Source organism: Miniopterus natalensis, chromosome 10 (genome assembly GCF_054644295.1).
Source record: "Miniopterus natalensis isolate mMinNat1 chromosome 10, mMinNat1.hap1, whole genome shotgun sequence".
NCBI classification, from domain to species: Eukaryota; Metazoa; Chordata; class Mammalia; order Chiroptera; family Miniopteridae; genus Miniopterus; species Miniopterus natalensis.
In genome coordinates this window covers 54,406,761-54,478,849 of record NC_142090.1, presented here as the reverse complement: position 1 = coordinate 54,478,849, position 72,089 = coordinate 54,406,761, and the positions used below count along the sequence as shown (strand labels likewise).

The 72,089-nt window shown below is 37.8% G+C and overlaps 1 protein-coding gene and 2 pseudogenes across 1 annotated transcript; all 3 read right to left on the bottom strand.

Moving 5' to 3' along the window:
* Positions 1-36,610: 36,610 nt before the first annotated feature.
* Positions 36,611-41,506, bottom strand: LOC107528792 (complement factor H-related protein 2-like). Its single transcript, XM_087820870.1, has 5 exons — positions 41,488-41,506; positions 41,201-41,395; positions 40,263-40,439; positions 37,453-37,639; positions 36,611-36,746 (listed from the first exon to the last, which is right to left on the bottom strand). The coding sequence occupies exons 1-5, from the start codon at positions 41,504-41,506 to the stop codon at positions 36,611-36,613; spliced, it is 714 nt and encodes a 237-aa protein (XP_087676996.1).
* A 4,179-nt stretch (positions 41,507-45,685) lies between these two features.
* Positions 45,686-68,219, bottom strand: LOC107527270 (complement factor H-related protein 3-like; annotated as a pseudogene).
* Positions 68,220-69,638: 1,419 nt separating this feature from the next.
* LOC148092263 (complement factor H-related protein 4-like) overlaps positions 69,639-72,089 on the bottom strand; it is a 13,906-nt pseudogene continuing 11,455 nt past the window's right edge.

Below are 72,089 nucleotides of genomic sequence, written 5' to 3'. Positions count from 1 at the left end.
GGGTTCAATTCCAGGTCAGGGCACATGCCCGGGTTGCGGGCTGCAGCTGATCGATGACTCTCTCATCATTGATGTTTCTATCTCTCTCTCTCCCCCTCCTTTCCTCCCTCTGAAATCAATAAAGATATATTTATTTCTTAGGTTAAGTTAGGTAAAATTCAGTCTAATTTGATCTGAAATATATAAAAGAGGAGAGTGATCAGAGTTTTTTGGCTTCCTGAAAAGAAGATTGAGTAGGATGTCCAATCAAGGCTGGTGGTAGTGGGGCAGGGATGGGGCAGGGGAGTGCAGAAGTATTTAAATATGTCTACCTTAAAAAAATTATTTGACAAGAAAAAGAGAGAAGAGAGACATAGATACAAGTAACACTTAATTTTAAATTTCCCCAGGGCTCTAGTGTTTGCCCAGGGACTTGAAGTGGAAAATTAAAAAAATACACGAAAGGAACAGCAATGACTGGAATTCCCTAGAAACATGGAGAAAAGCAGTCTAAGGGTTGATTATGGAAGAGATGCATTGCTTTGATTTTAAAAACTCAGGATTCCTGGTTTATTGGTACAAGATTTCTACAAAACGGAGATAAATAAAAGTAAATAAAACATCAAATTATAATACTTTCCCACATCTGAATAGATAGCTTACAATTCACCTTGCTTTGGTAAAATAAGCTCTGTGGGAGGCCAGATTGCAATGGTATTAGATGCTGAAATGGGGATATTTAGAAAGCTTCTTATCATTTAACCAGGAAATTATACTAGATGAAAATGTTAAAAATAAACCTATCAGTGGGAGAAAGCACTCAGTGTTATTTTGCTTATTAAAATAACATGCTCCTCACCAGGTTAGGGTACACACCTGTCAGAATGGCTACCATCAAACAAATCAATGAATAGCAAGTGCTGGTGAGGGTTTGGAGAAAAGGGCACCCTAGTACATTGCTGGTGGGAATGCAGACTGGTGCAGCCACTATGGAAAGCAGTATGCAGTTTCCTCAAAAAATTGAAAATGGAACTGCCATTTGACCCAGTGATCCCACTTCTAAAAATATATCCTAAGAAACCCGAAACACCAATCACAAAGAACTTATGCACCCCTATGTTCACAGCAGCACAATTTACAATAGCTAAGATCTGGAAACAGCCCAAGTGCCCATCAGTAGATGAGTGGATAAAAAAGCTGTGGGACATTTACACCATGGAATACTATGCAGCTGTAAAAAAGAAAAATCTCTTATCTTTTGGAACAGCATGGAGGGAACTGGAGAGCATCATGCTAAGCAAAATAAGGTAGTCTGAGAAAGACAAGTACCACATGATCTCACTCATTTGTAGAATGTAATAAACAAAATAAACGGAAGAACAAAATAGATCCAGAGACATAGAAGCATGGAACAGACTGATGGATCTCAGGGGGAAGGTGGGGTGAGGGAGTAGGTGGGGAGAGATTAACCAAAGAACTTATATGTTTATAAGCATAACCCATGGACACAGACATTGGCATGGGGAAGGCCTGGGTGTGGGGTTGAGGGGACCAATGGGGGAAAAGGGGGACATCTGTAATGTTTTCGACAATAAAGATAAATAAAAATTTTTAAAAATTAAAAAGCTACATAAAAGAATATGCTCCTCAACAAAATAGACATTTTCTACCAAAAAACTAATATTTAATCAGCAGAATAAGATGTTTGGGCATTTTACCAAAGTTACATGTGGCATCTTCCTCCTCTGTTAGCATGCTTCTGTGCTTAATGTTAAGCATTCCTCCATTTTTGCCAAAGGCACTATTTTTGCCTTTCTATTTAGCCTGTAGAATATGACCATAGAGTCAGAAACAAGAAAAGTTTCATTTTGTTCTCCATATAATCATTCTTTTGTTCTCTTTAATAATATGGCATTGTATATTTTCACAAAGCAAACCTTAATGATACAGTCTGTGTCTAAGCAATCTGATAAATTGTGTTAGAAATTTTTTTATAGACTAGTTTAGCAACCTTTCACCACATGTGTACATAGTACCAAAAGAAATGCTCTTTTTGTCTTCCTGCGTTGGGCAGTACTGCACGTTCATATATCTAACAGCAGACTTTATCATTTGGAATGAATAAATGTTATACAACATAATGGGTGATATAGAGAAAATTGGCTGGGGCAAAACAAGTCAATAAACATTTACTATTAGAACCACATTAAAAATAGGACATGCGTCATTCTATCCTATAAAAGCCATAAAGATGTTTGCAGTCCTGAGAGATCTTTAAGAAGTTGTTGTTATTTCTTTTTATAGTTTCCTATAAACCAAAGAATGGGAGGCACATGAAATTATTTGGAATTATTGGCAAACATATTCAGAAGAGAATGTAATTCTCCTTTATACAGTTTGTAATATACACATGGACAATTTATTTCTAAAAACAGTCCATTTTTGAGTGATTTAAAAAGTGATCTACAGTTAATTTTGACCAATCTAATCATTATCAAAATCCCAAACAACAAAATTAATAGCTTCAGGAAGAAACAACACTGTAAAATGTTTCAAGAACTTAAGAAACAAAAATTATCCTTATTTATAGCAGTCGTCAATAGAAAATCATAAAATTTTAGAGAAAGTAAACCAGAAATTATTAAATTCGATTTTCAACTCCTGACACCATGCTGCCTTACTCAGTAAGGGACATATGATACTCCACTAAGGGAAAATCACAATGCTACAGCTCTCTTCTGTGGTAACCTTTCCATTCCCATAACGTTCAATGACTATATGCTGATATAAAGCTCATTACTTAGAATTCAACAAGATTTATGGTGTTATAAAAAAAATTAAGCTACTATATTAGTCACATTTTTGCTAAAACAATAACACACTTTCATTCATATAACTAAATGCCATGTATTTCTGTATTACAAAGGTTTTGTTTAAGCCTTTTCAAATTTAGCCTAAATATATTTTGAATCACTTTTGGCCATTGATAGTTTCTTGTGGAATCACCATGACTGACTGATATTTATGACACATAGGAATGATCAGTAATATTTTATTATCTTTTGTATTAAAAGTAAAATGCTGACGCATATTGGTGAAAATCCCAAGGTTTCATCTTTTTTCCTATTTGATCGCGATTGCAGTGTTTTCACCATCTTGATCCCTTTTTCTGTAAGTAAATTATAGTCATTTTTCTCACTATTCCTTAAAATAATTTTGTAAAATTTAGCCAGAAGTAAAATTGGAATTTATTAATTCACATGAAAATCTATTTATAACCTACTGTGTACCAAGCACTTTTCCTGCTCGGAGGATTCAGTGGAGAGAATGACAGGCAGACTTCTCTTGGGACTTATGTTCTTCTCTTCTCAATCTGCACATTCATTTTCTCTGTAGCTCAGGGAAATTTCTCTTTAGCTCAAATAGCTTTATCTTATTGGTTTAGTGATAGCTGGTCTTTCATCTAGGTTTTTTTTTTCTCTTTCTGAAAATCCTAATATTACTATATTAAGTATTTGGAGTCTTTTTTCCAAGTGTCATGTTTCCCCCATGCTTTTTATATCATTTTATTTTTGCTCGATACTTTAAAATATTACTTCTACTTGATTTTCTGGGACAAGACATTTTGTCTCACCCTTTATGGACTAGTATTCATTTGTCTGAAAAAAATGAGCATTTTTCAGCTTCATAATGTGTTGGTGTGATATGATGTGTCTCATTTTCCACAAGAAAGACAAACACTTTGCCCCTGATGGGTGGCTGGGCAGGGGAAGCATCTGGAGGAAGCTCTTGGCTCAGCCAGGTCCAACAGCTCTCCCAGATTCAGCAGCAGAAGTGGGATCCAACCCAGGCAATTGGTTATTGTTCAGCTTCTGGAGGGCCAGGAGTAACAGACACACTTACAACTGCCCCAGTCAGCCTCCTGTAACCAGCAAGCTCTCTCCAGGCTCTCAGTGGGCCTCTGGAAGAAAGCCCAGCACCACCTTTCTACTGGGCTGTGCAAGGGTTCCCAGGCCTGCTCAGCTCCTTGAATGCCTCGCTCAGGAGAGGTGACAGAAGAGTATGTGTGCAGCTAGGAGCATACACTCACCACATCTACCCAGAACCATTTTGGTGGAAACCAGAGTAGTGTTTCTTAAAAGGGAGATCTGATCACATAACTTCTCTGTCTAAAATATATCAATAAAATCAAATTACCCCTAAAACTATTAAAATTGACTTTTGACTCCTTACACCATCAGAGTACTAATGATTTCTAACCCGTCTTTTTTGCCATTTCCCTCTCAGCCAATTACACAGGACAGACCGCTTTCAGCTCTCCACACCGCATTCTTTCTTACTTCAGAGTCTACTCTTCTGGTTTTTCCTCTGCCTAAAATTATCTCTCCTCCCTTCACCTAATTACCATCACTCATTACTTCCTTTCCTCCTCCTTTCCTTCACCTTATATTCAATAAGTCCCTATTGTTTGATAAGTGCTATTTATACGCTGACAATCAAAAATGACATGGTCCATGTTTTTGTGGAGCTTTCAGTTTACCAGGAGTGGCAGACCAAAAAATGAAAATTAGATAAGTATGTAAAATCCAAACTATAGTAAGTTCAATGAAGAGAGAAGATACATTTGTCTAAGGACACATGGTTAATTGAGTGAGGGGTTAAGATATGAACTCATGTCTAGCTTTTTTCAAAAACTCTGCTTTCAACCAAAATACTACTTTCTATATAATAATTAAAATTATATTAGTTTAACTACTTTATATACTATCACTTTATTTTTAATTTCAACTACTTAGGATATATCCTGAACTGTGCATTGTTATCAGTCAGGGAATTTAGCAAATTGAAATATCAGGGTAGAAAAAAGTAGACTGCACACTTGGTTCACAATTTTTACATCTCCCTATAGTAACTCCCCCTGCAAAGTGACTTTGCATCCTGCCTACTAACAGTGTACTGTGTTTCTCCACTTCATGTATCCTGGGTACGTACATCAATAAGTGCTTTGTTATGTAGCATTGCATGTGACCATAGTTGACAAATACAATAGACATTGCCAACTCCTTTCCAAATTTCTGAAAACCTATCAGTGTATTTTAATTTTCAGATTTTAGTATCTAATGTATCCAGAAGGTCATTTAAATACATTTATTGAGGAGCCATTACTTCAGAAACATTTATTTAGTTGTGTATTAAAAAAGTGTAAATTACTTCTTTAAAATAATTATGAATCCACATGTTTAGTCAGTAACAATCTCAATTGAAACACTTCCCCTATATCCTAAAAAGTAAGATTTACTGATAACAAAAGAGGGAAAACATTGAGTAAAAAGATGCATATATCCTGCCTTGTGCTAACTTTAGTGTTTCTTGTTATTGAGATATAGAAAAATGAAGTTTATATCTATGCATTTAAGAAAAATAATTGCTTTTTTTACTCTGTTTAGAAAGGCATTTCTTAATGTTAAGATCACCAAACTCTAATGGGAGTGGGGTTTGAAACCCAGAATTTTATTGATGGCCTGGCAGTAGAGGTAGAAAGGTAACTTCAAGAAAATTATAACAGTGTTGGTAGGAGAAAGCTTAGTGGATGATTAAAAGAAAATGTAAAAATCAAAACTGGTCAAAGGTGGCTTGAGCTGATTTTGATATGATACCACTCCCATGTAAAACAATCCATTTGTGATATTTTTTATCCTGAAACACATATACAAACACACTGGCCCCATTTCTCCCTAGGTATCACTCTTTCTCTGCTCTATTTAACAGAAAATTGTCTCAAAGTAATTGTTTATACTTACTATCTGCAGTTCTGTTCTTACCTGAAGATATTGCAATGAGACTTTCACACCACAACTACTTCTATAAAAATCACTTAAAATGCCTACAAAATTGTTAAATCCAATAGCAGCCTTCAGTTTTCATCATTCTTTAGTTACTAGCTGTATTTTACCTAGTAATCACTCACATCTTTTTTTTTAACCCTCACCTGAGGATATGTGTGTGTTTTTTAAACAGATTTTTTTTTTTTTTTTTTTTTTTTTTTTTAAGAGAGAGAGAGGGAGAGAAACAGTGATATGAAAGAGAAACATTAACTGGTTGCCTCTAGTACTCACCCTGACCAGGGATCAGCCCTGCAACCTAGGTATGTATACTGACCAGAAATCAAACCTGCAACCTTCTGGTATACAGGACAGCCTTCCAACTGACTGAGCCACCCAGCCTGGGTGATCACTCACACTTTAAAAAAAATTAAGGTATAATTGACATATAACATTATATTAGTTTTAGATATAGCCACTTTCTAAAAATAGTTCTATTGTCTTCTTCTCCTGGAATATTCACTCTCTTGGTGGTTTTCCTTCTGTATCAATGGTTATTCCTTTTAGCTTCCAATATTTCAACATTGTAGGACCTCTGGACACAATCTTTAGGCTTTTTTTTTCTCTTTTAAATTCATTCCCTGATAATCATGACTTTAAATATTACTTACATGTCAATGAATTATAAAAGTATTCTTCAGCTTGGACTTCTCCCCTAAACCCATGAATTCCAGACCTGTGTAATACCACCTAGTCAATACCTCTACCTAAGTGTTCAAAAGGCATCTCAAATTTAATGTTTTCAAGACAGACTTGTTTTATCACCCAAAGCCTGCTCCTCTTGCAACCTTCAACTTGATTACAGCTGCACCATTATTTAGCTGCTAAGGCTAAAAATCTGGTTGTCACCCTTGATTCTTTTTATTTTATAACAAACATTCAATTTGGCAGCAATTCCTATCAGCTTTACTTTCAAAATATATTTAAAATTCAACTAATTGTTTAAGACCTCCACCCCAGGGACATGATCCAAAGGACTCGTAATTTGTTCCCTTCTTTTGAACTTGACCCAATTGTCTAATCTCCACACTGCACCTGGGGAAACTTATGCATATCTATATCCATATCTCTATTAGCACTGGCATCAGTATATTGATGTATAGATATATCCTTTAAAATGCCAATCATATAATGCTGCTCCCACACTTCAAAACTCATTAATGGCTTTCGATACATTCGGAGAGAAAGCAAAAAATATCACAGTAACCTACAATGTCCTACACAATCTATATATTTACCTTCCAACTGCATTTCCTCTTTAACCTCATGTCCTAATATAATCCTACTTATTCATTCTGTTTTAGCTCCTCACCTGGCAATATTCGCCTAAGGGCTTTAATATCATAGGTGTTTATTTATTGTCTGTTTATTTTGCCTAGAAAGCTCTTCTGCAAATAATACCTGAACTCACCTCTTTAATCTTTATTCTCCAGAGACTTCCTCAGTGAGGCCTTTTTTAATGATTTAATTTAAAATTGAGCTCCCTGTTCTCTTTGGCAATTTCTTGCCCTATTTCTTGCTTTGTTTTCACCTATTGCACTTACTGATATTTAACATCCTATCTTTTTACTTAATCATTTCTGTTTTTCATCTTTCTCTCTCACTAGAATGTAAGAGTTTGGAATTTTGCTTTTTATTTCTCTGTGGTACCTTCAAAGCAGTCAATGAATGAATGAATGAGTAAGTGAATTTCATGAGCCCTGTTTTGCTGAAATCATTGATGAATAAATTAGCCAATTAACTAAAACTGTCAGAGCAGATTCTAGCAAGAAACAGTGGTAAAGACATAAGTTTTCTAATCTTTGGACATCCTTCTACCTTAATGTTTTATGATTTTGTGGAGATAACACATGTATTAGGTAAGAGGAAGATATTACAGAAGTACTTACTTTCTCTTTCTTTCCTTCAGGTGGTGATGGCATGGGAGATATACAGTTGATATTGCAGAAAAACATATCTGCCTCATCACAGAGGACCATAGGAAACCTGGAACAATAAAGCATCAGGTATGTCTTCCTAAAGGTTGAGTGATAACCATCCCATGGGACCAATGCAGGTCTATGATTGCCTTTTAAAAAAACCTAATAGGTAACTGATAACCACACTGATTAATTTCATATATTAAATGTAAAGTGTGATGACAGGATGGTTTGGCCTTGCTGGTGGTATTTGTGCGAGAATACCTCATATCACTGAGTGATGTTGTTGAGATTCTGTTCCTGTCCAAAGTTCTACCCATGTACATTTCATTAAAAACTTTAAGGGTTTATAATGTTAGCAACTTCAATTCCATATTCATCTGCTGTGCATAGAGAAAGATTGAAACAGTAGAAGTAACTAGTCTATGGGCCCTGAAGAGTAAAAGCAGCAGAAAGCTTTTTTGTGTGAATATGTGACTCGTGTGTGTGTGTGTGTGTGTGTGTGTGTGTGTTAAAGGGAACTAGAATGAGTAAGTAGAAAAATATACTTGATTTATTAATCATTTTCAGTCACAAATGTGTAGTGTGTGAAAATTGATTTGATGATCTATGGAGAGATTTGACATTTCCAGATTCTCAAATTCCTTTGACTTTTGAAGATACCACTACTATAATATGACTTTATTAAAAGATTGAAATATATATATACCCAATTTACTGTTAAGTCATGAAAGCTAAGTAAGCAGATAAAAGCTGTGTAATTGAGTAGATGAATTTGACAAAAATAGGAATTCACAGAAGTGAACAATTAATGGTTTTCACTTCCATTCACAGCCAAATTATGCATGTGGCCATTATGAAAGGAAGCTAGCTGGTGTACAGATACCAGATCTGTATGATGAAGGTAAATCTTATTCCTGCTTTGATACCATAAAATATTTCACTCCACAATACTTTATAAAATTAGTAAACAAAGAGCTATTAAACATCAATGGAAAGAAGCTGATTTGGAATTTGAATGGCCATGGAGAAAAAAATGTATAATTGCTGTGTCTGGCCTGTTGCTTTTTCGTAAAAAATACTACATGGCTAACAACAGAAGTGTTGAATTGGGGTCTTCAGTGTGATTGGTAGATAATAGAGGAGAATGTCCAGATGGTGAAGTACTTGGCACAAGGTAAACAAAAACCAAGGCCAAAAGACTTGTACTCACAAACAGACTCAAGCAAAAAAGCAGCTAAGGGTTGTACATATATGATCATTTAGAGCACAGCAGAAAATAGCACAAAAACATGATTAAAAGTGAATGTTCCTAGCAGAAAGAACACCACTGTGGCTCAGAAAACAGAAAAGGTGACAAAGTGGTTGTAAATATCAGTATGTTCCATATTGGGCATTAACACCACCTCCAATTGAATTTAGGCTAAAGAGATGCTGGTATTTTATTGAGGAAAATAAATTCTGTGCTCTTATCCCTGAAAACGATCATGCTTGATGATATCTGAATGTAGAAAACTAGCTCTCTTGGTGAAACTTTAATCACTGATGTGATAACTATTTTCCACTCAACAAAGCAACTTCATAAAGAATATAGAACCTCATGAAATACATTTTAAAAGTGCTCTAAGAATATGTGGGTTTATCCACAGAGTGTGTGTTGAGCTCCTTATGCACACATAATATGGTAAAATGAAGTCCTTGATCTGGTTTATTAGTCAAAGAAACAATTTTGATAACTTGGTTTAATCATTACATGTAGATTATGTATTTGTCACAGACTCAAGCGCCCTTTCTTGATTAGTTATTTTCTTCTGTTTTGCATTTAAAAGTGAATCTCTATCTATGTGCACTTTTTTTGTATCTCAATTATACCTCAATAGGCTGTTAAATAAATAAAAATAAAAATAAAAATAAAAATAAAAATAAAAATAAAAATAAAAATAAAAATAAAAATAAAAATAAAAATAAAAATAAAAATAAAAAGTTACACCTCCTGGCTCCAAAACCAAAAAGATGAGTGAATCTCTAGCATTCAGTGTATATGCTGTGGCAAGCTTAGAGGAGCCTCATCCTGTAAGTTTCACTTTCTAAATTTATTAGGCTACCACTTTAAAGTGATAAAGAAAGCTTACAGATTGATATTCTGGTTGTAGTTATGGATTTAATTTGTGCATCTAAAAAAAAGCATTAGTATGTGATGGGTGCTGAATCAAGAATCATGAAAAAAATAGCTAAGCTTTCAGAACTTTTAACTTACTGAAGAATAGAACACGGTGAATATATAATTCCATCTCAGTTTTAAGTGTTCTGGAATGGAGAAATAAATACAAAGGATATAGAGAAATGGGAACCATACTAAGTTGGGACAAGTGAAGACAGACAGGGAGGCTCTTGGGAAGTAATGTTTTATTGATGGTGACATAAAGCGGGACACTGAATGTGAAGGTCTCTTGGGTAAAGGTCATAGCATGTAAGATGACTCAGAGGCTAATGGAGAATATAAAGATTTCAAATAAGTCAAGTTTGGGGATTTTGTTTGTTTTTGCCATAGAATAGTAAGAGCTGAAATACAAAAAGGGACAGCGTTGCCATTTTTTCAATACATAGCATTTCTAAAGTGCTCTATATGTTTCAAAGATCTGTTGAATAGGTATTTCTTTCGATCCCCTTTAACACTGCTGAAATAGGTGGTGAAGTTAGAATTACACTCTTTCGCTGTTGTGGAAACTGAGGCTGACAGGATGTCTCAAGATAATAAAGAAGTTAGTGAAAGAACAGGAATTAAAATCTCTCTTGACTTGCCCGGTTGGCGTGGCTCAGCAGTTGAGCATTGACCTATGATGCAGGAGATCACGGTTTGATGCCCCATCAGGACACATGCCCAGGTTGCAGGCTTGATCCGCAGTAAAGGGTGTGTGGAATGCAGCCAATCAAAGCAGCCAATCAATGACCCTCTCATCATTGATGTTTCTATCTTTCTCCGTTTCCCTTCCTCTCTCTGAAATCAATAAAGACATATTAAAAAAAAAAAATCTCTCTTGACTTTGAGTTGTTCCTGTGCCATGTTACCTTCTTTCTGCTTAACTTATTGAAAAAGCTAAACAACTGATCCTGATGCATTTAAATTATCTCTTTGTCAATGAGGTAGCACTCCCTTATTCACAGGGGATCTATTCCAGGATGCCCAGTGGATGCCTGAAACCATAAATAGTACCATGCATTATACATTTACTATGTCTTTTCCTACACATACATACCTATGATAAAGTTTAATTTATAAATTAGACACAGTAAGAGATTAACAGTAACCATAAAAATAGAACAATTATAAAAATATACTGCCCTGCAATAAAAGTTATAGAAATGTTGTCTCTCAAAATATCCTATTGTACTGTACTCACCCTTCCTTTTGTGATTATGTAAGATGATACAATACCTATGTGATGAGATGAAGTGAGGTGAATGATGTAAGTACTGTGATGTAGTGTTAGGCTACTGTGTAAGGGTTACTTGAACCCAAGAACTGTGATATCTCAGCAGTTGCTCTGATAACCTATATGGCTACTAAGTGACTAATGGGAGAGTAGCATACAGCATGGCTAAGTGGGACAAAGGGGTGATTCATGTCCTGGGCCTAACAGAGCGGAGTGGTGGAGACTTCATCACACTACAGAAAGATGCACAGTTCAAAGTTTATGAATTGTTTATTTTTGGAATTATTCATTAATGTTTTTGTGCTTCAGTTGACTGCAGGATAACTGAAAGCATGGAGAATGAAACTGTGGATGAAGGGTCAGGGGCTACTATACTGACCAAATCAATTGCAATTTAATGGAATTTAAAAAAATGGAGCAGTCCAGCCAGAGTCTCAGTTGGTTGAGCAGCGTCCCACATACAGAATTGTTGCCGGTTGAATTCCTGGTCAGGGCACAAACCTGGATTGTGGTTTTGATCCCAAGTTGGGGAGCATATGGAAGGCAACTGATAGAAGTTTCTCTCTCATGTCTCTCTCTCTCTCTCTCCCTTCCTCTCTTTAAGCATGTCCTCAGGTGAGGATTTTAAAAAAGTGGAGCAAATATGTTAACGTAAAAAATCATTCAAACCTGTGAAGAATTTTTGTGAGTTTATTTGAGCCAAACTGTTGACAACTGCCAGGAAGCCAAAACCTCAATGGATTGGGATAATACTCCAGAGAATGGCAGTTTTGCACTTTGTTTTAGACATTACAATCAAAAGAGGAGACGTAAGTGGGTTACATGAAATCCATTGGTGATAGATTTGGGAGGTGGGAGAAACCAAAGCAGGGAAACCTCTGGGATTGGATAAAAAGTAAAATGATGGACATGTACATCTTTTACTTAGGTGGGTGCAGGATAATTAACAGTCAACAATTAACTCAATAACAATGAGGGGGTTCATGGTCTTCGTAGAGCGGTGCCTGTGCTTTGAGGGGTCTTGGAAAAGGAAGATTACTTTGGTGTTCCAATGATATGTTACTGTAGATGCAAAAAGACAATCAGCAGGGTTAGTTAAGGTGAACATTAACCTTTGTTAGGGAAAAATGCTGCCTTAGAGCATGACTACCCACCAAAACTGGTTTTAGTTTAAAAAGTTTTAATTTCAGACCATCTTTGTGGTTACTTTAGGTCTCTGAGTTGCAAGGCCACCATGCAGGCCTTCCCTGAACTTTTCAGGTTTAGCATGTGGCCCCTTTTTGTCCACAAAAGTAGTAAAATTCCTTTTGAGGAAGTGTCATCTTCTCTATTGGAGTTTAAGTCTAAGTGGCATTTTTATTGTAAGATAGTATGCAAGGCAAACTCCTGGTCAGTCCTTGAATTGGGAAAATTCCTTTGTTTCTGAGCTTAACCTGTAATTTGCATTTGATTTTATAATTCTAGGATGAAGTAATTATAGCCTGTAGCATACAATTAAGGCAGCAGGATAATTTCATTTTGCATACTAATACTGTACAGATAGGAAAGATGTCAACTAAAGCCACACTGAGAAAGTTGGTGACAAGTTGGCATGCAAAAGAAACATGTTACATCGGATATAGAGTGTGATTTCAGTTTGAAGATGGAAGGATTTTCGAGATGGGAGGCAGGAAATGAAGAGTAGTAAAAACTTTATATATAATATCATAACTGGGATAGAAAGCTTAGTGTCTTATTTTGGCCCCATTAATCTACATAAACCATGTAAACTCATTGTACAATGCTTTGTTCTTCTCTGTAAAATGGGGAAAAATACATTATTAACTTATAGGTGAATTGTGGGAATCAAAGAGAAATTTCTGGGGAACATTTCTAAATAGGAAATATATGAATAATAAATTTGTAAGGAATTAAGAGAATCTGAATGAAGGACAGGACAGAGAAGACTCACCCCATCTTGATTAAAAGAAAAGAGGTGGAAATATGATTTTTCTTTAAAATCTTAAGAATTAAGTTCTGGGCTACATGAGATTTCAGTTTAGAACTTTTAGAAAGTAAAATTTCACCTTAATGCCTCAGAATTTAGAGAATCATTAAATAATTGACTTTGTCTATATTTTTTGCACATATCATGTATTTTATGACTTTGATGGTACTGTGTATTACCATTTTACTGGTGTTTAAATGGCTGAAGGTTGTTAGGCTAACTAACATGTGACTCCAGTTATGTATAAATTTAAATTTACTTGTATTTGTTAAAGACATATTTTCGTGGTTTAGTTGATGAACAACAATTAAAGTATTTATTGAGTATGGTATATGTTTTGGGTCTGCAAAAATAAAATTTATTAATTCACTTGGCCTTCACTTACAAAAGCAAAATAATGAATGTGACAGCACTAACCACAACATATGTATCTGTGATTACTCCTAAAACAAAGCTTTGCTATATGGCAATATTCTTGATTTATCTGAGATAGTTTATCACAAGAGTTACGCACAAAAACTGAGAGCTTTACTGGAGAAGACTGCCGCACAAAAACTGAGAGCTTTACTGGAGAAGACTGATCACCCCTCCAAATGCTCACTAACACAATTTCTGTTTATCATTTGTTTTTCTTCCCATTGTTACCGGGAAACCCCGGTTGGGTTTGGACTGCCCATCACTGTGTCCAATTCAGCAGAGGCAGGGTTCAATCATATAAGGGGTTTATTGAGAAAGCCAGGCAACCAAGAAGACAGGGCCTTACAAGCATCCAAAACATGTCTTACAGCATGGTGCAAGGGATGGGATTATAAGGGAGAAAGGGGTAAGTTGAGACTGGGAATGGAATGCAGCTACTTGCAGCCCCAGAGGTTCCCAGATGTCAGCCCTTGTTCTTGACCAATCTGACGATGAACAGATAAGACGGTATCTGAGTTTTGTGGTCAGCACATGTCTCTGACTGTTCCCTGACTCTAGATTTATGACTTTGTTTTTGTTATCGCCCTGTGGGTTTGCATCCAACCACAAACTGGTCTGTTGGGTTTAAAGGGAGCACAAAGGGCCTGGAAAGGCAAACTTGTAACAATAAATCATACATCATACTATGAAATAAGCACAACTAGTTATACAATCAAACTATAGAACATAATATTCAGCCTATCACACCGATCATTTCCCCCCTCTGATTATGTAAATGATCTGATATATATTAGTCTCACTAGTCTCTATATTTTGTTCTTAAAGCAATCCTATTGTTGTAGTGCCAATATTTTCGCTTCTGCCCGGCGGCGATTACCTCTTCCAGGTCTTATGAATTGACATGTGCTAGAAAAGAGAGGCATACACTGAATACAACAAGATAGTAGACAAATTATAATAAAGAACAAAAGAATGAGGAAGGCTTCCTTTATGCCAGCCCAGCTGGGTAGCCAAGAAGTAAAAACAACAAATCCCTTGGTAAAGAAGCCTTCCCTTACTTGCCCTAATTCCTGACCTACAGCTGCTCTAGCTTGAGAAGTGGAGTTTAAGGCCTTTACCATAGCACAAGAAAGGTGGTTTACTTCAGCATTTAGCAATCCTACCATTACTGGGGTGACAAATATGGTCACAGAAATATATTAGACTTGGCTAAACAAATGTACTTCACCATCATGGTTTTCATCTAGTATGATGAGCTCATGGTGCACTCGCTGAGGATGAGGCTTCTGTGGCAACATTATAGTCAAGCGTCCAGTTGCACAAGGGCCTCCAGCACTATTCATAGGTACATAAGAATATGCTGTTCGACCACAGAGCAAGAACCAACCGGGGGAAGGTGAACATGCCTAATTCCATAAGATATAGGGGAGTTTTCTTTTGAACAGTTCAATTGTAGCTGATTTTTCAAAGACAGACAGTTTCCTGAACTTCCTGTAAATATACACTTTCCTATGGAAGCCACCCCTGCTACTTTAATAGAAAACATAGTACAATCCCTTTCAACAACAACAGGGCAATTGGTAGCATCTGGTCCCAGTGCAGATGAATCTCCTGACATCATTTTGGCTCTCAACCTTTCTTGAGGCCTAGATGTTATCTTTATGGAGGAAAGGTTGAGGGTCCAAACTGCATGGCCAATGATATGCTAAGACAGGCCATCCTGGTGGGGAGATCCCACCCTACCCTACAATTGGCCCTTGCTAGGCACCTGGGGCTTTCCACCCTGATGACCTTCTGTACTTGGCCCCTTGTCCTTGCTCTGTTCATGTCTGTCTAACTGCCTACCACATCCCTCTCCAGGATCTTGGCTCTGCATTATTTCAGAGAAAAGGGGTGCAGGATCTCTTCTTATAGCTACTTCCTGCTGAAAGGGGATGATGTTTTTCTTCAGAGCCAAGAGATCCTTGTTCTCTGTCAGAGAGGCAATGAGGCCTGGGCACAAAAGGAGGTGGTGGTGGTAATTAGAGGTGGCTTTCCACGAGTATGAGTAGGGCTTGTAACCTGGTGGAGACAAACTGTGTTATAAATTTTAGTATTATTGGGGCAAAGCTAGAACAAGAATTATGACAAATGGTCTAGTGGAAGGAGAAACAAAACAAAAGAACATTTCAGTTCTAATATTTCCCTATAGAAACAATTTTCACCCTAAAGTCACCCTCATTTTATTAAAGAGTCAAATTAAGACCAATCTCTTTAGTGTATTATTAAGTTTTAATTTGACCTGATTATTTGTATAAACCCAACAAGAATAGCACTTGACCATATAGGCTTTTTAAAATCTGCTTTGCTGTAATCTCATGATTAATTTATTAATTAATTTTAATTAGCCCCTCAGGACAAAGAAGCCAAGCTACCTAGTTGCCATCAGGTTGCAAGACCTATAGACTCAGGTGAATTCCTCAAGTTCTTGAGGTTCCCAAAATGTTTTGAGGTTCTTTCCTTGCCATCCCCCAAGACAGCAACCTTTGTCCCTTACCTGAAAAGACTGCCAGGAACCATATGACCAAGCAAGGTACCAGGCTTTCTCCAAGGTGCTCTTATTGGCTTCAGAGTCAGTCTTCATTTTCTTGAGGCTTTCTTGTGACTCCAGAGTCTAGACATCTCTCTCTCAGACATGACATTCCAGTCCAAGTCTTCATTAATAAAACCACAATTGAAAACTGATTTTACTGAATTCATACAAAGGAATATATTGCCATAATTCGCTCATTAAGAAATTGCCAAATTCTGGAGTGATCAAGTAGGGAGAAAACTATAATTTACCTAATTGCTTTAAGAAAAGAAACAAGTTTTCTTATGTCTGAAAAAGAGAAAGATTTGAAATCAGAAATACTTTTAACAAAGTTACAAAAGCTATAATTATTTTCAGTTCATTCAGTCCAATAACCAACTTTTTTTTCTCCTGACTTTTTTTGCTAGTACTTCTCTAAATCCAGGTACTCTATGGAGTTCTAATAATTCTCATCCAGTCCGAAGGGGATGATCTGAAAATTTATTTCAGAAATATGTAATTTAAAATAAGTCAGAGTCCTTTCCATGGATCTCTCAAAGATGTGACATTTCTGCAAATGCCATTACAACAAAACAGTGACTGTCTCTATATAACAAAAAGAAATTAAAAATGACACAGTTATGTATTTGATTATAATGCAATTAACATGAAATCCTGTTTTTTCTGAAAAACACAATATTCCGGAATAACAATTAGAGTTATAAATTAAAGTGTGTCAGAATTTATAGACTCCTGGAGATTTTTACATCTACTTTAATAACATGCATATATAAATAGAATATAGTTATTATTTCTTTACTTGACAAAGTTTCCTATGTACCTTAAGTATAAGCTTTTCCTTCATAAGGAAAGAAAACAAAGTCCTTGATGCATTCCTGGGCCTATTGGTATGACCTAAAGCCAATTCTAAGTCAAGAAAAAGTTTCTTAAATTCAAACCCTAGGAAGGTTGTCAAATTTACATGATCAAAAGTTCATATATTGTTATTATTATTATGAAACAGCATTAGAGTATTTATTCATTCAACACAAGCATAGGCTAGCAAAACTTCAGTTTTCAAGATTAAGAAGATGGTTTTTTTTTTAAGTAATCAAAAACCTGATGAATATAAAGTATAACCATTTCAATAATTTATAAAACTTTTGCACCCTAGGCCAGTACAGGAAAGACTTTTTCCCTTTTAACAGGCTGGAAAGGACTAAACAAATCCTGCATTAGTTCACTTTAGATTCATTTATCTAACTAAGTTTATTATTCAGAGCACCTCTAATTTCCTTTTAAGATTTCTCTTCACAACTCTTCTACAACTTTCACAAACCTTCTTACCCATTCAGAAATAACCAGCTTTAGAGAAACTCACTTTCTTTTTTCCTTCAAAATGCATCTCCATGCCTCACCCCTTCTTTTAGCAAAACCATACAATTTCTTTCCAATTAGTTAGAATTCTTAACTCTTAGAAACCTTAATTTTTAGGTGACAAGTAAGTAATTAACATTCCTCAGGTTAGCAATACATTCACATTTTTTAAAGATACATTTCAAATAAAATGCAAGACATATTCATTAACAGATTCAAATCCATCCTCTAGATTCTCTGTAATAAGAAGCCAAAAGTAGGCAACTCAAATTAACATTTCACTATCCTGTTATTTCAAAATACCTAGATATTTAATAATTTTTATTATGTAACCCAGCAAAACTCCAGTCTGTGTGTGTGTGTGTGTCTGTGTGTGTGTGTATATATATATATAATTATTACTGAAAAGCCTTATAAAAACCCTTCATTTTAGTTATATCTAATTTTTATGTCCTTAACAACCTTATGAAATTTTAAAGCCAATTATTATTTCCCAAGGTATTTTTTTTGGCAGATTTTTTAACTCCTGGGCTTCAGGAGGCCTTAAAGTGAAAATGCTTTTTTTTTCTTTACAGAATGGGTGTGGCCCCTCCCTCTGCCTGAGGGCATTTAGGAAGCTCTGGCCTTTCTGGGAGAAAAACTTAAGGGTTTAAAAGATGTATTTCCCATATTTTTCTTTCTGAGTAGAATTATGCAAAGACATAAAGGCTTGAACATACGACACCTCTCCCCATTTCCCTGACCTCTGACAAAACAGTTCTAACTATAATACAGTATAATAGTTTAAGGCTATTTTATGTCCATCTTTTCCCAGAATCTAGCACATACATCAACCAAGTAGTATTATAGTTAAACACCATTTTCCTTTTTGTCACTAGCAGTTAAGTGTAAGGAGACCAATCCCCCAAGAACCGTCCTAATGGAGTGTCTTTTGGGATCAAGCCACCAGCACCCATCCTTGAACAAATTAAGCAAGATTATAGGCAAGGTTACACAAGGCAAAACCACCCTAATATACAATATTTACAAATGTGCACAACAGAAACATGAAAGACAACCGCTTTTGGCTTACTGTGCACAGCCAATCAGAACACCAGGCCCAATGCCCTGCACCACACAGGGCCAAGTCTCAACCCTAAGCCGATCAGGTTTGGATGTGGAGACCAGGCAAGGACCATGAGAGGTCTCTTGCAACCAGGACCTGGGCAAGTTCACCCCAGATGGGGGACAACAGACAACAGATGACAGCTCTCAGGTGGGGTTGCCAGTGTATTTCCCATGCTTTTCGAGTTTTCAACATGCACAAGTTCCAGAAACAGAAAGTACCTTAAATGTGCCACTCCTGTCTTATGGTGCTGAGGACTTTCAGACCAGAACAAGTGGCAACCAGAACAATGATTCAACCAATAGGGAAGGCGACTGGGAAAGTTCGTGGGTGCTAGTGAAAGCCCCTGAGTTCAATAACTCAGCAGCTGCTAGGGAGTTTCCACAAGCGCTTTCACGGAGTTCCCCATATCCCGACAGCCACCCAGAGTCCTTTGGCACCTCCCACAGGAACTTACCTTAGGGCTCAGAGGGGAGCCCTGGAGGAGTCACCAAATTTATGTTACTGGGAAACTCTGGTTGGGTTTGGGCTGCCCATCACTGTGTCCAATTCAACAGAGGCAGGATTCAATCATATAAGGGGTTTATTGAGAAGGCCAGGCAACCAAGAAGATAGGGCCTTACAAGCATCCAAAACATGTCTTACAGCATGGTGCAAGGGATGGGATTATAAGGGGGAATGGGGTAAGTTGAGGCTGGGAACGGAATGCAGCTACATGCCTCCCCAGAGGTTTGCAGATGTCAGCCCTTGTTCTTGACCAATCTGACGATGAACAGATAAGACGGCATCCGAGTTTTGTGGTCAGCACATGTCTCTGACTGTTCCCTGCCTCTAGATTTATGACTTTGTTTTTCTTATTTCCCTGTGGGTTTGCATCCAACCACAAACTGATCTGTTGGGTTTAAAGGGAACACAAAGGGCCTGGAAAGGAAAAGCTTGTAACAATATATCATACATCATACTATGAAATAAGCACAACTAGTTATACAATCAAACTATAAAACATAATATTCAGCTTATCATACCCCATCACCATTCCAGTATCAATTTCATCTCACTGTAATTTCTTCTCATTGTTTAGCTTCCTTCGTCTTATTTACCATAGGAAAACCCTACCTCTCCAACACCTTTTACAATACTTACACCACTATTCTATTAAGTTGCTTACCTCACTACACCCATCTTCATAGCCACCTGACTTTTCCAACGAGCCTCAACATAACAGTATATTATTATATATTTTCTTACATTTTCAAATTTTTCTATAAACAGTAATTCAACTTATTTGCTTTAACTGAAATTTTCCTTTCTCTTTCAGCTCTTTCCTGGAGAATTGTTTTCAAATTTCCCAGTTTGTTAAAGCCTCAACAGACTTCCATACCAATTGTTACCAGCATTGTTGTTCTTAGGTTTCACAGGATAGAAGTTGAGAGGAAGCCACAGAGAGATTTCCAGGCAGATTTTATTAAGCTTATGCTCAAGCACAAAGAAGGCAGCACAGAGGTCCTCTGAACTGGTTTGTGGACTGGCTCTGCTTGGCTTCTTTTACAAGCTGGGAACAAAGTGAGCTTGCACAAAAAGATCGACTTTTTGAAAATGGCCGGCTTGTGGAATTCTCCATGTCAGGATTGGAAAAGCAAGCAGTTAGAAGGGAGATAAAAGTTTACATTCATTTTGAGTAGGGAGTGGTGGGGTGGTGACATTCTTATAGTCACCTTATCATTCTCCTGGGAGACGTCATCAGCAAGCTCACAGCTTCCATGGCCGTTTCCTATCTTGCCCAAATTCCTTGCAACTTTGCTCTCAGCAGCAATGACCCTAATGCTATCTGAGATCAGACTCCCTCAATCAATTCAACATATGTCAAGGCCATTTTTATAGCGCTTATTTCACCCTCCACTGGAGACAAAGTATGTTTTTATCATGTTTAGATATAATCCATTTCAATGAACTCACACTTAGCAATCATGTATTTATTATATGTATTTATTTGTATTTAAAAATGTGTTTATTATATGTTTTCTTTATCTTTAGTTTGATTTCCCATTGTGATATTGAGATTTGTAATAAGAAATATATATATTTGGTCTTGAATCTGTTCCATACAGAGCTCTTAAAAACCTGGAATTTCCTGTGATAAGAGCAATAAGGGTGACTTTTGTTATGTTAATGAGGTGACTTTTAGACAACCCTCAGGTAATTTAAAGATGGGTGCTGGTTACCAAGGAAACCAACACTCTGATTAAGGGTTGGAACTTTTTAGTACCTACTTCCCTATTTCCAAAGAGGGGCAAGGGTCTAGAGGTTGAATTAATCACCAGTGGCCGAAGACTTAATCAACCATGACCTAGAAATTAAGGCTCCATAAAACTCCAAAGAACACTGTGAAGAGAGCTTCTGGATTGTTGAACAGGTAGATATTTGGAGAGAGTAACACACTGGGAAAGGGCATAGGAGTTCCAAGTCCTTTCTCTGTACATTGCTCAGTGTATCTCTTCCATCTGGGTGTTTCTGAGTTATATTCTTTTATAGTAAACCAGCAATCTAGTAAGTTACATGTTTTTCTGAATTCTCTGAGCTACTCTGCAAATTAATTGAACTCAAGGAAGAGGTCATGGAAACATCTGATTTATAGGCAGTAGGTCAGAAGCTCAGGTGACAGTCTTCCTGATGGGTGAGAAGAGGGTGGGCACTCTTGTAAGACTGAATCCTTAACCTGTGGGTTCTGATGCTATCTTTAGTAGATTGTATCAGAAATGAGCTGAATTGTAGGATACCACTTGGTATCCAGATAATTGCTTGTTGGCATGGGGACCCTCCTACGCATTGGAACTGGTACCAGAACCTGTTCACCTATCCCATGTCTCCTTCCATTCCTCATTTAATCAGCTTGGCCACTGCATTAATTGATTTACTACTAGGTAGATTCACTCAACTGTTATTAATTGATGGTTGCAGAGAGATACTGTTGAGGCAGGAGCCGCAGCCATTTTAGGAAGACTCCCCATCTCAGGTATCAGACTCCCTGCCTGAATGTATGTGTAACCTTATCTGACCTCTGGAACCCCGCCCACTATTTTCGCGCCACAAGCAGGCCCGACCTCTGACCCTTTAAAGCTGACCCAAGCCCTTTGTTCGGGGCCCAGAATTTGGAGATGCCTCCTCTGGGACCGCATGCGTTAATAAAGGTCTCCCTTCGCCTCCTCCGGGGTACAGCCTGAGTCTTTTCCGCTACACTGTTACAATAACTAGCTAGCTATTAATATTAATAATAGGAAGAAAGCAAAGGGGAGGAAAGGCATTATAAGCATGGTCATCTGGGAAGCTTCACCAGGAAGCTGCAACTTCAGACTCTACAGGAAACCAGCTGTCCATTCTCTGCAAATCACTGAGGGAAGGGGTCTAACAAATGGGAAGGTGGATGCATGCACAGTAAAGTCGGGGTGATGTAGGAAAAATTCTTGCCTGTCAGTCTAACGTGGTAAAAAGATAATTGGTTAGAGGGGGTGGAGCCACTGCAAGCAAGCAAAATCTTAGAAGGTTAGAATCCCCAACAAAGGAATTCTCTCTCTTGTTTCTCTTCCTTTGTTCCTTGTGTTTACTTGTTACATGGTCCATGCTAGCCCACCCTGTGGCCCTAGAAGCCGCCTTGCCCATGGCCATGTAAATCCTACATGCGATGGACTGCAGCTGCAAACACAAGCTAACCTAGCCAGATGCTGGACTGGACTGTGCAAATATGGAGTGGAAACTCTGGGCAATGGCTTTAATCCTAGCTCTGATGAATACAAAATGGGACTTTTTCCTTGGTGGGACAGAAGGAGATGGGACCTTGGGAGCTCAGGGGTTTAATTCCACAAAAATAAAATTTTCCATGATACCTCACCCTCTCAAGGGGGCCTCTGGAAATTCTTATTCCAGCAGCACCTCAAGAAACCCACTTCTACCAACAATCAGTAGGGGCACAGAGAACACCCCACTGATAACAATGTTATCATAGGTTATTAGGATTTGAGGAATTTAGCACAGAGACAAGAATTGATAAGCATGGTATCTTCTTTAGGGAACCTAATTCAGTAAGTTCTAGAAATTAAGTTTCATTAGCTGGATATCCATCATGTTGCCAGAGAAAAAGTGCAGCAATTCCAGTGGAGATAGCTGAGCAGGTTAACCTAAAGCTTGTTTCCTGAATCTCAGAAAAATATTTGTGTGTAGGATAATATAAACTATCCAGAAGTATCAGTGTGAGAATGGAAAGGCTACTAGTTTTGCACACAGGCTAAAATAGACTAAAAGAAGGGTTTCATCGTTAGAGACAAACAGTGTGCATCATGGCATTAAGAAGTAGATATCAACTATAGCCCCCAACCCCCAAAGATTAGCCAGGAAGTCACATCTCAGTGATCACCAGCAGAAGACTTGGAATATATCAACTACAGCATTGCACAGATGACAGGGGAGCTCAAAACAAAAGAAGATTCAAGGCCTTCTTATCCCATCATTATGAGAACATTGAAGGACTTGGAATGTCATGAGGCCATCTTAATGGAAATCAGAATAAAACAAGGGCAATTAATTGAAAGGCAAACTATTCATCTGAAAGTGACTTAAATTACTGAAAATAGATTTTTATATATATGGAGATTGTGCCATCAGGTATTGGTAAGTTAAACTGTATTTTATTTACCTCTTTAAAGCCCAGCAAGGGGGGACATTGTGAGTAAATTTGGATCTTTTGTAGACAATGAAAATGCTAAATTTCCTGTGCATGTACATTAGTCCCCCATGTCTGCAGTTTTGCTTTTTGTCTTGTCAGTTACCCATCATCAACCACAGTCTGAAAATATTACATGGAGAATTCCAGAAATAAACAATTCATAATTTTTAAATTGTGCGCCACTGAGTGCGGGTTATGAAATGTCTCTGCATCACACTCTGTCATGCCCAGGACAGGAATCATCCCTTTGTCCTGCATAACCATGCTGTTTTTTCTACTTGCCCACTGTTGGTCATTTGGTAGCTGTCTTGGTTATCAGATCTACTGCTGTGGTATTGAAGCTTGTGCTCAAATAATCTTTATTTACTTAATAATGGCCTGAAAGTGTAAGAGTAGTGATGCTGGAAATTAAGAGATGCCAAAGAGAAACCTGAAAGTGCTTCCTTTAAGTGAAAAGGTATGTACCAATAGGGGAAAAAACACCTAGTATACATAGGATTTGGTACTAACCATGGTTTTAGTCATCCACTGGGGGTCTTGGAACATATCCCCAATGGATAAGGGATGATTGCCATGTAAGGAGTATTATGAGTAAATTTATAATTCTGCTATTACTATGTATTTTCTCTTTAATGTGTAATACCTCTGTACTGCTTTGACAGTAGTAAAATATGAGTATGAAATAAACTTTCTAACACATACCAGAACTTATATAATCAAATACGTATTGCCTTCCTAAGTCATCAGCTATCTGATGACTGACGTCTCTTTAGAGTAACAGTTCATCTGAAATTAGCTATAAAGGCATTTTGTAAGTGCCATAAGGAATGTAGTTACAGTTTTCTGTGGTCAACCCTTGAATTGCTCATAATGTCATCTCTTTCAGCATATCTACCTGTCTACTGGTTATATTTCCCCAGCCATGCATATTTTCATCTTGAAAGGAGAATTAGTGATATCCCATCTGTCTAATAGTCAGGAAAAACAGAAAGTTCTGTTGAGAAGATTGGGGTTTGCAGTTATGGTGATCAAATTTATCAGAACCCTCAGCAGCAGCAGCAGCAGCTACAACATTGCCTGCCATGAATTACAGAGTTCTTTTTGCCAGGAATAGTGCAAAACCATTTACATGTAACTTCACAATATATACAAATGATAGAAATAATTAATAGTGTGCCCCACGTAAAGAAACCAGAAATAGATGGAATAAGTATTTGCCCAATGTAACAAGTTATAAGTGAACTTCAAAGCTGATCCAGGCTGACCTCAGGTCTTTGATTTTAAGAATTTATTTTTTAAGTTTGCTCTTGGAATATTAGCAGATGCCCAAGGTTGAGTAATGCACTCCAGGAAAATACTAGAAAGTTTGAGAAGCTGATGCAAGTGAAATATCATTGTTTTTGTTGGATTATCTTCTAAAAATTTTTAAAACATGCAATTGCTTTCATTTTTCAAAGAAATTTTGAGTGTTCCAGAAGGAAATGCTATGGCTCTGTACCTTGAAGACTATTAGTGCCTTCTAGCTTGAAGTTGGAATGACATAAAACGTTTTATAATGAGTTTCTTAAAAACCAAATCAAACCATCACAACAGCTGGCATTTATATCCTAAAAAAAAAAAAAAAAAGGATTTTAAATATAGGAAAACAAATCCATTTGGACTTTGTAAAGAGTAAAGAAAGAAATGATTCAGAGAGCCATTCTTTGTGTTTTACTTATTGACATTAGAATTAGATCCAATATTTGCCATTATAATAGAAACCTGTTATGAAATGAGAAAATGCAAATTATTATCTTAATGATTGCTATATGAGAAAAATTGGTTTGATGAATTATCAAAAACAGCCTTACAAATGATTTAAAAGAAGCAGTGGGACTTTTAATAAAAAGCAAAGTTCCCTACTTTGTGCTCCTTTTTAACCCTATATTTAAAAACTGAATAATTATATTATTAATTTTGACTCATTGATTTTCTCTAATATGATAAATGCTTATTTCTTAATTATCCTCAACACCCTGGCCCATATTCCAAATTTAATTATATCACTACTTTTAGTTAAATCAGGACACAATGTTCACTTTGATATGACAATGTAAAATTTTTTCTCTGCCAATTCAGAAAGAGTTCTATAACCACTGTTTATTTCCTGTGTAGCCTTTCTTTCCCCTTCCTGTGATTTCTCTCTGTCTCTCTCTTTCTTTCAACTTGCACTACCTGTCTCAAATTGTTCTAAAAACTCAAAAAGCATGAAATATCTTGGGTACCCTTTTTTATTTATAGAACACCTACCTCTCCTTTGGAAATTGCAGTTGTCTGTTTTGAATCTAGACTGATTGCCATCTTTAGGCTCTGCTTTTCAAAGGTACTGGATCACTGATGTCATTTCCTTTGTAACCTTCTCTTTTATGGTTTATTTGCCTACATTGCTAAGCATATAAGTAATTTCCTAATATTAAGATGTGATGACATAAGTTTTCTGATTTCTTACATGTTTGAAAATATTTTTATTCTGGTTAAACATCATTTGCCCTTTTTTATCAATTGATTTGCAGCAATCTCACTTTCATTTATATTCACTTCCCAATACCCCATATGTCTCTCTGTCTCTCATTTCTTTCTTTTGAATATCATAACACTTTATTTGAGTATAATTAGCTCTTCTCAAATTTCTCTGAAAACACTATTTGAGGAAAATGTTGTTTTATGTATCCTGTTCTCTCTAGGCCATGCTTTAGATTTCCCTCAAATGCATGGTGATCATGACTTTCTGTTCACATTCAGCAATGGGACAATGAAAAAAGACCCAGGACCACTGTGTACTTTGCTGTGGTGTATTGATGGGTATTCAGTGTTTCTGCGTGTGACTGGAGGATTGGCCTGGCTTTTACACAGGGATTGTCAAAATGCCAATATGGGAGGAGCATTTTTCCTCAGGGCCATTTTATTTCTCTTCACCTGAGTGGCAGAAGTCAGTGTGTTGTAAAAAGGCTTTACAAGTGTTGGAGGGGAGGGGCCTATGGCTCCAAGTATTATTTCATTCATATTAATGTTTTCTTCCTTATCTCACATTGGTCTTGACTTATTCCTGACATTTCTGAATACTGACCTTCTCCATGGTTATCTAGGGGAGATTATCTTATTTTTGGTTCAATCCTTCTCTATAAAAACTTAAACTGTGTCTTCTTCTGACCCCAATCTCTGGTAAACCCTATTGATCTGCTTTTTGAGACTTTGAAGCTTGTTTAAATGTTTTGTCTCTTAGTGGCACCTCACTTATTCTTTCTTTTGTTGTGGAATTAAACCCTTTTACTTAATTTACTTTCATTTTATTGTGACTTCAGAAAGAGGAAAAGAAATATATGTGATCAATTTATCTGCATCAACCAGAATTTTCAACCCTGTCACTTGGAAAATTAACACAAGCGTGGTACAGAAAGAATGTTGAGTTTACGACTTTTCAGATTTAATATTATGATGGTATGAATTATTTTTCTTTATCTAAATACACTTTGAGTTCTTAGATAAATGTCAAACAGCACAATTATTACTTGAATATGACTAGCATTGGTTCTGCATTTCAAAAATTAAGGTATGATTGTGAGAATGTTTGTGTGTACATTTGCATGCTTGGGATGTCCACTGCTTTAGGTTTCGAGAGTATTTAGAATAAAATATTTTAGAATAGGGAGGGGATTTTATGATTATTTAACTCCCTCTCTTCATACTGAAAATAAAGGAGTAGTGGATATCAGAGAAGATAGCTACTCCAATTTACAAGACATCCATAATAGTTTCAAAACTTAAGTATTCTCACTATTAGTTTTTTTCCTTTATTCTATGAAAGTTCATTTCATATGAATACAGAAATTGCCCAGTTTTATCACAGTTTAATTCATTAATGAAGGTCTAAATCATCTTTGGTCCAAATTTAGATAAATGACAAGCTAATCAATTTTAATTACTTCTTTTTTAGTTATAAAACAATTTTTAATAATAAATGTGTTGATGCATGCATGTTTAATTAAATAAATATTATGCATCTCTGTCTGTATTTGGTCCTGTCATGAGTGAAGTGACTATTTGCTATTCTTGGAGGATCACATGATACTTCTGATAAGAAAAAGGGCATGTGGATGATGCAGCCTCTCACTCTTCCCCACAACACTGGTTTCCCTCCTCACCTTGCTCTCCTGGAGTGTTTGTGCTCCTGTTCTCTTGAATCTCCTTTCTCCAAAGTCATTATTCCATCATGGTATTCCTTATGTGGCAATGGCTTCATAATACATCACTTCAACTAAGCCTTCCTCTCCCCTCAACTTCCTTGGCTTGCGAAGTTCTAATAAGGAGTGTTCACAAATATTCTGAGTCGCTTCTTTCCAGGCACCTGGTAAGGTTGTCCCTCCTGACCCATGAAGGATTGGTCCCAGGACCACTTCCAGACACCCTAATCCATGGATACTCAATTACATCCTATGAGTGAACCAGGGATTGGGGTGCTTTTGACTGGGGCACTTAGGAAGCTTTGTTGTGTTGTTACCATTCTTACTGAAAAAAATTACCCAAATTAAATATGAAACCCCAGCATGTAAGAAATTACAAAATTAATAATGGGCAGTGATGAATAGTCTACCCTTACTGGGTATTTGATGGGGCATCATAGGCTCATTAGAGGTTAATTTATAACTCAAAAATGTGAGGACTGAGTTATAAAATAAAAGACAGACAAAAAAATCATAGTCAACTATTTGTAAATTTAATAATATTAGCAGTTTTTCCCCCTTCAAAGTAATTATTTTATTCTCGATATTATGGTATTAAAACAGGCAGTATAGTAGTGGTGGTTTTGTTTTAATGGAGATTTCTTACAGTGATTTTTTCCCCTAGTAATTCCTTTTACTATTAAAAGGTTCATGTTTATCAACAGCAAATTAATGCTAACCTGATGCAGGCAGAAATTAATGTGATTATATAAATCTTACTGTTCAAATCCCACCATTAAAATTAAGTTTCTCAATTCCATGATCCTGTGGAACAAAATCCTCTTTTCCTCTTACTCAAGATGCATATCAACTCTTTCCTAAAGCCTGTTAAAATGAGTTAATGAGCAACTGAAGAGGAGAGAAGAAATTTCAAACTTGCAAAAGCCTCCTGCCACCAGCTCCCTGACTCAGGCAGAACAGTGCTCCTTCTGCACCCCCTCAGTTCCTGCCACAGATTTGGAGGGAACATTCTGACGTGGAACAAGTGCTCCAGCCTCATTTCGCCGAAATTCTCCAGGGGGCCCAAAGTGGGCCTGCCTGTGGGCAGAGCGAGGTCGTCTCCCCGCGTCGCCGTCACCGTAATCGTAGCCTGAGGGCCATGGGCATAGGTCACCCTCAGCGAGTCCAAGTCCCGGCAGGAAAGGTCCCCTTTCTCAGGGACGCCGCGGGTAACGCAGCCGCTCCTGGGATAGGCCAGTTTCCAGGGCGGAGAACAACAGGTCCCTGTGATCTTAGGACACTAAAGTGGTTCCTCACAACAGCCGCCACCGCCACAGCAAGGACAGAAGCACCACGAGACAGCCACGGGCACACGGGCCTGCAGCCGTGCAGGGGCCACGGAACCGCGGGGGACGCGAGTGACCAGAGCAGCACCACGGGGGAGGGGCTCCCTCAGGCTCCATCCCAATACTAGTGCTTTTTAAAATATTTACATTTTCAACGGTTGTCCATAGTCTCAGAATACATATTAAAATGTACTGAGCTTACACTGGAAATTAAGAATATATTTCTTTTTATCCTTTTTTAAAAATGTATCTTTACTGTTGAAAATATTAGATGTTTTCCTATATATATATACACACACACAAGTACATATACATATGTGTAAATATATATATATACATATATGTGTATATATAACACCATGTATTTCTTTTTTTATAGTAATATGTTTGTAACATATAAATAATTTTGTTACAATATTACATTGATAATAATATTAATGGCCTTAATTACTTTATAAAGTTAAATTATAGTAAAGGAAACATTTAAAAAATGTATGATGTGATGAGATATGACATAATTATCTATAAAATCATTGCCATATGTAAGATGATGAAAATATCCATTGCTCTGAAAGTTTTGCATATTAGAAATGTGTCGCCCACACATTTTGGAGTTATAATTTAGCTTCTCTGTGACATGTAGTCTAGTCAAGTTTTCATGAGCATCTTCACATGACTCCCTGATGACTGTGGAGTAGCTCTCACACTGTGGAACTCAGAAGACAGAAAACAATGTACTTTAACTTCCCCTTATGTGACTATGGGATGATTATTCCATAAAGGTATTCTTTATTGTTATCTTACAGCAAAGGTAGTTTCCACCAGGCAATTCATTGAAAAAACAAAGACAGCCTTGGCCCATGTGGCTAAAGTGTTATAGCATCAGGCAGCACACCAAAGGGTCACCTGTTCATTTCTGAGTTAAGGACACAAGTGTGGGTTGCAGGTTGGATGCTGGCCCTGATGGGAGTTTATGGGGGAAGTAACCAATCTGTGTGTCTCTCACAGTGATGTCCCTCTCTGTCTCTTTCTTTCTGGCTCTCTCTCTTCCCCCCAAATCCCTACCTGCCTCCCACTTTCTCTAAAAATCAATGGAAAAAATATGCTTTGGTGAGGATTAACAACAACAGCAAAGAGAAATGAAAAGGGCAAAGTCATATTTATGAAGGAAGCTAAATATTCACACCAGTTTCAGCTTACCTTGTTTGTGAGACCTGGAAAACCACAGGGTGAGAATGACAGTGACAAGTAACAGCATGTTAGGTCTCCCAACAGTATATTAACACAGATGTTGCAGTGGTGCTGTTTGGGGTTTTAAATCTGCTTCATGAGCAGTTATCAACTGTGACTGAATTAAGTAAAATACCAAGAAGCTAGTACCCTGAAGTCACTTAGTAAATATCAAAGTGCAAAAAGTATTACAAAAGCCCACAAATTACATTAATAATCCACTACCCTTATGATTGTTAAAAATGTATACCATAAGCCCTAGATTAGCTTCTAAAAAATAGGTACATAGTAACCAGCAAATGGTATAAAATGAAATGCTAAAAGGATGAAGCTGATATAAAAGAAGGCAGGAGATTCTGAAGAACACTAACAAATGATGGGGCAAATGAGAAGCAATTGGCAAATGGCATAAATAAATCCATTAATACTAATTGTTGATACTAAATCTAAATTAAAAACCAATAAAAAAGATGAAGCAGAATTGAATAAAAAAGGAAGACCCAGTTATTAGCTATTTGCAGAAAGACCAATCTAAATATAAAAATGTGACTAATTGAAAGCAAAACATTGAAAAATGTAAACCTTGTATGAATAAGTCAAGTGAAGGGTGAGTGGTGAAAGTCATATAAGATATAATAAAATTCAAAAGAGAAACACTAGACAATAATGAAGACTGTTTCTTAATAATAAAATATTCAATGAGGGGATATTGAATTCACTAAGCATTTTCTTTATATTAAAAAAAAATTAGGAAATGAACACTATACTTGGAGATTAAAGATGTTGGCAGACTGAGTGGAATCAACATTGACACTCTCCAGGGACCAAACTGGAATTACAACTAAAATACATAAAAACTATCCTGAATAATCAACTGCAATTGAAGATGAGAAGGAGAGTACCCTCATAACCAAGGATGAAAAATGGAGACCACATAGAGACTGGTAGGAAGTGCAGGGGGGCGAGAGGGCTGGCTGGGCTCCCACAGGCAACAGCTGATGGTCTGGATGGATACCTTAGCTGTGGGAGTTTCCCACTGAGGAGTATGGGGCCGAAACACCAGGGTGGGCTTCCCAGCCAAGAGCAGTAGAACTGAGAAAGGTGCCATATATCATCTGACTGTGAAAAGCAGCCTTGTTTCATTTGGCCAGGGAGAGAAGGCTGGAAATGCAGGCACCATCTTAAAGAGCAAAGAGCTAAGTTTCCTGTGCAACCACTCACCTTGGGCTCCAACAGAGGGAGGGCAAAGTGAACTGGAACTGTGTGAGGAGAATCTAGGGTTTTGGGCTCTGGAGATAGAGCTCAGAGGGCACCCTTCTGGATTCCAGTGCACAGTCATTTCCCCATACTGCAGAAGACATCTTTCTCAGACAGACATTTTGCTGCTTTTGCCTTGGAGGAGAAGCAATTGTCCCACCCAACTGGAAAACCTCTGGCCCTACCCTAAGGAGTTTCTACAGCCTGAGGCTCATTAAAAGAATCAGATTAATCAGCCTGCAGGAAGAGGCAGACCTCAGAGTGCCTTGAGTCTTAACCTGATCTGCTTCTGGACTTGGGCCTTGAAAAAGTAGATATTGGTGTGCATCTTGTGTGTGTCCAAATGCACCCAGGCCCAGCAGAGGAGACCTCAAACCGAGGGTTGTTGATAGTTCCAAACAGGTTACTCAGGGCCAGTCACAAACTGGGTCTGATATTGGCCTGCACCAGAGACCCTCCAAAAAAACTGAGAGTCCTAGGAGATCTACCTAATACATAGAAATACACCCAAATAGCCAGCTAAGATGGGGGGGGGGGGTAAACATGCTCCAAGTGAAAGAACAAGAGAAGTCTCCAGAAAAAGAGCTAAAGGAAAATGGAGATAAGCAAGCTATCACATATAGAGTTCAGAATACTGATTGTAAGGATGCTCAATAGCATGCAAGATGATAGGGAAACTACAAAGGAAATTAAGAATGACATAGCAGAATTAAAGGATATATTGAAAGGAATAAACACACCAGATTAGAGGAAGAAGCTGAGGATCGGATCAGTGAATTAGAAGATGAGGGTAGAAAAAAAATCACTCAATCAGGGATACAGAAAGAAAAAGCAATTAAAAAACAGGAAGATAGTTGAAGGGAGGTGTGGGACAACATGAAACATAACAATATTTGCATCATAGGAGTGCCAGAAGAGGTGGAAAATAAGAAAGCGTTAGAGAACTTTTTCAAGAAATAATGGCAGAAAACTTCCCTAACCTGGTGAAGGAAAAAGTCACACAAGTTCAGGAGGCACAGAGAGTCCCCAAGCAAGAAGATCCAAAGAGGCCCTCATCCAGACACATCATAATTAAAATGCCAAGAATTCAAGACAAAGAGAGAAACTTAAAGGCAGCTAGAGAAAAGCAATCTGTTACCAACAAAGGAGCTCCCATAAGGCTGTCAGCTGACTTCTCATTAGAAACTAGAGGCCAGAAGAGAATGGCGTGAAGTATTCAAGGCAATGCAAAACAAGCATCTGAAACCAAGACTACTCTATCCAGCAAGGCCAGCATTCAAAACAGATGGTGAAACAAAGAGCTTCCTAGGCCCCAAAAAAAGATAAAGGAATTTGTCACCACCAAAGCAGCATAGCAAGAAATGTTAAGGAACTGCTGTACTTAGAAGTAGAAAAAGAGAGAGAAAAACAGGCATGAAGAATTAAAATGACATCAGATAAGTATCTATCAATAATAACCTTAAATGTGAAACAAGTCTCTACAAATTCTTGAAGATTGGAATCATATCAAGCATCTCAGATTCCAATGGTATCTACACTACAGTAGATAACACTACAGTAAAAACACTCAAAAACATTCAAACACATGGAGGCTAAAGAGCATGCTATTAAACAATGAATGGGACTCCAAAAAGACCAAGAAAGAAATCAAAATCTTCCTGAAAACAAATGAAGATGAACACACAACAACCCCAAATCTATGGGACACAGTGAAAGCAGTCCTAAGAGGGAAGTTCATAGCACCACAGGCCTATGTCAAAAAGCAAGAAAAATTTTTAGTAAACTATCTAACCCTACAACTTAAAGAATTAGAAAGCTCCTCTGTGAAGCCTCCCGGACCAGGGCTTTTGTTTACTGGGTTTTTTTTATTATTGTTTCTATTTCATCAGTTATTATTATCCTATTCAGCTCTGATTCTTCCTGACTGAGTTTTACATGATCTCACTCATATGTGGAATCTAAGAAACAAAATAGACTGAGGCACAAAATAGACCCAGAGACATAGAAGCATGGAGCAGACTGCTGAACCTCAGTGGGAAGGCAGGGGTGGGGGAGTGGTTGGGGGGAAATTAATTAAAGAGCTTATAGACACATATGCATCACTCATGGACACAGACAATAGTGTGGTGAAGGCCTGGAGGGGGAGAGGATTCAGGGTGGAGGGGATCAATGGGGAAAAAATGGGGGGCGGGTATCTGTAATACTTTCAACAATAAAGATCACTTTAAAAAAGGTAAAAAGCAGCTTAAAACGTGGGACAAAATTGGAAGAAAACCCCCGCCCTCAGTTGGAAGGCATCGGCAGCAGGGCCTGAGCACTCAGGACCTCTGACTGCAGGGGACCTAGTGAGAGAGGCAGGCACAGTGCAGTGCTTTTTCTCAGAAGTCTGTTGGTGTTGATGCAGTTGGGTGACTGCGGCACAGACCAGAGGAGGTCCGAGGACGCGGCTGCCATCTGCTTAGTTCTCTATTTTCCTTTTTTAAAACATGATTTGCTTGATTTTAGGGAGACATTTGATGAGATAGAAACATCAGTGAGCGAGACATAGCATCGGTGGGCTGCCTCCTGCACGCCCCCCGTTGGGGATCCAGCCCCCAGCCGGGCACGAGCCCCTGGGGGGTGTGGCCGGCAGGACAGGGCGCAGCCGGCGCAGCCACCCCAGCGGCGCCAGGAGCCGAGTTTCTGAGTTTCAGTCTATACTCGCTTAAGGAATCGGTGGGGATTCGGGCTCCAAACACTGTGCTCCAATGTCGACTGCCCGCAGCACCTGCATTTCCACACCGTGCCTGACAATGGGAGCAGCAAGTGTGGGGGCCTCTGCTCTCGGGTGGCAACAGTGTGTCTAAGCCCCCGGGCAGCGCCTGGTCCGTCCCGAGGGGTCTGTCCGGGTCCCGACCGCGTGGCCCCCGCAACGCCCGAGGCTGCTTCTAGGCTGGGCAGCTTCCCCCAAGACAAAGGCGCGCCCCAGCCCCAGCCCCAGCCCCAGCCCCAGCCCCAGCCCCAGCGGCCCTGGCAGCTGCAGTCTTCTGTGGTTTCCCCCTCAGCCCAGGGTCTGGGTGGGATGCTGGCTGGCCCCCCACCGCGAGGGCCTTGAGCCGGGGTTCCCATGACCCCAGGGGCCTGGACCTTCTTCCTCAGCTCTTTGCAACCTGCAGGGAGAGGGGTAGCTCTCCTTTACTTTGTGATCATGAATCCGAGGAAACTTGGCCTTTGATTAACTGTGTTTCTCTGCCATATCGATTGACTGTGGTTGTTGCAGAGGAGAAAACATGCAAACCACAGACTGTCAGGGACTCGAGAATGGAGGGAAGCTCTTGCTGCTCTGAGAACCCCTGAAGCAGCTGTGCCTGGAGCAGGCTCCCTCATCTGTTCTCTTAGGGAAGCCTGTATTTTTCCTTATGCTTGAGCCACAGGGTTGTGGATGGCTATCCATTGCCTGATATCAAAGGTCCTTTTATCATTTAAAAAAAGCTGGCTGTTGTTTTCTTATTGATAAAATAACTGAGTAAATTAACCCCCTGTTTTCAATCCCCTAATTAAAAAATAAACTAATGATGAGAAAAGTTAAAAAAACAAAGAAAACTATCCTTTATCAATATTTAAAAAATATAAAAGAATAAATTTGAGAAAATGCTTGTTAGATTTCTACCCTGAGAATTGCAAAACATTATTGAGAAAAAACTTAAAGACAAATAAATGATAAAGTGCATGATGTTTGTGGATCAGAAGCCTTACTATCATTAAGATGTCAATTCCCCCTAATTAATTTATGCTTTGAATATGACCCTAGTAAAATTCTCTTATTCCACCACAAATCATTGTCAACATGAATCAAAAATTGATGTGGGAATGGCCAGAACAATGTTGAAAAAGAACAAATGGAAGATTTTTAATCCTCAATATCTATATTTATAATAAATATTCTGTATCATGGTTTGGAAGTGTCATAATGATAAACTCATTCACCTGTGGGAAGATGGGAGTTCAGAGAAAACACACCCACATGCAGGTCACTTGTTTCCTGCACCAATGTAATTGAGTTGGGGAAATAAAATTTTTCCTAGGAAATGGTCAGGTAACAATTGGACTTATACAGTACAGTCAAAAACATGAAACCTTGGCCTGGCTCTCATACAAAATAAATAAGTCAAAGTAGGATCATAGTCCTAAAAAATAGTCTTTTATCTTCAGTCATTTGTGCTAGAGCAATACTTTTTAATGAAGTACATATTGGATTTCAGTAATCATCTAAATTTCTAATGCATCCAAAAGATCATTCCCCCTCCCCCCCAAAAAAGCCTGGGGTATGGAAGAGACATGTGAAATGTATATATTGGATCAACGACTCATACATATTACATATAAAGCCAATTCATAAAGCAATAGAAAAAATAAGCAACCAAACTTAAAAATTACAAAAATCACCTAAGAAAACGATACATGATCTCTTCAGTATCAATACACATTTTAGTCAAACAGAAACACATTGAATATAACTACACATTAAAATTCTTACATTTCCATAGTTTTGTAGTTATCCGGATTACCTGGGTCTTTCATGCTTTACTGCAGGAAGACTGAAATGGTTCTATCACTCTCAGAAATTCTTTGGCAAGTGATTTCACATGCAGGTGAGGTCAGTTTTTAAAAGAAATAAGTGTATATTTCCATCAAAGCTTATAAACTAGGTCTCTCATTAGCAGATGTTTTATAATAGCTAATGGTCGGCATCGGGAGAATGGACGACTATTTTTTGTTTTGTCTGGTCCATGGGTACAGCCTGGCAATAAAATGGATGACCTACTACAGTTACACACAACAGCTTGGATGGAAATCACAGACATTTTCTTGAGAGAAAATGCCTTTTGCAAAGATGTTAATAGGGTATATTTCCACTCATCTGAAATTGAAATATAATGAATGAGGGATAAAGGCAGACACTAAAGTCATTTCTGGTCATTGATGTTTCATGAAGAGAACACAGAGCATTTGGTTTGTCACATTTTAATGAGCTGCTTTTGAGAAGTGATCCATTGGTCTCTTAGATTAAAATGACATTTTCCACATAGCACTTAACACAAAATCTGATTAATGAATAAAGATGAGTTCAACCATTCTTGAAAATTAAGTTGAGAAGAATTAGATTAATAATAAAACATTCTAAGTAAATGTAAATATTTTAATTTTAAGACTGCCATATAACTATCATTTTATGCACAAGTGGGATATTCCATTTCCCCATCCACGCATTGTACTCGAAATGCAGACAGTGGTGACACATTATCATATCCAGGTCGACAGACAAATTCAACATGATCTCCTGATGTAGAATACAATATTTTCTTTCTTTGCCATTTAAAATGTATGTTATATTTTTTCAAGGTTTCTTCTTTTACTACGCATATAGCTGAAGCTGTAAAAAAAAGAATATGAAATGTTAAGAAATATACAGCTATTTTCCATAAAATTTTAGACTTTCATGTAGAATCTTCTACACAGATACACGAATTTATTCTCAATCACTTTCCAAACCAACTCATTGAATGGTAGGAGGGAGGTCTGGAAGAGATTCATCAAAGCACTTACATGCATATATGCATAGCCCATGGACACAGACAACAGACAGGGGAAGACCTGTGTTGGGACCCAGGTGAAGAGGGACAAAGGGAAAAATGGGGATATCTGTAATACCCTCAACAATAAAATAAATTAAAAAAACAAAAACAAAAACCCAAACAACAACAACAAAAAGACATCAAGCAGATGTAAGCCATTTAAAATTATTAATGATGCAAAAATGAGGTACTATGTGTAAAGTGTGATCATCCAATGTTATAACTGAAGTTCATAATGCCAATAATATGAAGAGCTTATATTAAAGAATCTTTTGTTCAGGTTCTTGCTTGATTAAGAGATTTTCAAACTTTATTTCTTCACATATTAATAAGTGGGATTCAAGAATTCAGTAGAATCATTTATTATTTGATCAAAATTTGATCATAAACAGCAAAATACACAGATTTTCTCAGAATCCAGGAGAATATGAAAGGACCTATGTAAGCATTTTGGTGGTTCTGACCAAGTGCCATCAGAACATGTTATTTTCCTGTTTCTCTGAAGTACATAGTAGGACTGGCATTGATTCTCCACTGAAGACCCCAGGGCATAGACTCCTAATGGAAGAATGGTGATGTCTCCACTGTCAATATGAGGAGGGGGCCCACATTTTCTTTCAGCATCTAGAAATATTATTTGATATATTGAGACAAAACCATCAGAGAGAACACAGAGGAATGTGCAAATCCAGCACAATATGTAATGTAAAGACTTGTGTGTGCCCAGCTGGGTGAGGCTCAGGAGTTGAGCATCCACCTAGGATCCAGGAGTTCAAGGTTCAATTTCTGCTCAGGGCACATGACCGGGTTGGGGGCTCCATCCCCAGTGTGGCATGTGCAGGAGGCAGCTGATCAGTGACTTCCTCATCATTGATGTTTCTATCTCTCTCCTTCTCCCTTTCTCTCTCTGAAATCAATAAATATATATTTTTAAAAAATTGTGTGCTTCTGAGGAAAGAAAGGATTCACTGGAGAAATTCTAATCATGTAAAGTGGGAATCACAAGGTTTTGTAGCCCTTGCATTGATGGCAGAGTGAAAGTCCCGTAAGCCAGAAAGAACTACATTTGTTTTTCCACATTTTGGTGTAAAACTATTTTTTATAAGGACTAATTCTTGGCAGACACATAGTTCATGGTCACAGAAGGTTCCGTGTACTCTCATACAGCCTATTGCAATGGTTCTTGGGACTCTAGGTATTTAATTTTTATTTCCATTAAAAACAAACAAGCAAACAAACTCTTTGTGCCCTGGCCAGTGTGCTCAGTTGGTTGGAGCAAGATCCCATTCACCAAAAGGCTGAGGGTTTGAATTCAGGTCAGGGCCCATACCCAGGTTTCTGGTTCCATCCCTGATTGGGTTGTGTGCAGGAGGCAACCAATTGATTTTTCTCTCTCACATTGATGTTTCTCCCTCTCTCTTTCTCTCTTCCTTCCTCTCTATAAAAAACAAAAAGAATGAAAAAATTATTTAAAAATTTAAAAGTAAATCAAACTCCTTGCAAAAATTTAAGAAACAAATTTGAAGAAATAACAAGGAGCAAAATAACTTCCTGTTTCAGAATGATGGACTAAGAAGACTGCTTCCTACTCCCTCTCCTAAATAGAAATACAACTTCTGGATAAATTACAGAAACAAATTTAAGAAGACTATGAGCGACATAGAGGAGAAGTCCAATCAGCTGGGGATGTAGGAACTGAATGAGCAACATGGCTGTGAATTGCTTGGGTTTCTTTTTCTCCCAGATGATGAGAGAAACTTTGAACTGCAGAGCCATGAGATTCACACTCAAAAGATGCCCCAAGAAGAGTGGGCTCTCTCTCTAGTCAAGGCCCAGGAAAGGAACAGCCTAAAATCACAGAAAGATTGTTCCCCACAACAATCCCGAAACACGTCTAGGAAAACAAGGAAAAAAACTGCTTGAGACTGCCTACCATATTATATTGACATACAAAAAGTGCACAATAAATATAACTTATCGCCAGTACAATAAATGTTGATGTGATGAATAAACAAGAACCAAATTTCCTGCTAGAGTGGGAAGAGGCAGAAGACTAGATGTTGTTCTACCAAAGGTACTGACTGTGCTTTAGGAATCCAAGTTTTAGGATTCCCAAGTCCAGTACTCAAATTCACCTCTTGCTTTGTTTTCATATAAAAGTATAAGAAGCTCAAGTCTGCTTTACCTAGAATATATTCCTATTTTTCATGTGGTTTCTATTTTTCGTTTTTTTAAAATGTATTTTTATTGATTTTTTTTTTTTAGAGAGTGTGGAAGGTAAAGTGATATAGAGAGAGAAACATTGATGGGCTGCCTCCTCCATGAGCCTTATTGGGAATTGAGGACAATACCTGGACATGTGCCTTGACCTAGAATCCAACCAGTTGCCCTTTGGTTCTTGGTTTGGTGCTTACCGCTGAGCCACACTGCCCTGGCTCATATGCTTTCTTAATGAAGAGTTTTCCATATTACAAAGTATACCCTGGAAAACTAAATTTTAGAGGTACAGAGTTCTGACTCCTTGGATATTATCTTTTGTGCTAGTCTTTAAATGGTACACACTTAACTTTTACCAAGAAAAGGTAAATGCCAAGAAAATTTGTTTGCTGGTCATACGATTTTGCAAATGCGATATTTTAACTATCACTCTATGTAAAATTTAATTTTATTCTCATGGCATGTCAAACAATTTTGCATAATTTCATTATAAGCATGAAGTTTAAGCATTATAATTATATGCTTAAACATATAAGTGTTTTGCAAAGATTTCACTGTGCTCCTGTTGAGTGTTTTCTAATGTTGCCTACATTTAATTTGTGTGAGAAGGCAAAATTATTTTCTAGTGGTTATTCAGAAGTTGGCATAACTACTTAGACAGAATTGGAACCCTGAAACTACAAAGGTACAATAGGAACAACAGCACTATTGCATATAGTTATTACAGCTATTTTTCTATAAAATAAAGAAGAGCCCATCCTGAGTGGCTCAGTGGGTTCAACTTCAGCGTGTGCACCGAGAGGTCATGGTTTGATACCTGGTCAGGGCACATGCCTGGGTTGCAGGCTTGATCACCAGCAGGGGGCATGCAGAAGGCAGCAGATGGATGTTGAGATTGATGTTGATGTATTGATGTTGCTATCTCTTTCCCCCTCTTCCTTCCTCTCTCTCTCAAAATCAATAATAAATTAAAAACACCTATTGAAAATAAAGAAGGATATGGGATCCCAGAGGACAGAGTTGTACTTACATATCTTTTTGCATACAGGTGGGGTGGACCAGCCCCTTTCTGTACATTTGATATGACTCTGATTGATGGGGAGGCTGTAGCCCTCATTACACGTAATTGGTACAGCCTCCTTTTCCTGATGCATCTTTCCTGAAGATGTGGAATGACCATTTTTCAACCATGGGAGGAAGCACTGTCCTGAAAACCCAAAAGATGACAAATGTAAACCTTGCATCTGGATTGGCTCTCAATTTTGAAAATTTACAAACAAATCAAGTGCAAACTTTACTTTCTTAAAAATTAGTTCATGCATGTTAACACATTAATATGTAATGTCATCAGTCATTACTTATACTTAAAAAAAAAATTCACATTTGTAAAGTTCCTTTGGAAATCAACAAAAGGACTGTATTTTTTATTATTTGATCAACTAAATTGCTTTCTAGACTTTCATCTCCATTGTTTACCTCTTTTCTTTTTCTCTATTCTAATTATTTCTTCATTAAGAAATAATGCTTTCATTAAGAAAGGCAGATATAACTCACAAAGATGCAGTGAATAAAAGGGACAAAAATAAGGAAATTAGTAAAAAATGCTTCTTGCATATCCAAAGGAATGTCATATTTTGAACAGATACTACATGTAAAAATGAACTCTCCTGAGAAAAATCTGTGTTCCTACAATTACCAAGGGAGATTGTTTAAATTAAATAGTAGCAGTTAAAGTTATTGACCATTAGGATTTGAAATGAAAAAAATTAGATATTCCACAAATTTGTATCTTATGTTTTGCTGATTTAATTTCTGAAGGATGACATATCTTACTGTTACTGGCTCCACCAGCTGCTGAGGCTGTAATTGTCTAGATTCTGTGATCCCTCCAGAACACCCCTCCCCTTCACCCCACTCACTGAATATGCTGACTAATTCATCTGGGCAATGATGGGGGTGTTTACTCACTGAGACACTTTGGTGTTGGTGACCATCCATTTTGTGTACATACTAGTCGAATCACGCGTGTTTGTGAAGGAGTCAAAAAATTGTTTTTACAGGTGTAGTAGAAATATTTTCCTGTAGGAACTGGGAAGACTGGTTTATGTCCACCTTCCAGATATATATTTCCATGTTTTACTCTTGGGAAACCACAAGATCTTTCTGAAGAAAAAAAAAATAGTATACACTGTGAATGAATACTCCTTCTTTATTTGAATTATCTGTGGATGAATTTACTATTCCATATATCTTACTTTTCCCACTTGTATTCATGATTGGAGAATTGAGATGATCTCTAATTAAGAGTTCAAAGAGATCTGAGGAACTTGTGATGTTTAAGCTTTAAGTTCTTTAGAAGTATTTCCAAGATTAAAATCACTTGGAAAAACACAAATGCTGAGGAAGAGAATGAAAGTGGCTGACTCCAGTACACCTCCCAGATCTGAGACATTTTCTATGTGAGGATGGTAGGACTGCCTCTAGTTCTCCATTCACTTCTTGTGCTTCTTCCAGTGTCTCCTACACACAGGCCCTCAGAAATCTTGGCCTGGTCCAAGCAACATGCTGCATAGGAAGCATGTGTGAACACATATATGTATATGAATACCTGTCTATATGACTCCATAGGACTTTGTCAGTGAAGCAATGAGGAGAATTGGAATATAAAATATTCACAAAGTGAAAAACATCAACAATACTGTAATAAAGATAAAGTTACTAAATTCTGATGAATGTCTCCTAAGCATGTTTATAGGTATGAAAATATACTTGAGTAGAAAATAGAAAAGTGGTTTTCGATGACTACTGTCCATTTTGAAAAATCTGTATGTACCCTGCATTTGTTTGCTAGGGTTGCCATAACAAAGCTGTATAGAATCCTGTCTCAGACAACAGAATTTTTTTTGTTTTTTTTAACTCTAGAGGCTAAAAGTCCAAATCAAAGCATTAGCAGGGTTGGTGGCTTTTTGTCTCTCAAGATGGTTTGTAGATGGATGTCCGACCCCTATGTCTTCACATGGTCTTTCCTCTAAGTGTTTGTGTCTTAATTTCCTCTTCTTGTACGCACACCAGTTTTGTGAGCTTAGGGCTCCCCATACTGACCTATTTTAACTTGATTACCTCTTTAAAGAACCTATCACCATGAACAGTTACATGCTAAGGTCCCGGGAGTTTAAAATTCAACAAATGAATTTTGGAGAAAGACAATTCAACCCATGCCAACTAAATACACAAAGGTGTTTCTGTCCATACAAAATGTTTGTCCAATAAGTGGGTTTCTTTCTCCTGACAAACTTTGGTACAGCCCAAACTACAGGGAATGGAGCTCAAAGGTTACATTTTTTTTGGTCTTTTTTAAAGATGTTTTTAATTTGATTTTTAGTGAGAGAGAGGAAGGGAGAGAGAAAAACATTAATGTGAGAGTGAAACATTGATTGGCTGTCTCCTACACTCCCCACACCTGGGACAGAGCCCACCACCCAGGCATGTGCCCTGACTGGAATCCAACCAGCACCCTTTCAGGGCATGGAATAGTGTCCAACCACCAAGCTAGGCTCAAAGGCTACTTTCTGAAAGCGTTCACTACTGAAGACCAGCGTTAATCTGGAGAGGAATCTTTGTTGTTATTGTGGTGGCCAGTGAAGATTATTGCCCAAATATAATGGATATGAGAGACAAACCCAGCATGCAGCAAGTTATTTAAATGAATTCCTCTTGGGCGGCCAGGCCTGGCTCAGCGGTTGAGCGTCGACCTAGGATCCAGGTGATCGGGGTTTGATTCCTGGTCAGGGCACATGCTCAGGCTGTGGGCTCAATCCCCAGTCGGGGGCATGCAGGAGGCAGCCGATCAATGAATCTCTTATCATTGATGTTTCTATCTCTCTATCCCTCTCCTTTCCTCTCTCCAAAACCAATAAAGATCTAAATAAATAAATAAATAAATAAATAGGTAAATAAGTAAATAAATAAATAAATAAATTCCTCTTGTAGAGTAAGGAGAAAGCATAGAGATTCACAGTGTATTGATAAGTGGTGGGATGAAGTATCCTAAGGCACATTAGAGGTTTTATTTACAGTTATTCAAGAATGAGAGTATCCGATTTTAAAGGAAAATGAGGGATGTTTAAAAGATACAATAATAAAGAATTCAGAAGGATCGTAAAGAAGGAGAAAAATGTAATTGTATTAAAATCTTAGATTCAATTATGCAGTAAATGTTATTAGAATTAATATACAAAATACATTGTTTTTAACAAAAGGTGAGTTAAAGAAACAGCCAATTATATTTGTTATAAGAAACAATTGTTTAATAGTATGATTGCACTGAGATAATATAGAGAATAGGTTTCTATAAATGTGAATACAAATCAGTGAACCATAGAGATAATGCTATGAAGTAAAATAATTTATTTACTCAACACTAAACACTGAACTCAGAAATCTAATAAAAATTTATTGTCAGTCCACTGGAAATGAAGAATACATTGTACTTTTTGTTGAAATAGATATTTCTTTTACCTGCTGCCAATTGGTTGAAATATTAAATTGATTATAATATTAATTCCTTTTCCAGGTTTATTAAGTTATAAGTAAATATAGTACACTGAGTTTATTTAAAATGACCGATTTCATGAGTTTTCACATAGAAATCTATAAAACAATCAGCATATGTAAGATCATGAGAATACCTATTTTTCCCATAGGCTTCCTAAATTTGTGTGAACACATTCAAATATTTCCATATTGGTATTGAGGGTCCCTTTGCTGTGAAACTCAGCAAATACAATGAAACATAACTTATCTTATTTTCCCTTTAGATGAATGTAACATAATCTTCCTCAAAAAGTTATTCTTTATATGATCTCATAATAGAGACTATTCTTACTAGTTGATTCATTAGAAAATATAGACACACGAAAGTAGAGAGGACAAGAGTTACAAGTAAGAGGAAAGCTGAGTGTTCAGCTGTGTTTTCAACTTACCTCCTCCATGAGCCCAGGAAACCCACAGGGTGAGAATGATATTGACTAATAACAACATGTTAGGTCACCCAATGTTATATAACATAGATGTCCCGGTGGTGCTGTTTGGGGTTTTAAGTCTGCTTCATGAGTAGTTATCAAGTGTGACTCTGAATTTAAGTGCACTACCAGGAAGCTATTTTATTGAGATCACTTAGTAAATATCAACGTTCAAAGATGTTTGCAATATCTATAAATATTCATGGATGATTTCACAATCATTTCTTGACTTCATTACCTAATACGTACATTTGCATCTTTCCTTAGATAAGTAATATACTGGCTCCAAAAGTTATTTAAAACAATAAATTTAAAATAAACACTTCCTGAGGATGTGTGAGGTTTTTTCTCAACCAAGAGATTCACATGGGAAAAACTCTGAGTCTATGTCACTGTGACTTTCTCTTGTCCACTGTTGGCCCTTACCCAAGTTCAGTCCTTAAGGGTCTATGAACACCAATGAGTGTATCCACACACTGTACTTTCCTGCCCATAGAAAATCACTGATTATATATATATAGTTTTTGTAAACTCACAATAGTCCACACCACAGAGTCCAAGAATTTCAGCACATTCTTCGCATCCAAATATTCTTAACTAATGTGTTTGAGGCAGCTCTTACTTTATGGTACAATATATTCAGACTCGTGATGGAGAAAATGGGAAGCACAAATTCTAAACTAAACTGAGAGGTAGTTTGGCTAAAACACTTCTGCTCAAATATAAATTAGAGACCAGTCATCAGGGTATCAATTGGACAGGGATTAAGTTTGTTTTTATATGCTTTCAAAATAACTCACTAGAAAATAAAAATTCAGTCCCTATATTTCCTTAGCATCAGGTAAATTGTTCTGTGACCAGATATTATAAGATTTGCAACTTTAAAATCATTGATTATGTTTATCAAATAGCAGAGCAACTCTTAGAATGTAGAACAGTTCACATCACAGGAATGGAAACAAAACAGAAACTGCCTTTCTCCCTCACGATTCCTCTTTGGTCCAGAAATTCACCTTCTGATCCTAGTATGGGAATATTGCAGTGGGATTATTTTTACTTACTATTTTAACATCTAATTTTTAATTTCCTGCAATAAAATCTAAGCTCATCTGTTTTGTTTGACTGTTTAAACATCCGATTCAATATGCAGAAAGCCACAACTTTATATCCATTGCTGTTTATTAATCTATTAGCAAGGAGTCTAATCCCACCATGGTGAATAATTATTGTCTTGGTACAAGTGTAAGGGAAGATATAGTTTGTTTTGACAGCTTTGGGTGAAGATTAAGTGGAAATGAGGTTAACACCTTGTTTTTATTTTCTTTGAAATAAAGTAGAAAGGAGCAGGAAACATCAGAAGACTTTGGCAAGCTTTGAGACAGTAAGAGCAGGAGGTGGAATCTGGCCTCATATTTGGCCAAACAGGGCTTCTTCACTCAAGTCTGGGGAGCTCCACTCTCCTTTCCCCACATACAGCTTGAAACAATTGTAATGGCATCACTGCACTGTGTCCCAATTTACACATAAATTCAATGATGTCCCCAGTTTTTGAATAATAGGATTTGTCATCTTTCCTTTTGAACTGTTTGTTACTTTCATTTGTATGTTTTTCAGATCTTATACATGTATCTGAAAGCAGAAGAAATAGATAGGAAAAATTAATAATCTTTCCCTTTATGGATTAATAAAGTGTAAACCTGATGACTCATTTAGGACAACATAAGATGATGAAATCATCTAAATAGCTAATGTAGTTTAATGTGGCCAAGGATTGTTCTCAGCACTTGTTTACGGAACCTCAGGACTCCTCCACTGGGCAGTTGGTCCTTGTCACACACTAGAAAAATGACTGAAAGAGAAGTTCAGCTTTGCCTGTCCAAGGTCACAGAGCTTAGCAGGTGGGGACAATGAGTGTGGACCCTGGTAGGTGACTCCAGAGCCTTTCCTTCTTATCTCTGGTGTGTTGTGCATCCACACAAAGCAGGGTCCTTTCAAGGGGGACATGAGAACCTGCTCCATTGTGGCCATAGTTCTTCATTCTCAATTTCCCATTCAACTAGCACTGACTAAAAACCCTTCAAACTTAGTTACTTCATGAATATTAGACCTCAAATGAGTGCATAAGCATTACTCTAATGTTCTCAGGATCCAGAGGAATATTAAAAACTTACCTATGCATCTTCTGGGTTCTGACCACTTTGCATAACTACAGGGTACATATTAAGGACCTTGAAGTTCACAGTAGGCCTGGCAATGATATTTGCATCTTGACCTTGTAGGATAAGGGCTAATGGGAAGGAGGTGATGTCTTCATTGCTAATAGCTGGAGGAGGCCCACACTTTTCTGTAGAATCTGAAAAGTAGCATTTTCAATGTGGAAGAAAATTTGTAGTTTTACAGGAATCTGTTTATGTGAAGCTCCAATAGAACTATTGTTCCTAGTTTGCATTTTAAACCTTGTGTTAAAAATGCCTTAGGTAATCCACACTCTAGCAAGGACTACATACCTGTAGACTTCAAATTTTAGAAAAAGGAAATACTGGATTAAAAATACTTACTAAACAGGTTGGCAAGTGCGACCAGTCATCCTCACCACACACCATGGAACCCATGGTGTTCCCATCTGTTTTCATATCCACCCAGGCATTGATAGTCCAACTTGTCATTGGGTCTAAATGGTTTTCCAGTGATTATGGCTCTGGCATTCTCAATTACTGACATATTACAAAGTTCTAAAGCAATATAAAGTTGTATTTCTAATACCATATCACCGACCATCCAACTAAGAAGATCTCATTCCTGCAATAATAAACTTTACCATAAGTGTGTGTGGATAAGTGAAGTATCACATGACAATGCTCTGGCAGTCAGTGTAATTTTGCACCGGAAGAGTTACATAACATGAAAAATAGATTTCCTATGCATTCTTTTTCCTGTCATTCAAAACTTTTAATACAGGCTAGGAACCTTTAGTCAGGTCTATTTTTAACTGTGAGTATGTCAACGGCTGTTGCTCAAATATACTATTATAATGATACTATGCTCTCATTTTAAGGATAGCAAAGTTTTTAAATTTACGGGTAATGTATGTATTTATGTATCAGACATACTAATACTAAGAGTGTTTGTATTAGAGAAAGACTATAGTCCTTGGATATTGATCCACCTCTTTATATTAAGTACCCTCTTTTCCATAGTGATTTCTATAATAAAAAATTCATCCTAGTTGAGTATAAAAATTGGTTTTTTTAAAGTCAATCTTCCACCTGGCTGGGCGTGGCTCAGTGGTTAAGCATCGACCTAGGATCTAGGCAATTGGGGTTCGATTTCGAGTCCGGGCACATGCCCGGGTTGTGGGCTCGATCCCCAGTTGGGGGCCTGCAAGAGGCAGCCCATCAATTACTCTTTCATCATTGAGGTTTCTCTCTCCCTCCCTCTTTTCTTCTCTCTGAAATCAACAAAGATATATTTACAAAAACATAAAAAATAAAAGATAAAAGCCAATCTTCCCACCTTCTGTAACATATGATTTAGTTTTTCCTGAAAACACTCTTAAGTCTTAAGAACTATAAATATGCTTAGTCCGCAATACTTATTCAGTGAATTAATGGTAAATATTTTAATCCCAACACTAGGTGTAGAGAAAGTACAAAAAAGGGACTCTTTTATGTGCTGAGGCTGTTGTTTAGCACTGTGCCCAGTATATTCCCAATTTCCCTAAATTTGGTGATCAGTGCTTTTTAAACATATAATAGGCTGTAATTAAAGTTCCCCTGTATTACACCTGACTTAAAGGACAATTTCCATCACAATTTTTCTCTAAATTCTAAACAATACCCATAAAACCACTTATAGAATCCTGTCTACTTAAAATTTAAAGCCAGATATGCCTGCATATGAGAGTCCTCACTGATAACCTCACAGCATTAATACATAAAATCACATGTGAAGTGGTTGAGAGAGATACATATGGGACACGGGGTGAGCAGTGTATTTAGTTTCAATTTAAACAATATTTTGAAATCTCCTTCAATGAACACATACAGCTTGGTTTCAACGTAAATACTAAAGTCATGTGACTTTAATCGCTGTTTTATTTAACACTATTTAATGACTTTCATGACTTACTGTTCACTATTGCTTAATTCATTCAAGCACTATCAATTATTTGTTGTATAAAATTTAGAACTTTTCAGACACATTTAGAAGAGGAAATTGAAATGTCTTTTCTGTTTTTGTTCTTAATTCTCGCCCAAGGATACATTTTTAATTGATTTTTAGAGAGAGTGGAAGGGAGAGAAAGAGAGGAGAAGGGGGGGAGGGAAGGGAAGAGGAGGAGTGGGGGGGGAAGGGAAGGGAAAGGGGAGGGGGAGGGGAGGGGGAGGAGAGGTGGAGGGGGAGGTGAGGTGGGGGGAGGGGGGAGGTGGAGGGGAGGAGACGGTGGGAGGAGGTGAGGGGAGAGGAGGGGAGAGGAGGAGAGGAGAGGAGAGGAGAGGGGAGAGGAGGGGAGGGGAGGGGGAGGGGAGAGGAGGGGAGGGGAGGGGGAGGGGAGGGGAGGGGGAGGGGAGGGGAGAGGAGAGGGAAACAGAGGGAGAGATTGGTTGTTTACCTCCACACATCCCTGGTGATCTAACCTGCAACCCTTGTGTATGCTCTTGACTGGAAACCGAACCCTCTAAACCACTGAGCCCCGTGCTCAGAGCTAATTATACTTTTGTTTTAGGACAAAGAAGATGTAATTCATTCAGTTTGAGATTTGACACATGAAACTTTCAACAAAATAAGTCTGATCTCAGAAAACCATAAACAGGGTGGATCTCAGGTCTCTTTACACACTGATGCATCTGTGAGGAGGGGCCCACCCTTTCTCCATACAGGCCATTGTGCTGTGCTGATTTGGAAGGCTGTAGCCAGGATGGCTGATAACTCTTGTAGATTCACCCTATAAATAACTTTTTTGATTCTGCAGAGAATGTCCATGTTCCAATTGATTGAAAACACCTTGCCCTAAGAATTATAAAAGGATAATAAAAACAATAAATTAAAACAAGATAAAAAGTTTAAAATCACCTTCACAATAGGTAAATTAAAAGGCATAAGCACTGAAAAATATTACACAGGTTTAGAAAATCTAACATTGCCGGCAAATCATTTGAAAAAGGAAAAATCAATAGTAAAGATTATCTGTAGTTTTCACAATTAAAATGTGAACAAATGAGATAAATATTGTTTTAAAATATTTTAAGCTCCCGTGTTTTTAATGAGGAACCTATCATGAAAGAAAATACCTATATTGGTCTTTCCGCTCATAGAACTCTGCCTTCCACCTTATTTTTCTCACACAGGCCTAATTGTAGTAATGGTTCTGTCTCTCCACTGGAATACTTTGATGTGCACAGGATAAAGAGGTTAACTTACCACACCAGGGCACTTCTGGCCACCCTCCATCTCATGTGCAAGTAATGGGACCCCAGATATAGCTTGGAGTCACATAGTTGTCATCACAGTAATAATAGTATGGTTTTCCTATAGGTTCAGAAAGTATGGTTTATATCGCTCTTCATTATATAGGCCTCCATGGTTTACTTTTGGAAATTCGCAGGGCTCAACTAGCAATAAAAACAAAATACAATATAAATAATATTTTACATTGAAAACACCAACAGACAAGTAAATTGTTTTATTGATGAATTATATTTCTCTGAACATTATTACACTCACTGCACTAGTGATTTGAGGACAAGAAAAGTTATAAGCTTCAGATGTTGTAAATAACACTTGTTTTCTGATCATTTCACAATATATACAAATATTGAATCATTATGTTGAAAACCTGAAACTAATAGAATGCTATATGTCAATTTTATCTAAATCAATCAATAAACTCATTTTTCTTGTCATTGTTATACACTCTGAGGTCTTTTTCATGGTGATAATAGCATAAGCTTAGCATATTGCAAAATTCATTTCGGTTTAGCCTTGAATTCACACTGAGGTCATTGACCTATTATTTGTATCATTTCATTTTTCAAATTTAGCATAAGTGTGGACCCGTTTTACAATGAACTGATATATAAAGGAAAACAACATGATTGCAGAGACAGAAAGCACTTGCAATGAGGCAAAAGAAGCATGCCCAGAAATTAAATACCCTGTTGAACTGAATGACATTTTGTGACATGTGATGGTTTTAGAAAATCAACAATGTCTCCAGGAGGCTTCCCTCATACAAGTTAGCCCAGTTCCCCTCCCCTTGAGTGAGGGCTGGACTCAGAGACCCTCTTCTTGAGAGTAACTACTGGTGAGGGGACCATGTGTGACCAGTTCATAAATGGTATGGACTCATCCTCCAGATACCTCAGATCACTAGTTCTGGGAAAGTTAGCTGCCGCTCAGAACACCTATGGAGAAGCCCAGGTGAATAGATACTGAGGCCCCTGCAAGAACCCTTGGAGTGTGCCCTCTTGGAAGCACATCCTGCAGCCTAGCACAGCCCCAGCATGAAGCCTGGCCAGCATCTCAGTGTAGCAGCAGCAGGGAGTGACTCAGAGCTAGGCAGCTAAGCAGCTCCCAAATCCTGACCCTGCCAATGATGAGACCATAGAGGGTTGTTGTTCTAAGTCTGTATGCTTGAAGGAATTTGTTACACAGAAGTTAATCACTAATATAAAAGACGGTAAAGGGTGGTATTCAGACCCAATGTTGTAATTAACATATTAGAATGGTTGTGAGAGAAATATGTATTCCTACATTTACACACACATTTAACACTGAATGGCAAGAAATTAAAGCAGTTTTTCACTTACGATGATAGGATTTTTGTCCTACTTAGAACAGGATACTTTGAAAAGCTAAAAATTCCATTAATTCCTCTGTTTTACATTCACAATGAAGCCAAGGTTTCCACTTATTAGGTCCCCATTTTTTTGTGTTTAACAAAAGTGGCTTCATAATTAAGAGGCTGATCAAGATATGAATGGAACTTACAGCTATACCTTAGAGGAGGCTCCCAGCCTGTATTAGTGCATTTTGCAGTATTTCCTTGGGGGGAAGAGTAAATGCCCTTTTTACAGTTGTATGTGATTTCATCTTCAAGTCTGTATTTCTTGTGCCAGGAGTAAATTCACTGTTGGGGATTCTCGGAGGATCAGAATGATTTCTGAAAAGAAAAAGGCCATGTGGATAATGCAGAAATCACTACCCATTAAGATTATTAAGTACTTGAGAATAAAGTGGATGTCATTTTTTGACTTTACCATAGAGAGAAATGGCATTCATTCGAGCACAGCCTGGCATCCTTCCGCATGTCACTCAATTCCCTCCTCACACTGCACACCTGGAGCATATGTGCCCCTGCTCTCCTGAATTCTTTCTCCAAAGCCATCACTTGCATCATGGCATTCACACACACAATGACCTTATAATATTTCACTTCAACTAAGCCTTCCTCTCCCCTCAACTTCCTTGGCTTGTGAAGATCTGATAAGGAGTGTTCACAAATATTCTGGGTCACTTCCTTCCCGGCACCTGGTAGGGTGCTCCCTGCAGACCCAGGAAGGATTGGTCCTAAGACCCCTCCCAGACATCTTAGTCAATGGATTCTCAAATCCGTCTTATGAGTGAAATGAAGTACTTTTAACTGGCACATCTAAGAAGCTTTGCTGGGTTATCACTGTGACTGAAGGAATTTGCCCAAATTAAATAACATGCCAACCCCAACATGTAAGAAATTACGAAATTAGTAATGGACAGCGATGCATAGTCTACTCTTACCTGGTATTTGATGAGGCATCATGGGCTCAACAGAGGTTGAATTTATAACTCAAAAGTCTGAGGACTGTGTTACAGAATAAAGGACAGACAAAAAATCATGATCAAGCATTTGTAAATTTAATAATATTAGTGCTTTTTTTTCCCTTCAAAGTAATTATTTTATTCTCAATATTATAGTATTAAAACAAGCAGTATAGCAGTAGTGATTTTGTTTTAATGGAGATTTCTTACACTGATTGATTTTTTTTTTTAAATAATTTCCTTTACTATTAAAAGGTCATGTTTCTAAACAGCAAATTAATGCTAACCTGATGCAGGCAGAAATTAATGTGATTATATAAATCTTACTGTTCAAATCCCACCATTAAAATTAAGTTTCTCAATTCCATGATCCTGTGGAACAAAATCCTCTTTTCCTCTTACTCAAGATGCATATCAACTCTTTCCTAAAGCCTGTTAAAATGAGTTAATGAGCAACTGAAGAGGAGAGAAGAAATTTCAAACTTGCAAAAGCCTCCTGCCACCAGCTCCCTGACTCAGGCAGAACAGTGCTCCTTCTGCACCCCCTCAGTTCCTGCCACAGATTTGGAGGGAACATTCTGACGTGGAACAAGTTCTCCAGCCTCATTTCGCCGAAATTCTCCAGGGGGCCCAAAGTGGGCCTGCCTGTGGGCAGAGCGAGGTCGTCTCCCCGCGTCGCCGTCACCGTAATCGTAGCCTGAGGGCCATGGGCATAGGTCACCCTCAGCGAGTCCAAGTCCCGGCAGGAAAGGTCCCCTTTCTCAGGGACGCCGCGGGTAACGCAGCCGCTCCTGGGATAGGCCAGTTTCCAGGGCGGAGAACAACAGGTCCCTGTGATCTTAGGACACTAAAGTGGTTCCTCACAACAGCCGCCACCGCCACAGCAAGGACAGAAGCACCACGAGACAGCCACGGGCACACGGGCCTGCAGCCGTGCAGGGGCCACGGAACCGCGGGGGACGCGAGTGACCAGAGCAGCACCACGGGGGAGGGGCTCCCTCAGGCTCCATCCCAATACTAGTGCTTTCTAAAATATTTACATTTTCAACAGTTGTCCATAGTCTCAGAATACAAATTAAAATGTATTGAACTTACACTGGAAATTAAGAATATATTTCTTTTTATCCTTTTTTAAAAATGTATCTTTACTGTTGAAAATATTAGATGTTTTCCTATATATATATATATATATATATATATATATATACACACACACAAGTACATATACATATGTGTAAATATATATATATACATATATGTGTATATATAACACCATGTATTTCTTTTTTTATAGTAATATGTTTGTAACATATAAATAATTTTGTTACAATATTACATTGATAATAATATTAATGGCCTTAATTACTTTATAAAGTTAAATTATAGTAAAGGAAACATTTAAAAAATGTATGATGTGATGAGATATGACATAATTATCTATAAAATCATTGCCATATGTAAGATGATGAAAATATCCATTGCTCTGAAAGTTTTGCATATTAGAAATGTGTCGCCCACACATTTTGGAGTTATAATTTAGCTTCTCTGTGACATGTAGTCTAGTCAAGTTTTCATGAGCATCTTCACATGACTCCCTGATGACTGTGGAGTAGCTCTCACACTGTGGAACTCAGAAGACAGAAAACAATGTACTTTAACTTCCCCTTATGTGACTATGGGATGATTATTCCATAAAGGTATTCTTTATTGTTATCTTACAGCAAAGGTAGTTTCCACCAGGCAATTCATTGAAAAAACAAAGACAGCCTTGGCCCATGTGGCTAAAGTGTTATAGCATCAGGCAGCACACCAAAGGGTCACCTGTTCATTTCTGAGTTAAGGACACAAGTGTGGGTTGCAGGTTGGATGCTGGCCCTGATGGGAGTTTATGGGGGAAGTAACCAATCTGTGTGTCTCTCACAGTGATGTCCCTCTCTGTCTCTTTCTTTCTGGCTCTCTCTCTTCCCCCCAAATCCCTACCTGCCTCCCACTTTCTCTAAAAATCAATGGAAAAAATATGCTTTGGTGAGGATTAACAACAACAGCAAAGAGAAATGAAAAGGGCAAAGTCATATTTATGAAGGAAGCTAAATATTCACACCAGTTTCAGCTTACCTTGTTTGTGAGACCTGGAAAACCACAGGGTGAGAATGACAGTGACAAGTAACAGCATGTTAGGTCTCCCAACAGTATATTAACACAGATGTTGCAGTGGTGCTGTTTGGGGTTTTAAATCTGCTTCATGAGCAGTTATCAACTGTGACTGAATTAAGTAAAATACCAAGAAGCTAGTACCCTGAAGTCACTTAGTAAATATCAAAGTGCAAAAAGTATTACAAAAGCCCACAAATTACATTAATAATCCACTACCCTTATGATTGTTAAAAATGTATACCATAAGCCCTAGATTAGCTTCTAAAAAATAGGTACATAGTAACCAGCAAATGGTATAAAATGAAATGCTAAAAGGATGAAGCTGATATAAAAGAAGGCAGGAGATTCTGAAGAACACTAACAAATGATGGGGCAAATGAGAAGCAATTGGCAAATGGCATAAATAAATCCATTAATACTAATTGTTGATACTAAATCTAAATTAAAAACCAATAAAAAAGATGAAGCAGAATTGAATAAAAAAGGAAGACCCAGTTATTAGCTATTTGCAGAAAGACCAATCTAAATATAAAAATGTGACTAATTGAAAGCAAAACATTGAAAAATGTAAACCTTGTATGAATAAGTCAAGTGAAGGGTGAGTGGTGAAAGTCATATAAGATATAATAAAATTCAAAAGAGAAACACTAGACAATAATGAAGACTGTTTCTTAATAATAAAATATTCAATGAGGGGATATTGAATTCACTAAGCATTTTCTTTATATTAAAAAAAAATTAGGAAATGAACACTATACTTGGAGATTAAAGATGTTGGCAGACTGAGTGGAATCAACATTGACACTCTCCAGGGACCAAACTGGAATTACAACTAAAATACATAAAAACTATCCTGAATAATCAACTGCAATTGAAGATGAGAAGGAGAGTACCCTCATAACCAAGGATGAAAAATGGAGACCACATAGAGACTGGTAGGAAGTGCAGGGGGGCGAGAGGGCTGGCTGGGCTCCCACAGGCAACAGCTGATGGTCTGGATGGATACCTTAGCTGTGGGAGTTTCCCACTGAGGAGTATGGGGCCGAAACACCAGGGTGGGCTTCCCAGCCAAGAGCAGTAGAACTGAGAAAGGTGCCATATATCATCTGACTGTGAAAAGCAGCCTTGTTTCATTTGGCCAGGGAGAGAAGGCTGGAAATGCAGGCACCATCTTAAAGAGCAAAGAGCTAAGTTTCCTGTGCAACCACTCACCTTGGGCTCCAACAGAGGGAGGGCAAAGTGAACTGGAACTGTGTGAGGAGAATCTAGGGTTTTGGGCTCTGGAGATAGAGCTCAGAGGGCACCCTTCTGGATTCCAGTGCACAGTCATTTCCCCATACTGCAGAAGACATCTTTCTCAGACAGACATTTTGCTGCTTTTGCCTTGGAGGAGAAGCAATTGTCCCACCCAACTGGAAAACCTCTGGCCCTACCCTAAGGAGTTTCTACAGCCTGAGGCTCATTAAAAGAATCAGATTAATCAGCCTGCAGGAAGAGGCAGACCTCAGAGTGCCTTGAGTCTTAACCTGATCTGCTTCTGGACTTGGGCCTTGAAAAAGTAGATATTGGTGTGCATCTTGTGTGTGTCCAAATGCACCCAGGCCCAGCAGAGGAGACCTCAAACCGAGGGTTGTTGATAGTTCCAAACAGGTTACTCAGGGCCAGTCACAAACTGGGTCTGATATTGGCCTGCACCAGAGACCCTCCAAAAAAACTGAGAGTCCTAGGAGATCTACCTAATACATAGAAATACACCCAAATAGCCAGCTAAGATGGGGGGGGGGGGGGGTAAACATGCTCCAAGTGAAAGAACAAGAGAAGTCTCCAGAAAAAGAGCTAAAGGAAAATGGAGATAAGCAAGCTATCACATATAGAGTTCAGAATATTGATTGTAAGGATGCTCAATAGCATGCAAGATGATAGGGAAACTACAAAGGAAATTAAGAATGACATAGCAGAATTAAAGGATATATTGAAAGGAATAAACACACCAGATTAGAGGAAGAAGCTGAGGATCGGATCAGTGAATTAGAAGATGAGGGTAGAAAAAAAATCACTCAATCAGGGATACAGAAAGAAAAAGCAATTAAAAAACAGGAAGATAGTTGAAGGGAGGTGTGGGACAACATGAAACAACAATATTTGCATCATAGGAGTGCCAGAAGAGGTGGAAAATAAGAAAGCGTTAGAGAACTTTTTCAAGAAATAATGGCAGAAAACTTCCCTAACCTGGTGAAGGAAAAAGTCATACAAGTTCAGGAGGCACAGAGAGTCCCCAAGCAAGAAGATCCAAAGAGGCCCTCATCCAGACACATCATAATTAAAATGCCAAGAATTCAAGACAAAGAGAGAAACTTAAAGGCAGCTAGAGAAAAGCAATCTGTTACCAACAAAGGAGCTCCCATAAGGCTGTCAGCTGACTTCTCATTAGAAACTAGAGGCCAGAAGAGAATGGCGTGAAGTATTCAAGGCAATGCAAAACAAGCATCTGAAACCAAGACTACTCTATCCAGCAAGGCCAGCATTCAAAACAGATGGTGAAACAAAGAGCTTCCTAGGCCCCAAAAAAAGATAAAGGAATTTGTCACCACCAAAGCAGCATAGCAAGAAATGTTAAGGAACTGCTGTACTTAGAAGTAGAAAAAGAGAGAGAAAAACAGGCATGAAGAATTAAAATGACATCAGATAAGTATCTATCAATAATAACCTTAAATGTGAAACAAGTCTCTACAAATTCTTGAAGATTGGAATCATATCAAGCATCTCAGATTCCAATGGTATCTACACTACAGTAGATAACACTACAGTAAAAACACTCAAAAACATTCAAACACATGGAGGCTAAAGAGCATGCTATTAAACAATGAATGGGACTCCAAAAAGACCAAGAAAGAAATCAAAATCTTCCTGAAAACAAATGAAGATGAACACACAACAACCCCAAATCTATGGGACACAGTGAAAGCAGTCCTAAGAGGGAAGTTCATAGCACCACAGGCCTATGTCAAAAAGCAAGAAAAATTTTTAGTAAACTATCTAACCCTACAACTTAAAGAATTAGAAAGCTCCTCTGTGAAGCCTCCCGGACCAGGGCTTTTGTTTACTGGGTTTTTTTTATTATTGTTTCTATTTCATCAGTTATTATTATCCTATTCAGCTCTGATTCTTCCTGACTGAGTTTTACATGATCTCACTCATATGTGGAATCTAAGAAACAAAATAGACTGAGGCACAAAATAGACCCAGAGACATAGAAGCATGGAGCAGACTGCTGAACCTCAGTGGGAAGGCAGGGGTGGGGGAGTGGTTGGGGGGAAATTAATTAAAGAGCTTATAGACACATATGCATCACTCATGGACACAGACAATAGTGTGGTGAAGGCCTGGAGGGGGAGAGGATTCAGGGTGGAGGGGATCAATGGGGAAAAAATGGGGGGCGGGTATCTGTAATACTTTCAACAATAAAGATCACTTTAAAAAAGGTAAAAAGCAGCTTAAAACGTGGGACAAAATTGGAAGAAAACCCCCGCCCTCAGTTGGAAGGCATCGGCAGCAGGGCCTGAGCACTCAGGACCTCTGACTGCAGGGGACCTAGTGAGAGAGGCAGGCACAGTGCAGTGCTTTTTCTCAGAAGTCTGTTGGTGTTGATGCAGTTGGGTGACTGCGGCACAGACCAGAGGAGGTCCGAGGACGCGGCTGCCATCTGCTTAGTTCTCTATTTTCCTTTTTTAAAACATGATTTGCTTGATTTTAGGGAGACATTTGATGAGATAGAAACATCAGTGAGCGAGACATAGCATCGGTGGGCTGCCTCCTGCACGCCCCCCGTTGGGGATCCAGCCCCCAGCCGGGCACGAGCCCCTGGGGGGTGTGGCCGGCAGGACAGGGCGCAGCCGGCGCAGCCACCCCAGCGGCGCCAGGAGCCGAGTTTCTGAGTTTCAGTCTATACTCGCTTAAGGAATCGGTGGGAATTCGGGCTCCAAACACTGTGCTCCAATGTCGACTGCCCGCAGCACCTGCATTTCCACACCGTGCCTGACAATGGGAGCAGCAAGTGTGGGGGCCTCTGCTCTCGGGTGGCAACAGTGTGTCTAAGCCCCCGGGCAGCGCCTGGTCCGTCCCGGGGGGTCTGTCCGGGTCCCGACCGCGTGGCCCCCGCAACGCCCGAGGCTGCTTCTAGGCTGGGCAGCTTCCCCCAAGACAAAGGCGCGCCCCAGCCCCAGCCCCAGCCCCAGCCCCAGCCCCAGCCCCAGCCCCAGCGGCCCTGGCAGCTGCAGTCTTCTGTGGTTTCCCCCTCAGCCCAGGGTCTGGGTGGGATGCTGGCTGGCCCCCCACCGCGAGGGCCTTGAGCCGGGGTTCCCATGACCCCAGGGGCCTGGACCTTCTTCCTCAGCTCTTTGCAACCTGCAGGGAGAGGGGTAGCTCTCCTTTACTTTGTGATCATGAATCCGAGGAACCTTGGCCTTTGATTAACTGTGTTTCTCTGCCATATCGATTGACTGTGGTTGTTGCAGAGGAGAAAACATGCAAACCACAGACTGTCAGGGACTCGAGAATGGAGGGAAGCTCTTGCTGCTCTGAGAACCCCTGAAGCAGCTGTGCCTGGAGCAGGCTCCCTCATCTGTTCTCTTAGGGAAGCCTGTATTTTTCCTTATGCTTGAGCCACAGGGTTGTGGATGGCTATCCATTGCCTGATATCAAAGGTCCTTTTATCATTTAAAAAAAGCTGGCTGTTGTTTTCTTATTGATAAAATAACTGAGTAAATTAACCCCCTGTTTTCAATCCCCTAATTAAAAAATAAACTAATGATGAGAAAAGTTAAAAAAACAAAGAAAACTATCCTTTATCAATATTTAAAAAATATAAAAGAATAAATTTGAGAAAATGCTTGTTAGATTTCTACCCTGAGAATTGCAAAACATTATTGAGAAAAAACTTAAAGACAAATAAATGATAAAGCGCATGATGTTTGTGGATCAGGAGCCTTACTATCATTAAGATGTCAATTCCCCCTAATTAATTTATGCTTTGAATATGACCCTAGTAAAATTCTCTTATTCCACCACAAATCATTGTCAACATGAATCAAAAATTGATGTGGGAATGGCCAGAACAATGTTGAAAAAGAACAAATGGAAGATTTTTAATCCTCAATATCTATATTTATAATAAATATTCTGTATCATGGTTTGGAAGTGTCATAATGATAAACTCATTCACCTGTGGGAAGATGGGAGTTCAGAGAAAACACACCCACATGCAGGTCACTTGTTTCCTGCACCAATGTAATTGAGTTGGGGAAATAAAATTTTTCCTAGGAAATGGTCAGGTAACAATTGGACTTATACAGTACAGTCAAAAACATGAAACCTTGGCCTGGCTCTCATACAAAATAAATAAGTCAAAGTAGGATCATAGTCCTAAAAAATAGTCTTTTATCTTCAGTCATTTGTGCTAGAGCAATACTTTTTAATGAAGTACATATTGGATTTCAGTAATCATCTAAATTTCTAATGCATCCAAAAGATCATTCCCCCTCCCCCCCAAAAAAGCCTGGGGTATGGAAGAGACATGTGAAATGTATATATTGGATCAACGACTCATACATATTACATATAAAGCCAATTCATAAAGCAATAGAAAAAATAAGCAACCAAACTTAAAAATTACAAAAATCACCTAAGAAAACGATACATGATCTCTTCAGTATCAATACACATTTTAGTCAAACAGAAACACATTGAATATAACTACACATTAAAATTCTTACATTTCCATAGTTTTGTAGTTATCCGGATTACCTGGGTCTTTCATGCTTTACTGCAGGAAGACTGAAATGGTTCTATCACTCTCAGAAATTCTTTGGCAAGTGATTTCACATGCAGGTGAGGTCAGTTTTTAAAAGAAATAAGTGTATATTTCCATCAAAGCTTATAAACTAGGTCTCTCATTAGCAGATGTTTTATAATAGCTAATGGTCGGCATCGGGAGAATGGACGACTATTTTTTGTTTTGTCTGGTCCATGGGTACAGCCTGGCAATAAAATGGATGACCTACTACAGTTACACACAACAGCTTGGATGGAAATCACAGACATTTTCTTGAGAGAAAATGCCTTTTGCAAAGATGTTAATAGGGTATATTTCCACTCATCTGAAATTGAAATATAATGAATGAGGGATAGAGGCAGACATTAAAGTCATTTCTGGTCATTGATGTTTCATAAAGAGAACAGAGCATTTGGTTTGTCACACTTTAATGAGCTGCTTTTGAGAAGTGATCCATTGGTCTCTTAGATTAAAATGACATTTTCCACATAGTATTTAACAGAAAATCTGATTAATAAATAAAAATGAGTTCAACCATTCTTGAAAATTAAGTTGAGAAGAATTAGATTAATAATAAAACATTCTAAGTAAATGTACATATTTTAATTTTAAGACTGCCATATAACTATCATTTTATGCACAAGTGGGATATTCCATTTCCCCATCCACGCATTGTACTCGAAATGCAGACAGTGGTGACACATTACGATATCCAGGTCGACAGGCAAATTCAACATAATCTCCTGATGTAGAATATAATTGTTTCTCACCTGACCATTTAAAACGTATGTTATGTTTTTTCAAGATTTCTTCTGTTACTACGCATGCATCTGAAGGTGTAAAAAAAAAGAATATGAAATGTTAAGCAATATACAGCTATTTTCCATAAAAATTTTAGACTTTCATGTAGAATCTTCTACACAGATCCATGAATTTATTCTCAATCACTTTCCAAATCAACTCATTGAATGGTAGGAGGGAGGTCTGGAAGAGATTCATCAAAGCACTTACATGCATATATGCATAGCCCATGGACACAGACAACAGACAGGGGAAGACCTGTGTTGGGACCCAGGTGAAGAGGGACAAAGGGAAAAATGGGGATATCTGTAATACTCTCAACAATAAAATAAATTGAAAAAACAAAAACAAAAACCCAAACAACAACAACAAAAAGACATCAAGCAGATGTAAGCCATTTAAAATTATTAATGATGTAAAAATTCGGTACTATATGTAATATGTGATCATCCAATGTTATAACTGAAGTTCATAATGCCAATAATATGAAGAGCTTACATTAAAGAATCTTTTGTTCAGGTTCTTGCTTGATTAAGAGATTTTCAAACTTTATTTCTTCACATATTAATAAGTGGGATTCAAGAATTCAGTAGAATCATTTATTATTTGATCAAAATTTGATCATAAACAGCAAAATACACAGATTTTCTCAGAATCCAGGAGAATATGAAAGGACCTATGTAAGCATTTTGGTGGTTCTGACCAAGTGCCATCAGAACATGTTATTTTCTTGTTTCTCTGAAGTACATAGTAGGACTGGCATTGATTCTCCACTGAAGACCCCAGGGCATAGACTACTAATGGAAGAATGGTGATGTCTCCACTGTCAATATGAGGAGGGGGCCCACATTTTCTTTCAGCATCTAGAAATATTATTTGATATATTGAGACAAAACCATCAGAGAGAACACAGAGGAATGTGCAAATCCAGCACAATATGTAATGTAAAGACTTGTGTGTGCCCAGCTGGGCGAGGCTCAGGAGTTGAGCATCCACCTAGGATCCAGGAGTTCAAGGTTCAATTTCTGCTCAGGGCACATGACCGGGTTGGGGGCTCCATCCCCAGTGTGGCATGTGCAGGAGGCAGCTGATCAGTGACTTCCTCATCATTGATGTTTCTATCTCTCTCCTTCTCCCTTTCTCTCTCTGAAATCAATAAATATATATTTTTAAAAAATTGTGTGCTTCTGAGGAAAGAAAGGATTCACTGGAGAAATTCTAATCATGTAAAGTGGGAATCACAAGGTTTTGCAGCCCTTGCATTGATGGCAGAGTGAAAGTCCCATAAGCCAGAAAGAACTACATTTGTTTTTCCACATTTTGGTGTAAAACTATTTTTTATAAGGACTAATTCTTGGCAGACACATAGTTCATGGTCACAGAAGGTTCCGTGTACTCTCATACAGCCTATTGCAATGGTTCTTGGGACTCTAGGTATTTAATTTTTATTTCCATTAAAAACAAACAAGCAAACAAACTGTGCCCTGGCCAGTGTGCTCAGTTGGTTGGAGCAAGATCCCATTCACCAAAAGGTTGAGGGTTTGAATTCAGGTCAGGGCCCATACCCAGGTTTCTGGTTCCATCCCTGATTGGGTTGTGTGCAGGAGGCAACCAATTGATTTTTCTCTCTCACATTGATGTTTCTCCCTCTCTCTTTCTCTCTTCCTTCCTCTCTATAAAAAACAAAAAGAATGAAAAAATTATTTAAAAATTTAAAAGTAAATCAAACTCCTTGCAAAAATTTAAGAAACAAATTTGTAGAAATTACAAACCGCAAAATAACTTCCTGTTTCAGAACGATGGACTAAGAAGACTGCTTCCTACTCCCTCTCCTAAATAGAAATACAACTTCTGGATAAATTACAGAAACAAATTTAAGAAGACTATGAGCGACATAGAGGAGAAGTCCAATCAGCTGGGGATGTAGGAACTGAATGAGCAACATGGCTGTGAATTGCTTGGGTTTCTTTTTCTCCCAGATGATGAGAGAAACTTTGAACTGCAGAGCCATGAGATTCACACTCAAAAGATGCCCCAAGAAGAGTGGGCTCTCTCTCTAGTCAAGGCCCAGGAAAGGAACAGCCTAAAATCACAGAAAGATTGTTCCCCACAACAATCCCGAAACACGTCTAGGAAAACAAGGAAAAAAACTGCCTGAGACTGCCTACCATGTTATATTGACATACAAAAAGTGCACAATAAATATAACTTATCGCCAGTACAATAAATGTTGATGTGATGAATAAACAAGAACCAAATTTCCTGCTAGAGTGGGAAGAGGCAGAAGACTAGATGTTGTTCTACCAAAGGTACTGACTGTGCTTTAGGAATCCAAGTTTTAGGATTCCCAAGTCCAGTACTCAAATTCACCTCTTGCTTTGTTTTCATATAAAAGTATAAGAAGCTCAAGTCTGCTTTACCTAGAATATATTCCTATTTTTCATGTGGTTTCTATTTTTCGTTTTTTTAAAATGTATTTTTATTGATTTTTTTTTTTAGAGAGTGTGGAAGGTAAAGTGATATAGAGAGAGAAACATTGATGGGCTGCCTCCTCCATGAGCCTTATTGGGAATTGAGGACAATACCTGGACATGTGCCTTGACCTAGAATCCAACCAGTTGCCCTTTGGTTCTTGGTTTGGTGCTTACCGCTGAGCCACACTGCCCTGGCTCATATGCTTTCTTAATGAAGAGTTTTCCATATTACAAAGTATACCCTGGAAAACTAAATTTTAGAGGTACAGAGTTCTGACTCCTTGGATATTATCTTTTGTGCTAGTCTTTAAATGGTACACACTTAACTTTTACCAAGAAAAGGTAAATGCCAAGAAAATTTGTTTGCTGGTCATACGATTTTGCAAATGCGATATTTTAACTATCACTCTATGTAAAATTTAATTTTATTCTCATGGCATGTCAAACAATTTTGCATAATTTCATTATAAGCATGAAGTTTGTGTTGTTTAAACATATAAGTGTCTTGCAAAGATTTCACTGTGCTCCTCCTGATGAGTGTTTTCTAATTTTGCTTACATTTATTTTATGTGAGTAGGCAAAATAATTCTTTAGTGGTTATTCAGAAGTTGGCATAACTACTTAGACAGAATTGGAACTCTAAAATTACAAAGGTACAATAGCAACAACAGCGATACTGCATATAGTTACTACAGCTATTACTTTATAAAATACAGCCCGACCCATGTGGCTCAGTGGATTCAACTTCAGCATGTGCACCGAGAGGTCATGGTTTGATACCTGGTCAGGGCATACACCTGGGCTGTGGGCTCGATCCCCAGCGGGGAGCATGTAGGAGGCAGCAAGTAGATGTTGACATCCGTGTTGATGCATTGATGTTTCTAGCTCTCTCTCCCTCTTCCTTCCTCTGTCTCAAAATCAATAATAAATTTTAAAAACCTGTTGAAAATAAAGAAGAATACGGATCCCAGAGGATAGAGTTGTACTTACACTCACTACTGCATATAGGTGGGGAGGACCAGCCACTTTCTGTGCATGTGATACGACCCTTATTGATGGGGAAGCTGTAGCCCTTATTACAGGAAATCTGTATAGTGTCACCTTCATGATGAGTTCGTTCCAAAGATGTGTAAGCACCATTTTCCAGCCCAATGAGGAAACACTGTCCTGAAAACCCAAAAGATGACAAATGTAAATCTTGCATCAGGAGAGGGTCTCCATTTTGCAAATTTTCAAACAGAAATCAAGTGCAAACTTTACTTTCTTAAAATTTAATTCATGCATGTTAACACATTAATATGTAATGTCATCAGTCATTACTTATATATAAAAAAACAATTTCACATTTGTAAAGTTCCTTTGGAAATCAGCAAAGAGACTGTATTTTTTATTATTTGATTAACTAAATTGCTTTCTAGACTTTCATCTCCATTGTTTACCTCTTTTCTTTTTCTCTATTCTAATTATTTCTTCATTAACAAATAATGCTTTCATTAAGAAAGACAGATAAAACTCACAAAGATGCAACGAATAAAAGCCACAAAAATAAGGAAACTAGTAAAAAATGCTTCTTGCATATCCAAAGGAATGGCATATTTTGAACAGATACTACATGTAAAAATGAACTCTCCTGAGAAAAATCTGTGTTCCTACAATTACCAAGGGAGATTGTTTAAAATAAATAGTAGCGGTTAAAGTTATTGACCATTAGGATTTGAAATGAAAAAAATTAGATATTCCACAAATTTGTATCTTATGTTTTGCTGATTTAATTTCTGAAGGATGACATATCTTACTGTTGCTGGCTCCACCAGCCACTGAGGCTGTAATTGTCTAGATTCTGTGATCCCTCCAGAACACCCCTCCCCCTCCCCCACTCACTGAATATGCTGACTAATTCATCTGGGCAACGATGGGGGTGTTTACTCACTGAGACACTTTGGTGTTGGTTCCCATCCTTTATTTGTACAGGTTATTTGAGTCCAGAGTGTTTTTGAAGGAGACACAAAGCTGTGATTACAGGTGTAGAAGAGATATTTTCCCACAGCAACTGGAACCTGTTGTTTATATCTGATTTCCTCATATAACTTTCCATGTTTTACATCTGGGTATTCACAAACATTTCCTGAAGAAAAAAATAGTATCCCCCATGAATGAATACTCCTTCTTTATTTGAATAATCTGTGGATGAATTTATTATTCCATATATCTTACTTTTCCCACTTGTATTAGTGATTGGAGATTTGGGATAACCTCTAATTAAGAGTTCAAAGGGATTTGAGGAGCTTGTGATGTTTAAGCTTTAAGTTCTTTAGAAGTATTTCCAAGATTAAAATCACTTGGAAAAACACAAATGCTGAGGAAGAGAATGAAAGTGGCTGACTCCAGTACACCTCCCAGATCTGAGACATTTTCTATGTGAGGATGGTAGGACTGCCTCTAGTTCTCCATTCAGTTCCTGTGCTGCCGCTTCTGGTGCCTCCCGCACACAGGCCCTCAGAAATCTTTTTTTTTTTTTTAAATATATCTTTATTGATTTCAGAGAGAGGAAAGGAGAGGGAGAGAGAGAGATAGAAACATCAATGATGAGAGAGTCATTGATCGAGACCGCAACCCGGCCATGTGCCCTGACCGGGAATCAAACCCGATCGCCTGGATCCAAGGTGGACGCTCAACCGCTGAGCCATGCCCGGCCGGGCAGGCCCTCAGAAATCTTGGCCTGGCCCAAGCAACAGGCTCCATAGGATGTATGTGAGAACACACACACATATATATATGAATACGTGTCTATGTGACTCCGTAGGGCTTTGTCAGTGAACCAATGAAGAGAATTGGAATATAAAATATTCACAAAGTGGAAAACATCAGCAACACCAGAGCAATCAAGATAAAGTTACTAAATTCTGATGAATGTCTCCTAAATATGTCCATAGGTATGTAAATATACTTGAGTGGAAAATAGAAAAATGGTTTTTGATGATTACAGTCAACTTTTAAAAATTTGTATGTAGGGCTGCCATAACAAAACTGTGTAGAATCTTGTCTCAGACAACAGAATTTTTTTTTTTAAGTCCAAAATCAAGGCATTAGCAGGGTTAGTGTCTCTGTGCCTCTCTAGACGGTTTGTAAATGGGTGTCAGACCCCTATGTCTTCACATGTTCTTTCTTCTATGTGTTTGTGTCTTAATTTCCTCTTCCTGTACACACACCAGTTTTATGAGCTTAGGGCTCCCCATAATGATGCATTTTAACTTTATCACATCTTTAAAGAACCTATCCCCATGCACAGTTACATACTGAGGTCCTGGGAGCTTAGAATTCAACAAATGAATTTTGGAGAAAGACAATTCAACGCATGCCAACTAAATACACAAAGGTGTTTCTGTCCACACAAAATGTTTGTCCAATAAGTGGGTTTCTTTCTCCTTGACAAACTTTGGTACAGGCATTGAGCTCAAAGTTTACTTTTTTTTTTTTTAAAGGTGGTTTTAAATTGATTTTTAGTGAGAGACAAGAAGGGAGAGGGCGAGAGAGAAACATTAATGTGAGAGTGAAACATTGATTGGCTGTCTCCTGAACTCCCCATACCTGGGATCGAGCCCACCACCCAGGCATGTGCCCTGACTGGGAATCCAACCAGCACCCTTTCAGGGCATGGAATAGTGTCCAACCACCAAGCTAGGCTCAAAGGCTACTTTCTGAAAGAGTTCACTACTGAACAGCGTTAATCTGGAGAGGAAGCTTCGTTGTGTTGTTATTGTGGTGGCCAGTGAAGATTATTGCCCAAATATAATGGATATGAGAGACAAACCCAGCATGCAGCAAGTGCTCTAAATGAAATCCTCTTGTAGAGTAAGGAGAAAGCATAGAGATTCACAGTGTATTGATAAATGGTGGGATGAAGTATCCTAAGGTACACTAGAGGTTTCATTTACAGTTACTCAAGAATGAGAGTATCCGATTTTAAAGGAAAATAAGGGACTTTTAAAAGATACAATAATAAAGAATTCAGAAGGATCGTAAAGAAGGAGAAAAATGTAATTGTATTAAAATCTTAGATTCAATTATGCAGTAAATGTTATTAGAATTAATATACAAAATACATTGTTTTTAACAAAAGATGAGTTAAAGAAACAGCCAATTATATTTGTTATAAGAAACAATTGTTTAATAGTATGATTGCACTGAGATAATATACAGAATAGGTTCCTATAAATGTGAATACAAATCAATGAACCATAGAGATAATGCTATGAAGTGAAATAATTTATTTACTCAACACTAAACAGTGAACTCAGAAATCTAATAAAAATTTATTGTCAGTCCACTGGAAATTAAGAATACATTTTACTTTTTGTTGAAATAGATATTTCTTTTACCTGCTGCCAATTGATTGAAATATTAAATTGATTATAATATTAATTCCTTTTCCAGGTTTATTAAGTTATAAGTAAATATAGTACACTGAGTTTATTTAAAATGACCGATTTCATGAGTTTTAGGAATCTATAAAACATAGGAATCTATAAAACAATCAGCATATGTAAGATCATGAGAATACCTATTTTTCCCATAGGCTTCCTAAATTTGTGTGAACACATTCAAATATTTCCATATTGGTATTGAGGGTCCCTTTGTTGTGAAACTCAGCAAATACAATGAAACATAACTTATCTTATTTTCCCTTTAAATGAATGTAATGTAATCTTCCTCAAAATGTTATTCTCTATATGATCTCATAATAGAGACTATTCTTACTAGTCGATTCACTAGAAAATATAGACACACGAAAGTAGAGAGGACAAGAGTTACAAGTAAGAGGGAAGCTGAGTGTTCAGCTGTGTTTTCAACTTACCTCCTCCATGAGCCCAGGAAACCCACAGGGTGAGAATGACATTGACTAATAACAGCATATTAGTTCTCCCAATGGTATATTAACACAGATTTCCCAGTGGTGCTGTTTGGGGTTTTAAGTCTGCTTCATGAGCAGTTATCAAGTGTGACTCTGAATTTAAGTGCACTACCAGGAAGCTATTTTATTGAGATCACTTAGTAAATATCAACGTTCAAAGATGTTTGCAATATCTATAAATAGTCATGAAATGATTTCACAATAATTTCTTGATTTTATTCCCTAATATGTACTCGTGCCACTTTCCTTAGATACGTAATAGGCTGGCTCCAAAAGTGATATAAAACAATAAATTTTAAATAAACACTTCCTGAGGATGACTGGGGCTCTTCCTCAACCAAGAGGTTCACATGGGAATAACTCTGAGTTTATGCCACTGTGACTTTCTCTTGTCCTCTCTTTGCCTCACCTGACTTCAGTCCTTAGGGGGGTCTATGAATGTCATCCAGTGTATTCACACACTGTACTTTCCTGCCCTTAAAAAAGCACTGAATATTTTTTGTAAACTCACAATAGACCACACCACAGAGTCCAAGAGTTTCAGCACATTCTTGGCATCCAAATATTCTTAATTAATATGCTTTGAGGCAGCTTTTATTTTATGGTAAAATATATTCAGACTCATGCAATGGAGAAAATGGGAGTGTAAAGTCTAAACCAAACTAGAGTTAGTTTGGCTAAAACACTTCTGCTCAAGTATAAATTGGAGACTAGTTATCAGGGTATCAATTGGACTTGAACTTAAACTTGTTTTTATATGCTTTGAAAATAACTCAAGAGAAAATAAAAATTCAGTTGCTATATTTACTTAGCATCAAGAAAATTGTTTTTTGACCAGATATTATAAGATTTGCAACTTTAAAATCATTGATTATTATTGTCAAATAGAAAATCAATGCTTAGACTGTAGAACAGTTCACACCACACAAATGGAAACAGAGAACAGAAACTGCCCTTTTCCCTCACAATTCCTCTTCAGTCCAGAAATTCACCCTCTGACCCCAGTAAGGGAATATTGCAATGGGATTATTTTCACTTACCATTTTAACATCTTGTTTTTAGTTGTGCTATTTCCCCAATAAATTTAAGCTCAACTGTTTTGTTTGAGTGTTTAAAATCCAATTCAATATACAGAAAGCCACACCTTCACCTCCATTGCTGTTTTTTAATCTACTAGCAAGGAGTCTAATCCCACCATGGTGAATAATTATTGTCTTGGTACAAGTGTAAGTGATGATGTAGTTTGTTTTAACAGCTTTGGGTGAAGATTAAGTAGAAAATTAGGTTAACATATATTTTTTAAAATTTTCTTTGAAATAAAGTAGAAAGGAGTAGGAAATGTCAGAAGACTTTGGCAAGCTTTGAGGCAGTAAGAGCAGGAGGTGGAATTTGGCCTCATATTTGGGGAAACAGGACTTCTTCATTCACATCTGGGGAGCTCCACTCTCCCTTCCTGACACATGACTTGAAATAATTGTAATGACATCACTGCACGGTGTCCCAATTTACACATAAATTCAATGATGACCCTTGTTTTTGCATAATAGGCTTTGTCATCTTTCCTTTTGAACTGTATGTTATTTTCATTCATGTGTTTTTCAGATCTTATACATGGATCTGAGAGTACAAGAAATAAATAGGAACAATTAATAATATTTCATTTTATGGACTAATAAAGTGTAAACTTGATGACTAGTTTAGTACAACATAAGATGATGAAGTAACAGAAAAAGCTAATGTATATTAATGTGGGCCAAGGACTGTTCTTTGCACTTGACTGTGAAACCCCACATTTGCTCCATCAGGCAGTTCCTCCTTGTCACACACTAGGAAAGTAAGTGAAAGAAAAGTTCAATTACACCTGTTCAAGGTCACAGGGCTTATCAAGTGGGGACAATGAGTGTGGACCCTGGCAGGCGACTCCAGAGCCTTTCCTCCTTATCTCTGGTGTGTTGTGCATCCACACAGGTGACATCATTTCAAGTGGGGCATGAGAACCTGTTTTATTGTGACCATAGTTGTTCATTTTGCATTTCCCACTCAACTGGCAGTGACTACAGATGCTCCAAATTTAGTCACATTCTGCTAGGTTAAATCAATGTTTATAATTTTATCTTATGCTCACAAAATGTGGAAAGGGAGCTATTGAAAATCACAAACTTTCTAATAAACAATCTTCTATTAAAATACAACTACATATACAGATATATATAAATATACCTCTGTATTTCTATATTCATCAATCCATCCCTTCACCTACCCACAGCCATCCATCACATCTATCATCTCTCTACCCCTCATTCTCTGTGGTAAAGGCTGCATAGTTGCAAGGGTATAAACATAGAGTGTTTTAGATCCCACCTTGACTATGAACAAATTTCTCTACCTCACTATCTCACTGTGCCCTCATCTCTAAAATCAGTATAAATGTTTTCTTCTTCAGAGAGCTATTTTAGTGACATTAAAGAGTTTCTAGTTTATTATAATGTAACTGTAAGGAGCATTTCATATGTTACAATTTTGCTTAAAACCTTGTCTATTGTCTACAAGCAAGGTGCTCTTGCATTCTAGAAATTATTACATGCTACTATTTTTCATTTTCTCTTTTTAATGAAATTTATTGGGATGACATTGGTTAATAAAATTATATTTATTTCAAATATAGAATTTTATGACACATCATTGGTATGTGTGCCCACCTTCCCAAAGTCAAATCTTTTTGGCATTATATATTTTTCTTCCTTTACCCTTTGCTACCCTCCACCCCCTTCCCTCTGGTAACCACCATACTGTTATCTGTGTCTGAGTTTTTGTTTGTTTATTTTTCTTGTCTGTTCATTTGTTGCTTTCAATTTTATGTTCCATATAGGGGAGAAATCATATAGCTCATGTCTTTTTTTCTGTCTGACTTATTCCACTTCGCATGATATTCTCAAGATCCATCTATATTGTCGCAAAAGGCAGTATTTTATCTTATAGCTGAGTCCTTTTGCATTGCCTATATGTACCACATCTTTATCCAGTTATATTGAGTTTTGAAGATATCCTGGACTTATCTTTCTCTTCTCTTGAACCAAGTATTTTATATCCTTGCTCAGTCATCTCTGATATTGATAAGCCTTAAAATTGTTCGAAATTATGTTCTAACATATTCCATTATCTATCTCATGATAAGACTGTATAAATTAATACATACGACTCCTGATATCCAAAAATTTTCAAGTGTTCCTCAGTATATTTGGATGCTGTTTATATCCAAAAGTGTACACTACCTGAGTTCTACATACTTCTCCAAACACATTTTCCAGAAATTTCTTCCTTTACTGCTCCAAGCAAAAAGTGTACCTCACTGCTTTAGTATACCATAGGTCTGTGTAATTTTTTACATGATGTTGGGGGTTGCCTTTGGTGATCTTCTTAAATACTCCCTGCTTCTTTCAAATCAAAGACTCGAAATAAAGTCTTCCCTCTGTTAGAGACCTGATTTTATGCCCTCAGATAATGATAGTTGCTTCCTATTCTTCATGTTTGGAAAACAGGTATGCTTGTGCTGTGAAAATTGTCTTAGACCCGTTCATCTATTCAGTCAAGCACACTGCAGATTTATAATTTATGTTTGAAATTCAACACTTTCTTTCCTATATAACTTATTTTGCAGCTATTTTTAGACTATTCTGACTTGAGTATATTAACTTTGAACTCTGGTCCTGCCACTTCCAGAGTTTGGAGCCCAGATTTTGCTATAATCTCCAACAGAAAGGGATATATAAACAGGAGATGATGAATAAGGTTTAGTACACAGTGGGGTCAATTAACGTATCAGAATTGCCCTATCTGAATGTTCCCTTTTTAAAGAAACTTTGCAATTGTT

What these genes read in the sequence shown, in the direction of transcription:
- LOC107528792 (XM_087820870.1), bottom strand. An exon ending in ACCAACACCAAAGTGTCTCA is followed by an intron (nt 40,440 to 41,200) that starts GTGAGTAAACAC and finishes TTGGGTTTTCAG; the next exon opens with GACAGTGCTTCCTCCCATGG. An exon ending in CCACCAAAATGCTTACATAG is followed by an intron (nt 36,747 to 37,452) that starts GTCCTTTCATAT and finishes TAAATGGCAAAG; the next exon opens with AAAGAAAATATTGTATTCTA.